Here is a 60,948-nt window from a genome sequence, read left to right as displayed (position 1 = left end):
TAACTCAGAGAGTCACACGTGAAACAAAGCACGTGGCTGGGCTGCCAGGGTGCTCGGCCTTCTGGTTCCTCTGACCTCTTCCCCACCTTTTCATACCCCCAGGAGAGCTTCTCGTGTGGAAGAGTTGTCTCTCATTATCCTGTTTCTTGTTCACCCAAGTTCTTACACACACTGTCTACTCATAAGCACTGAAGGCGTGGTCCTCGGGGAAGAATTCTAGAAGCAGCTGTTGAGGGGTTGGTTCCACCTCACGAGGGGAGCAAGGTGGTTGGAGCCAGGGGAGGCGCCTGAGGATGGTTTGGGTCGGACCAGGCGTCCCCCGACTCATCCAGCAGGGGTGGCCAGGAAAGGACCTGGTCCACCAGGGGAGGGGCTTGGGGCAGGGGATCAAGGGCAACCAAGGCCACACCCCCGGAGCCGTGCGACTGAGGGTCAGTGGGAGGTCGTGGAGGACAGGAGGCAGAACGAGGAAGACCGGCCAGAACTCGACGCCTCGTAAGAGGAGGTTGCGTCTTCGCTACTCCCGTGGCTGTGCCGTGTGACGCAGGGCTGGACACAGTGGGGACTCGAGATGTGTGTGCCGCGGCGGACGCTCAGTCTGGCACCGTTCCTGAAATCTTCCCTTCCAAGGCCGGGGCTGCAGCTGCTGTTACAGGTGCCTCTACTCCTGGGTCCGAGCACTTGCAGCCACGCCACTGTTTTCTGACCGGCCTTGGCAGAAAGGCCCTGGGACAGTGCCCTTGACATGTTCTTCCTCCAGGAAGCCCTGAACTAGGCCCCAGTGTCTGCATCACACCCCGAATCGCGCAGCCAGGGTGCCACCGTCGGGCACCGGGGGCCCGCTGCAGCCGAAAAACCACGGCAGGTGCCGCCCCGTGTCCTTCCGGGTCCGCCTCTACCCTCTCGGTCACGATAAGGGGCAGGTCGGCTTCGAGACTCTCGGTCTCGGCAGCGCCAGCCTCGCTGCCCACACCGGCCGCCCTCCGGCCAGTTTCCACCCTTGGGCCTCGTTCCCTTGCTCAGACCCTGGAGCCTCCCGGTCTCCTCCCACACTGCTCAGTTCGGCACCACTCACCTCTCAGTTCCCGCTTCCTTCCCGCTTCTGCTTCTGTAAACGCACTCGGAGTTCTGTTCCCGTGCCTGGGGCACGCTGCACCCCTCCCGTCTGGGTCTGCCGTGTTCCTCCCCTTCCCGGAGCGCTCTTCCTCCCCGTCCGCCGGGGCTTCCGAACCGGAGCCCGTTTTGGACTGTCCTTTGCTGGGAGCTCTCGTAGCCCCCCCGGGTCTGGGTTCTCCTGCCAGTGGACGGAGACGGCATTTCCCGCCCTTTGGAAGGAGGTCGACTGGGACGAGCCGTGACATTGCCACTCGCGGGCTCCCCCTGTGACGGCTGCTCGGGTTCTGTAAGCCACGTGTATTCTCTCCTGCATGGAGTAAGACAGCGGTTATTTAAACCAGCCCAGTACCCTGAGCACTCAGAGTGAGCTCTTATTTATTGTATAACTCTAGCACGAATTCAATAAGACTGACACACGTGCTGAGCTAACAGCATGCTCCCTGGTCCACTCTGCCCCCTTTTGTGGCTCCCGCTGCCCCTCAAAGATCCAGCGTGAACTTGCCCGCGTGGTGCCGCACTGTGTGTGAGCAGCCGGCGCCTTCTGCACGGAGGGCCCGCCCGCCCGCCGTGCTCCCCCCGCCTCCGTCTGCCCTCGTCATGGCTGCGTGATGATCATTCTCCCTGCCCCGGAGCTGCCATGATGTTTACTTTTTCCCTTGGCAAAGAAGTCAAATACTCAATTTTTTAAAATTCTCACCCAAGGATATGGTCATTGATTTGGGGAGGAGGGAAGAGAGACAGACAGACAGACAGACATCGATATGGGAGAGAAACGTCGATCAGTTGCCTCCCATGTGCACCCGGACCAGGGATCGAACCTGCAGCCTTTTCGTGTATGGGACGCCCGGCCAGCACTCAAGGGCTACATTTTTGAACAAGTACAAAACATCCTGCTTAAGATCTTTACTTATGTATTTTCAACATACAAGTCCGTTTAAAATGAAAGAAGTTCTGTGAGAACTAAGAAATCTACAGGTGTCGTTGCGTAACAGAAAAGAATGAGAGGAAGGAAAGACCTATGGCCCCCATGTTTTGCTAATTCCCTGCCGGGAGCACCTGCTCCTCCAGGTTAGCAGGGAGAAAGCCAGGCCCCGGGGGACACACCCTGTAGCACCCAGGAGGTGGACTGCTGTCTCCCCACCCCATCCTCGGTGACAAGACACTCCCCCGCCAGGCTCCCCATTCACGCCCTGTGCCGGGGGCCCCCCCGGGAGAGCGCAGTGGAACCGAATCCTCGCCCCTCTGCCAACTGGATACCTCGAGGATGGGGCGGCTTCATCACCCACCCGGACCCACGCCAGTCAGCCTTTAGCTCACATTGGCTCGTCCACCGAGTGAGCACACTCGCTAGTGAGCAAGAACGAACCTCAGGAGCCTGTGGTCAGCACGTTTACTACCGTGGTGTCACTGCTCCGGCTCTCGTGACGGCGTTGACTTCTCAGTCACTCTGTTCGGTGAACGTTGTCCCGCTGCAAACTTTTTAAAAATTGTGCAATTTCGTGACCATGCTACAGGTAAAGGAACTGAGGCTCAGAGAAGTTAAGTAACATACTCGAAGTCACTCAGCCAGTAAGAGGCGTAGAAAAACGTTCATGTTTCAGTAGAAACTCCACGTTGCCTAGAGGACACTGTCCAGGTCCAGGCTCCCGCCTGGCACTGCCTTCGAGCCACTGACATCCCGGGATTATCCGTCACGTTTCGGAGGCTCCGTACGACTCGATGTCAACGTGTCTTTTTCAGATTCTCTTTCAAATGGGTTGTAGCATCTGCCTACTCCCCTCATTGAAAGAGTTAAATAAAATCTTTGACTTTCTTTTCTTCTCTTTCTGTATGGGAGTCATGTTTTTAGCTTTTCCTGAAAAGTATCTTTTAGCAGCGACACGACACAACGGAAGCCAAAGCCAAAGCCCAGGCCCGTCTCTGCATCGCAGCGCTCGGGACCGCACAGGGCACCCCCCCCTCCGGCTTTCCAAATGCCTGGGTTCCACCTCAAGAAACTCCGCTTCTGCAGGGTGTATTTTGTCTTGTGTTTAACAAGACTCCAGTTACTCTGTTGCCGGTGGTCTGCAAAGCACTTCTCTATGATACTATGTCTTTAGTAGGAGAAACAAAATACTTGTAGAAAGCAAGTTATAAACTAAGTTTCGAAGAAGGAGAGAAGCGGACCCCAGAGTTCTGTCCGCAGGGATTCTGCGCCTTGTACGAAGAAGAACGGGGCGTCCGATCTGGGCCTTGAACTAGGGACTCTTTCACCTGGGATGTGTGAAGGGAGGGCAGACAGCCTGTGCTGCAGAAGCAGCGTGAGCAAAAGCGAGGAGGCAGGAGGCGGCAGGGCACTTCGGGGGAAGGACTCCTTGCACTGGCTGAACGGAGCAAAGAACGTGCTCGGGAGAGAGTGAACAGAGAGACCCAGGAGGTCGGTCCAGCCCCTGGAGGCGGGTGGGAGGGTGGGCTGGGAGGTAGGATGCAGCCCCAGGTGGGGGGTGGATGGGAGGTGAGGGGCGCAGCCAGTCTGTCTGGAGGTGGGAGGGCGAGAGGGTTGCAGGAGGTCAGCGGGCCCTACGGGGTGAGAAGCAGGAGGCCGCCCGGAGCGGTGTGTGGGGGAGCGGGGGGGGGGGGGGGGGGAACAGGAGAGGTCAGCGAGTGTTCATCCGGGGAGGGTTGGTGTGAGACGGGGCACCGAGTGCGGGGAGGGTGGGGAGGGAATTATCGCCCTGTAGACCGTGGGCGAAAGCCGGAGGAGGGGAGGGGCGGAGAGATATCGGAGGCAGAAGAAGACCCGTGGCCTGAACCCGCTGAGTGAGGGGAGGGGAGAGGAGCGTGGTGTGCGAAAGTTCTCCAGGGAGGACAGACAAAATCTGGTGTCTGCCTGCGTGCAGAGGGCGACACCCAGGGCAGGCGTCTGGGAAAACGGGGGGTTCTGGGTGCAGTGGCTAGTGGCTCGGGGGCTCCGTGAACCAAGGAGGGTGGGGAGGAAGAGGGTGGGGGTGATAGTTGTATTAGTTGCATTCAGAGGACCTGGGAACATGCATTAGAACATGGAGCTCAAGAGAGAGAGAGAGAGAGAGCCCGTTTTAGACCAGCGCAGTGCAGGTGGGATTGGTGTCGGCTGCACCTCCGCGGCACCGAGAGGCGGGGGCACAGAGGTGAGCCCAGGCTGAGGTGCGGCCCCCCCCCCCCCCCGGCGAGGCCCCCACACTGCTGGAGGGCAGGCTAATTGCAAAAGCGAAAATCCCCCGGGCCATCAGGGCAAGGAGCCATCCCGACTCAGAAGGAAAAGATGGGGGCTCGGGCAGTGCCAGAGCACAGGAAGGAAGGTGAGCAGAGGGCGTGGTCGGGGAAGGACGCCCACTCTTCTGTGGGCCCAGCGGCCGTGTGCAGGCAGCGCCGTGTCCGCCTGCTTGGGGGAGCCAGGGCAGGCCAGCAGTGAGACTCTGGGCGTCAGCAGCAGAAGTCGCTGGCTCAGTCCCCCTGTGGGCCGAGAGGGAGGCGTGCAGAGCTGGGGGAGGCCGGCGACACCTCAGGAACCCCGTACTCTCAGGTCAAGTTGGGGAAAAGCGTGGAACTCTTGGAAGCAGGTTTTTCTGTGGGAACCGGTAGAAGGGATGAGTTCTGGGCCCAGGCAGCAGTAAGCCGGGATGCCAGTGAGCTAACTGGGATCGACGTTTGTATGTGGATTTCCAAATTCAAGGACGAGTTCTTGTTGTTGTAACAGTCATCACACACCAAAGGAGGGCAGGTCTGCCGAGAGCCATCTGCACTGTTTGGGGGACATGTGGTTTTGAACTTCAGCTCTGCAGCAGCCCCCCTTCGCCCACAGGGTGATGCTTTAAGACCCTGCCGTGGATGTCTGAAACCACAGAGCGAGCCAGGCCCTATAAATACTATGTTTCTTCCCACACGTGCACACCTGTGATAAAATTTAACTCATAAGTTCGGCACAGTAAGAGACTAACCACAATAAAAACTAATAAAATAGACCAGTTATAACAACATACTGTAAGAAAGGTTATGGGAACTGATTTCTCTCTCAAAATATTTGACTCTCCCGGACTCGCCCACCTCCTTCTTGTGACAGCGTCAGACGATGCGGGGCCCTCGAGAGGGGAGCGGAACGAGACCCGACTCAGTGATGGGAGGGTCACTTGGATGCAGGCACGGTGACACCTCCACAGCGGGTCTGCTCGGCGAGACCAAGCGGCCAGTGCGGGGGAGTGCGTCCACTCCGGGGATGTGGGAAAAGGGACGGCCCTCACCCCGGGCGGGACGGAGTGGGCCGTCACCAGATGTGGTCAGGCTGCTCAGAATGGCAGGCGATTTATGACCTGTAGGTCGTCTCTTTCTGGGATTCTTCTTTCAACAGTTTTGGACCCCTGGTGACAGCGGGTGACTGAGAATGTGGGGAACTGTCTCAAGGATGTGTCCGCCCCGCTGCATCAGTAGATCGGGCAGCTGGCGCTTGTGGCTGCGGGTTACAGCTGCTTGTTCTCCAGCGACTTCTTGTGTGGCCTCGGAACTCACGCGGTGGTTTGAGGCGCGCCTGCCTCGCCCTTCCAATCTGCATTCTTTGTCGAAGGAATTAATCATCTGGATTAAGAGGAAGTGAGTGAAACCGAGTTCCGTTCAGCTCCCTGTTGCGGCCTCAGGGGACCTCACTCCCTTTCTCCACTGGCGGAGTCAGTCCGGAGTGCGAGGCCAGCGCAGGCCTCTGTGCAGACCGGAGCGCAGCCCCGGCCGGGGCTTGCAGAGGAGGGCCAAGCAGTTCTTTGACTCCCTCCGTTTAGGTAACAGCTCGGGATAAAAAATGGGGAATCATTTCTGCCCTAGAAGGTAGGTTATCAGGGGAGACCCTCCTGGCCGTAGAACCTCAAACTCCCGCCCGAGTCCCCGACAAGCCAGGAAGCCGGGGAAAGGTGTGGGGAGAGCCCGCTGTGCAGGGGGCCGCGCAGCGGGCAGAGTGTGCAGACAGGAACCTTGTCCCAAGCGGCTGAAAGTCCCCTGCGGTGGGTGATGGGGCTCCCAGGACATGCTGGGGGACGCCGCCGCACCTGAGGGACCGTAATGTTGCTTCTGCTCCTGGCCATGGGCTTGGATAGTTGGCACACGGTCTCATTTATTTCTAAGTCCAGAAAATAGTCACCGTTTTCCGTGACAGTGAGAGGGGCCAATTAGAATGGACAGAACAGGGAGCTGGTTGGAGGCGGGGTCGGCAGTGACTCTGGGGGACCTGGGGGACCTGGGCGCCTCTCAGGGAGCCGTGGAGAGCCACTGCGGGGCTGTGTCACCGGCACAAGGGGGACGGTCAGCGGCCCAGACTCCCAGGGCCTGTCTCTGAGCAGTAAGAAGACAAGCATGTCTCCCTGTGCTAAAACGCACTGACGTTTTGTCTTGATTTAATACACATACATTGTGTGTGTGTGTGAAATTCTGGATTTGTGTTTGATTGGGGGAAGGGTTTGTAGATTAAGTTAAATTTCCTTATCCTGATGGTCTCTTCATCGTTGATACTATAGTTTTTAATGTCACGCACACAGAGCATTAATAGTTAAAATTTTCATAGCCCAAATCCATGTCTCCTTAGTTTTTTGACTATTAAACATTATGTTAGCATTGTGAGATACCTCACAGTTTATTATGGAATACATTTATTTGTTTTAAGACATTTAATTGTAGCAATGTTTTAAAAATTATTTTTTACCTGGTATTTTGTCCAAGAAAAAATTTTAACATCTTAGGGTAAAATGATACATTTCCTTGTGGAAAATAAATCCCCACCAGATGATGTTTTAAAAATTAAAACTAGATTGTCTTCGTTTTAGACATTACAAAACCTTCTTAGTCTCTTTCAAAATGTGACAAAAGTATTTTGAAAAGAGACGTCAGTGGGTAATTTTTTTACTTATAGGAGAGGAAAAATGTTTTCTTTTTACTAAAACACAAAGAATACAGGCCTTAAGTGGGCGATCGGAGAGCGGCACAGGTGTTTTTAGAATAAACACTTAACAGTCGTTCTCCACGTGCCCCGACCTCCTGGACAGCATCTGGAGCAGGCACTTCCTGGAGTGGAGGGTGGGGCTGCAGGGGTGGGTGAGTGGGGGCGGGTGGGCGGGTGGGCTGGCTGCGGGAGGGAGTGTCATCGGTTGGGGTAAATTATATCCACAATAATTTATATTAGTTTAAAATAATATTATTATAAGTTAACTATAACATAATAAACTATAGGGAAAATTACATAAAACAAGATGATCAAGGACATAAAAGACAGAATCTCACCTGCTCAGAAATAACCACTGTCTCTGTCCCGAACTAGTTTCTCCTTAAAAGTTTTTGAAAAACAAATGATAGTACTCTTATTTTTATTATTTTTTTAAATGATAGATACATGCTTCTTTTTTTTAAGATTTTATTTATTTATCTTTTTAGAGGGGAAGGGAAGGAGAGAGGGAGAGAAACATCAATGTGTGGTTGCCTCTTGTGTGTCCCCTTGTGGGAACTGGCCTGCAACCCAGGTGTGTGCCCCGACAAATGATAGTACTTTTAAATACTCAAAAGCCTTACAAAAATTATTAATGCACTGGGACCACCAATAAGGAAAAAAGTTGTGCTGGGGGTTATTCATCTTTGACTAAATCAACCTTTCTTATCAGAACGCAGGGTGTCCTTTTGATCATCTCTTCACTCCTGGAGAGGATGGGGAATGGAGGCAGTTTCCTAGAATCCTTTTGCTTTAATTACTTTGTTTCAGCAAGAAGCAGCATTCGGTCTCAGTTTTCCAAATGACCGCCCCTGTTTAGAAGTTTAGGAATTTCCGGAAACAAATTTATCAGAAGAATTTGCCTCAAAAGAATGCTTGTATTTTTTTTCTCTGTTTAAGTGTGGGTGAATCATTTCATTTTTCAGTGACCTATTCCTTTAACCTGTTTTCATGAAAAAAAAAACACCCCAAAAAGTGCAGCTTCCCTTGCCGCCTCCCCCGTGAGAGGCGGGAAACCCAGACGGTAGATGCAGCCCCTTGAGGAGCTGTCCCGGGAAGGGTATCAGCAAAGGGAAAGTTAGGGATAGTGAGAGATGTAAAATGTGAACAATAAATGGACATTTTGTTATTTTTTTAAGATTTTAATTTATTTATTTTTAGAGAGAGGAGGTGAGAGAGAGGGAAACATCAGTGTGTGGTTGCTTCCCACGGTGCGCCCCCTATTGGAGACCTGGCCTGCAGCTCAGGCCTGTGCCCCGGTTGGGAATTAAACCCTTGACACTTTGGCTCACTGGTCAGTGTTCAATACACTGAGCCACACCAGCCAGGGCTGAAGTGGATATTTTAAAACAAGTAAGTGGCATTAAAATATTGAGGAAAAATGTGCAGTTGATGCATTCTTCTACCTCCTAAGGTGATTGAGTTTTGATTGCTGTAATTTGTCAAAATGCAGCTAGTATTTCTTGAATCCCTTTCCTCTCTCTCAGGCCTGGCCCCCAAGTCACTCAGTCCCAGGCCCCGGGTCACCTGATGATGGAGGCTGCCTTTCTCGGGCCCGGCGGGAAGGGGCAGAGTGTGAGGTCGGGCGAGGAGGGCTGCCGTGGGTGGACTTGGCCTTGGCCGCGTCCGTGAGTGCCAAGAACATGCAAATCGAAGATAAGGACGGTGCCAGCAGGATGGAACAGGGCAGCGGTCAGCCCCGGGGCGGTGCGTGGAGCGGGCCTGGGGGAGGCAGACCTGACGCAGAGGTCTGAGGTCACGGTCGAGCTGTGCCCTCGCTGCCGCCCCGGGACAGTTCAGAAGCAGCTGCCCCAGTGGGCACAGCAGGGGCGGGGCGAGCTGGGGTGTCAAGGTCCTGTGCGAGTTGTCGGGCAGCTCCGTAGGGGCAGCCCCTGGCCCTGCTGTGTCTGGGAACCGAGGGAGCGAGCCGGCAGCGAGCAGGCACGCCCTTGGGGCCTGCGGGGCCTCCCTCCCTGCCTTGGTGCCGGCTGCTTTCTGCCCTCGTGGGCGCTGCCTTTCCGGCGTCACTCTGCCGTCCCTTTGCCAGGAGGGGGTCTTCTGAGGTAACTATGCACTAGCACCCCCATTTTACAGACGGAGAAACCAAGCCCGGTGAGGTTCAGTTAGCCGGAGTGTGTGTGTCTGTGTGTCTGTGTGTTAGGTAGCACACATTAGCTTTATCTGCAGATGTGTCTTTAAGGTAACTAACTGCACGACGCTAATAGTGTTCACTAAGCAATTGCCCTAGAACGCCACCTCCTTCACAGGAGGGTTTGTCATTGATTTATCACTGCCGAAATGTGCCCCTGTCTTGTTTTGTTTCACTCAGAGTAACTCCGTCTGTTGATGGGAAGTCTTTGAGGGTGGATTTATTTAGCAGGTTGGGGGAGCTCCTTTCGGGCAAACTTTATACGCTGGGCAACTTGGAATTCCGAGCCAGCCACCGCGGATCCCCACCCGGCCTTCCCCTGGGCCAGCTCAGGGACTCGCGTGGGCGGAGTGCGCTCCAAGGATGGTTTCCAGCAGGAGAGACCGAGCCCCTGGCACGGGCGCCCGGCCTTGCAGCCCCAGGCCGGAGCCCCAAGTCGGACGTGGCCGGAAAATCAATCGCTCTGCTTTCTGATGATGAAACCTCGCGCCTCATTTGAGTCGCATCTGGGCGTGTGGGGCAGAGTGTAAACTCACCACCTGGACGGGGCTGCGGTGACGTGGCGAGCCCAGGCGCTGCCCGCCGCGGAGGCGGGCTCGGCCAGTTCCCATCGGCGGGCTCGGTTACTCGCCTGGGACAGCCAGGCGCCGCCCGCGCCGTCCCTGGCCGGGTGACAGCGACGGCCCGGCGCGGCGGTTCTCCCTTCCCCGCCCACTCCGGCCCGGGTCGGAGCCTCGAGAGCGCAGCGCGGCGCTGGGCCGCGGCCCCTTTAAGGAGCGGCGCTGCGGAAACCCGAGCCCGCAGTCCCGGCGGGTAGCGGCGGCAGCTGCACTCGGGACGGCTCCCGCCCGCCGAGCATCGCGCGGCCGCTGTGGCCGGCGCCAGCCCTCAGCCGGGCCGCAGCGCCGGGAGCCCGGAACCGGCCGCGCGCAGCCGCCGCGCGCACGCGAGGGGCTCGGGACACGGCACAGGTGACGCGGTTTGCAGGGCCCGGGTTGGGGCGCGGGGAGAGGGCGGCCGCGCGGGGCGCGTGGCTCCAGCAGGTGCGCGCGGCGGGTCGCGCAGGCGGGGTCCCGGCCCCCGGCCCCGAGTCTCCGGGCGTCCCGCTCCTGCTCCCCGGGCTGTGGGTGCCCCCGGGTCTCAGATGCAGGGGGGAGCCTGGCCGGAGCCCGGCCCGCGGGCGCATCAAGTGGGTAAGCGCCCCATGCCGGCCCCTGCGGGGAACAAGGAGCTGCTGTTCACGCTCGCGGCGCCCGGAGGGTCCCGTTTCCAGCCTCCGAGTCGGAAGCGTCTAGTGCAGAAGGGCCGGGCGCGGGGTCGGGGCAGACGCCGGGGTCGGCTGCCATTGCGCTGGGCAGGCTGGTGAAGCCGAGTGCCCACCTCGGTTTACCCAGCCGTGAAACGGGGTCCGGGGCGCCCGCCTTTCCCCGCCGCTCACGGAGCTGCTGTCTGAGCTCGAGAAAGGGGCGCTTTGCCGGCCCGTGTTATGTCAGTTGTGCGCGTCGGAGCGTTGGTGCCCCAGCGCTTTCCGGGAGGGGGTTTGGATGAACCGGTCCGGTTGGGGGACAAGACAGAAAAGTTTCTGTGGACGTTGGGAGTCGATGTGCAGAGTAGGTGAGCGCTGTCACTTTAGTGGGTTCTTCACTGAGCCACACGCGCAGGGGAGGAAGGGTCTCGGGCTGCGGGTCTGAGTGACAGGTGGCCCTGGGCTCGTGGTGGATGGACCAGGACTGGCTCCCTCCTGCAGTAGCTGCCCCGGGTGATGGGTAGGGAACTCCGTTCCTCTGTTAAGGGTGCTACGTGTGAGGCAGAGACTTTTCCGGTTCGTTTGTCTTTTCCTGAAATTGGGTGGATGAAACCAAGTGAGAAATGTGTATTTCGGCCGTGCTACAAAACTGGAGACAGTGCCTGGAGCGGCGAGGACCTGGGGTGTATGCCCTCAGGGGGTCCAGATGGTGCTCCGAGTTGGGGGTGCTTCATTCACCCCCTGCAACTCCTCTGCCACATCACCTCCCTCCCTTGCATTTGTCCTGTGTGAGCCGGCACAGGGGGTGGCAGTCCCACCCCGGTGGCTCAGCCCGGCTCAGTGGTTTCGACTCTGAGGCATTCCTGTCCCTCTAAGCCTTCGTCACCGTGTTGGGGAGGATGACACCTCATTTCCAATGGAAGCCGTCCACGTGCAGGTGCCTGGGAATGGCGTGGTCGCGGGGCGGGGACTTGACAGCCAAGTCCAAGAAGCGAGGGCTTCTGAGTCACCCTGGCGCGTGGATGCAGGAGTTGGCCTGCTTCTCCCTTTGTTTCCAGACTCTCCCTCGGACAGATTCCAAGGAATCTCCCTCGAGATTCCCTCGATTACCTAGGTAAACGGAGGCCTCAGAGCAGGGAGTCGTCCGGGATCCTGCCCAGAGCCAGACTGGTCGGGAGTGTGGGGCGGAGCGAGTGAGACTTGGGAAGGGACCAGAGGTGCTGGAGGAGCCCCCGCTGGGGCTGGGGGGCGACCCGCCCCTCGGAGCCTGGCACAGAGGTGCTGGAGCTCCCGGCCGGCCCCCACCCCCACCCTCCAAGGCGCCTGCCCCGCAGGGGAGGAAAGTGAGCGGCTGACTTCCCGAGAAGCCTCGGGGCCTCGGCGTCTCCCGCACCCTCTTCTCAGATGACTGTCCCCTGCCCTGCAGACGGAGGATTCGTTTCGCTCCGGTATCACAGCGTGGCTGGGGAAAGTCACCTGAACCGTCTACACGAAGACACAGAAAACAAAGTTTTCTGTGGAGGAAGATAATGAGTTAATTGTCCTGGTGAGAGGTGGGTGACCGGACCAGGAGGGCAGAGTGGGGGGGCCTGGCGGCCATGCCATCATCCAGGGCAGAGGCCGCTCGCCCCGGCCTCTCCTCCAGCTGCCCTGTGAGAGGAGAGGGCAGAGAGCCGTGTGGGTGGAGGTGAGGGGCCCCTGTTCTCAAGGGTGGGCACCGGCTTTGTCTCACCATCTGGGATGGGCTGTGTGGACTGGCAGGGCGTGGGGCACCGGGGGCATCCCACCGAGAATTCGCCCCCTTGGGCGAGGGAGGTGCGTTTTGTTAGGAAGTTGGAGGTGTTTCCGGAGCAGCTTTGCTGGTGGTTTTTCTGGTCGAGCTGGAAGGTGGCTCACGGAGAAAACGTGTCCTCCCGCTCCTACGTTCATCCTGGAGAGAGCCGTGTGCTCCAAACGGTTCCTGGACCTGGGAGGGGGCGGGAGGAGCAAAGGTTCTGTTTTGTTGTTTTTTGTTTTTTTTCTGGGGACGTTGGTCTGTTCAGGGAGGAGGCATCCTGCGACCACGTGTGGGTTAGCTGGTGGACCGGGGAAAGGCCAAGGCCCGTGATGACGACGCCTGGCCGGAGCTCCGGCCGCACGAGGGGGGGGGTCTGAGCAGAGGGGCCCTCAGCCGAGGGCAGGCAGGCGGGGGTGGGGGCAGGCAGCGGACAAGGCGGCTCCGTGTCGTTTCGGAGGAACACGCACACCCAGTGCACCGTGCGTGGGGCCCGGGACACAGCGACGCACGCGCGTCTGAAACCAGCACACACCCGGCTGCCTTTTCCTCCTGCTTCTGCTTCCTCTCTGTGTCTGTTCTGTGTCCTGAGGAACTCGTCCGCTGTTCGGGGGTCACAGCCCCTCTGTGGGAACCGTGTGTCCAGTGGACGGAACCACAGGTTGCGGGGAGCAGGCTGGATGCGGGGGCCGAGGGCTGGGGGGCAGGGATAGATCCGGAGGTGCCTGCACCTGTTGGTGGGTCTGGTCTGGTGTCTGGGGGTGTGGGACCCACACTCACAAAAGACAGCTGGCGGGGCAGATGCAGAAAGGGGGCTTCCTACCCACTCTGTGCACTCGGGAACAAAGCCGCTAGTTCTGCGGGAAGAGGAAGTGTGGGAGGGGCTCGTGCGGCTCTGGAAGGACTGGGGAGCTGGGTCTTCAGAGTGGCAGAGACTTCCTCTCCATGACAGAAGATGCAAAGGCTGCAGAGGGAGGTGGCCGGTGGCCCCTGGCCCAGGCTCTGTCGCAGGGGGACCAGGAGCAGAGCGGCGGTGATCGGCCCGAGTCTCCCTGGCAGCTTTGAGAAGGTTGTGCAGATGTTCGGCACCGAAGTAGGTGTGGTTTCCAAAGCCCATTTGCTGATCGGACTCATTAGGAGGTTGGCTGCCTGCCTCACAGAGATTGGAAAGGATTCTTATTACATCTTATAAAAGGGCTGGGCGATCGAGACTTCCTCAGACGTCTATTCAGGACCGACAGTCCAGATGGACTTCTCGCTCACAGCCTTTGGAAATGCCCAAAGAGCTTTCGGGAGCGGTGGGTGAGGCAGCCCCCAGCATCCCTGAGCCAGTCCCGGTGTTGGTGCCTGCGCTTTTCGCTGTTCGGTGGCCCGGTCTCTCTGCAGGAGCGCTCGCCGGTCGGCCACAAGGACCCGCCCTGCAGGAAGGAAGATGTTCAGGTAGCAGAGCTCGCCCGTGGCCTGGTGGCTGCTGGCTGTTCTCTGCCACAGGCGGCCTCGCGCTCCTCCAGCTGGCCCTCCCTGCCTGCTCTGATTTTCTCCACTGAGTGGCTCTGTTTTCGCCGTGGTCCTACCGTTCGCCCTCCCACGCTGTCTGGACTCCATCGAATCCTTTCAACCCTGGTTTCTCTGAGGTTGTCGGGCCCGGACTCAACAGTGTCCACCTGTCCAGTCCTAGGTGCCCTCACTCGGGTCCTGGCCTGTGCTTGGCTGGTGTCACTGCGTCTCCATGTCTTCTCTGGAACAACTGTGCGTCCGCGGGTTTATCCATGGGGTTCGAGCAACTTGTAAACTTTGGGGACACAGAGAAACTGTTTTGTCGAGTTAGTTTAATTAGCTTTCTCTAACTAGGCTTTAAGACCTTTTGAAGGGTGCCGTTGGAAGCCACAGGACACCGCCCCCCCCCCGGTTGGCACACACGAACTCGGAGGACCGGGAGGAGGAAGCACCTGTCACTTGGTGAAGGACTGAGAACACACTGATGGACCCTCTTTACGCACTGTTGCGTTTCAGGACCCTGACCCTCCAGACTTACCTCAGTGAGCGTGTCCTGCTCTAAGACGTGTAAAAATAGTGAGGCAATTATGAATTGAAATGCTTTGTGATTTGTCATGTGCTATTTTAAGGACTTACGAAGATGACAGCTGTGCTCCGGTTGAGAAATAGTCTTGGCCTTTTGGATTAAAAAAAAACGGCCCCAGTGTGTTTTTACTGAACAGACGTTTCTCACACACCTGGTGGGAGGGTCCAGGAAAGAGAGAGCGTGAGGGCGGCCGAGGCTCCGCCCGGCGGGCAGGCCGTGTGCTGGGAGCATCCAGCTCTGTGTCTCGGGACTGCGCCTGCGAGGTGTTCCGCGTCTTCAGGGACTTGACCGTGCTTTATGGCCTCAAGTCTGTAACTGTTCCCTTTGATGTTTTTATTTTTAAGTTACTAGAATGAGGCTCGTTCGTGACAAGAACATGCCAACGGCCAGTGCTCTGTAGAATGAGGGTCCCCTGCCCCCATCTCCCTGGCTCCCACCTCCTCTGCTCCAGCCTCAGACACGACCAGAAAGAGGCCAGTCGTGGGGACAGAGCCCTTCTGGCTGTTCTTTCTGCAAATGCCCACATTGCCTAGTCAGGTCTTCATGAAAAATTTAGCATTTTGCTGACAATCTTTTTTTCACTCTGTCCTGTGTGATGGCATTCTTCTGTATCATCGTGTGCATTCGACTGTCCTCATAACCAGAACTTCCGGTCAAGATGGAGGTGTAGGCAAATGCAGGATTCACACCCTCGCACAACCACCTCACAGGTACAACCGAACTGCAAACAACCGCATTCAGAACCGCCTGGAATCCGACGGAGTGGAGGTCCTACAACTACAGAGTTACAGAGGAAGCCACACTGAAGCTGGGCGGAGGGGCGGAGATGAGAAACGACACAGGCTGCCGGCCCCACCCCCACGCGTGGCGGATAGGATTTGGGAGTGACACCCCGGCTGTGGAGGTCCGCTCTGAGGAGTGAAGGGCCCCAGCCCACGACAGGCCCGCCAGCCCCGTGTCCCCGTGCAGAGAAGCCCCGGTGACTTTGGGCTGTGAAAACCTGCGGGGACTGTGGCCGAGAGAGAGACAGAGGGCCCCTGGCGTCCCAGCAGCTGCTCCGTAAGGGCCCCCACAGACTTGCTCTGACTCACTCCCTCCGAGCTTCAGCACTGGGGCCGCAGCTTGGAAGGCACTAGGGACACGGGGAGGAACAGAATCGTCTGGCACCAGGACAATTCCTGATTGAGCTGGGGGGTGGCTGTCTTCCAGACGGAAGAGCTGGCCGCGGCCGCTGTTCCTTTTCTGAGCCTTCCCCCCATGGAGCCAGCAGGTGGGCTCACAGCTGAGGTGCCACCAACCTGGCTCACACTGTTCTCCCCACCCTGGTGATTCCCTGAGGCCCTGCCCCACCCGACTCGTGGCCCATTCAGGCTGTTTTCAGGGGCTTTTCCATAATAATGACCTGTCTTGGCTCATGCTTCACATTTTCCTCAAATGTCTCACACAAGCAGCGCCTGGCCTCAGCCTGCCACCAGCGGCAGCCACCTTGGCTCACAGCTTGGCCCGGCCTGGGCCGGCCCCTCCAAGCCCACACATAGAAGCCACCTTCACATTGCCCTGTAGCTCATGCTGGGTGGCCCCCGGGCAGAGCTCGGGGTGGCTGACCTTGGCCTGCACCTCCCAGGAGGCCCCAGAGTCAGAGCATCTGGTGGTCAGCTTCAGACCACATTGACACGCCACCCAACCTCCTTTACAAGTGACGCACTCAGGGGGCCAACTCCCCCCCGATCCCTGCTGAAGTCAGTCCAGCTCTGTGGGGAGGCGCCTACACTGCCGATCCGCCATGGTGGTCGGCGGTCACAGCCAGTCCTTGCAAACAGACTGGCCTGAGTAGGTCCCTCCCATTGACCTGTCAGCAGCAACCAAGACTCACTACCAGGGGAGAGCACACTCGGACCACACAGGGGGCACACTGCAGTGCCCAGCCTGGGTGACGGGAGGCTCTGCCGCTGGACCCTCTGGGGGACCTAGTCTATCAGGCTGCACTTCCAAGTCTGGGAGACATACCTAATACACAGAAACAAACCCCGCCAACATGAGGGGACAAATGTCCCAAAGGAAAAAACAGAGCAGAACTCCAGAAAAAGAACTGAACAAAGAGGACACGAGCGATCTACTAGATGCAGAGTTCAAAGCACTGGTGATGAGGATGCTTCAATGGACCTCGGAGAAGAGCAGGTGAACTCAGTGAGAACTTCAGCAAAGAGAGAGGAAACATAAAAACGGAGATAGAAAATGTAAAAAAGAACCAGTCAGAAATGAAGAATACGTGCACTGAAATGGAGAATTTATTATGGGAATTAGCAACAGAGTAGGTGAAGCCAAGAATCAAATCAGCAACTTGGACTATAAGGAAATAAAAACACCCAATCAGAACAGCGTAAAGAGAAAATCCGAAATCATTCAGGACCTTGGAAGGGGCCTCTTGGGATAATGTCAAGTGTACTAACATTTGCATCGTGGGGGTGCCAAGAAGGAGATGAAAAAAGAAATTGAAAACCTATTTGAAAAAATAATGACTGAAAACTTCCCTAACTTGGTAAAGGTAATAAGACGTGTAAGTCCAGGAAGTACAGAGAATCCCAAACAAGATGCAACCAGAGAGACCCACACTGAGACACATAATTAAAATGCAAAAGTTAAAGACAAAGAACCTTCTAAATCCTCGCCCAAGGGCATATTATTATTGATTTTGTGTGTGTGTGTGTGTGTGTGGGGAGAAACATTGATCGGTTGCCTCGTATACACACCCCAACAAGAGACCGAATGCACAGCTTAGGTATGTGCCCTGACTGGGAATTGAACCCATAGCCTTTTGGTGCCCAGAATGACACTCAAACCAAATGAGCCACTTAGCCAGGGTGACAGAGAGAGAATCTGAAAAGCAGCAAGAGAAAGGCAGTCCTGTACGGGAGTCCCCATGAGGCTGCCAGCTGCCTTCTCAACAGAAACTGTGGGGGCCGGGAGGAGCCGGCAGGCAATATTCAAAGTGATGAGAAGCAAGGACCTGCACCCAAGATGATTCGACCCAGCAACGCTGTCGTTTAGAATTCAAGGATGGATCAAGAGCTTCCCAGACAAGAAAAACACCAAAGGAGTTCATCATCAAGCAAACTGTTATTACACGGAACGTTGAAGGGACTTCTTGAAGAAGAAGAAGAGATAAAAATATGAACAATAAAATAGCAATGAATATATATCCATCAATAGTTGAATCTAAAAAATAAAATAAACAAACAGAACAGAAACAGACTCATAGACACAGAGAACAGTTTGATGGTTGTCCTGTGGGCGGGGGTGAAAAAGGTGAGGGAATTAGGAAGTTCGAGCTGGTACTTACAGAGAAGTCCTGGGATATAAAGTACAGCACAGACAATGTAGTCAATAATATTCCAACAACTCTGTGTGGTGCCAGGTGGGTACAAGATTTATCGGGATCGTTATTTAGTACATTATGGAATGTCGAGTCCTTGGGGCACATACCCGAAATGAGTATAACAATCCAGGCCGACCGTAATCGAAAATTTAAAAACATTTAAAATAAAACAATAAATGTCTTCATCACCCGTGACGGTGTAGCTACACCCGTGTATTTCCTCTTTTCTCTGTCATCGCTTCTAAGAAAGCCACAGGACGCCCCCCACCCACGGGTTCTCTCACCTGTGTGCGAGTTTCTTTTGAGGGTCAAAGGTAAAACAGCAACCTGCTTGTTTCATAGTCGGGTAACACAGTGCTGTCAAAACTTGCATCTTTTACCGTTGAATTCCCTAAATATTCGTCCGGCAGTAAAAGCAAATGGTGGGACACTCTAGGGGTTTCAAAGTGGGGCCACATGCAGCCGCTCTTGTAACGGGGACCCTCTGGGCGTGGGGATGAGGCATGGAGTCGAGTGCACGGTCTTTACTTTTGTTTATGCCCTGCCTTGTTGCAAAACTAGTTTGGGATGCGTGCACTGTGACCAGGTAAAGTAAATTTAGGGTGAGAAAGAGAGAAACGCGTCCATGGGGGCACAGGCATGGGGTCGGCCAGTGCTCTCTGCTTCTTCCCAGAAGTGCCGGCGACCAGCCTGTCGGCAGCCGAAGGAAGGAGACCAACTGTCCTCCTTCCAGGTGGGCAGAGGGGGAGCCACAGCCAGAAGCTGCCTCGTCCTGATTCCAGGGGGCGAGAGAAATGTCTCCTGTGGATCTTCAATCGGAAGACACTGTGCTTGCAGTGGCCCGTGTCCTCCACACAACCCCAGTGTCCTGCCCCGAGTGCCCTCGCTTCTGAGGGGCACTCAGTTTCATGGTCCTCAGGGCTTGGCGGGTGTCACGCCTCTGCCTGCGCAGCGAACGGTCGGTCACTAGGCTGAGATGTACGTTCATGGGTTTAATCTGGAAATCGCTCTACAGGGACCTAGAGGGACAGGTGAGCACGACCACACACCCTCCTACGGCTCCTGAGCACCGTCTCCCAGAGGCAGGGGGGAGTGCGTCACTCTAGCGGGCTGCCCTGAGCAGAGCGCCCTGCCTTGCCCACGGACACTGGGCTCGCAACTGCCACGCCAAGCAGCGGGGGTGTCCGAGATGGCACTTGCGCACTGGGAGTGTAACAGGAACTGGGCGAAGTATTTTCCTTAAGAACAACAAACAGCTCCGCACGCGGCCCACGCAGAAGACATGGGGCTTGTTCACGGGGGGACGCCAGAAGTGTGAAAGGGTCAGGGCCCCCTTCCTGAGAAGGCCCGGAGCACCTCCAAGCCTCAGTCTGTCAGCCGGCCGTGGCCCGTGGGGGAAGGGGCTGAGCTTTGCGGCCGAGTTTGTTACCCTCTGGCCTTGGGGACACCTCCTCGGTCAGTCTGTACGGCCAAGTCCAAGGGCCAGGCTTAGGTGCTCTTGCAGGACACCCCCTGAATTGAAATGCGAGGTGGGCAGCAAATACTGAACCGGGGGTCACCCCACAGCCTGGGAAATGGTTCCAGGAAGCACGTCCACGCGGTTAGATTTTTGGGCTACGGGAGAGTGTCAAACCTGATCCTGAGTCAGGTGCCGAGGCACCAAGTTCATGGGCGGCTGGAAGTTGTGTGGGGAGACAGGTCAGATGAGAGGCCACCAGGTACCACTGTGTGGCCACAGGTGGGGGCGGGCTGCAGCGAGCGGCCGTCCCGCTGCTCCGGCTCAGACTGGCCTGTGCCTCTGACAGCCGGTGCCGCTGGGGGGGGGGGCGTGGCGTTCGTGGTCAGGAAAGGCTGTCACAAAAAGCGCCGTCCTTTGTGGACTTGTGTTTTATTCTATCGCTCATAACAAGTGCACGCCCTCCTCCATCTGGTGGCTGAAAACAATGACCAGTTATCTCCATGGTTCTGTGGGTGGCTGTCCCTCAGCTGGTGGGGGGCTCACGCATGGGCTGCCTCCCCAGAAGGGTCAGTGCTGGGGGGTCAGTGGGGCCGGAAGGTCCCCACGGCTGAGCAGGGCTGGTCGGCAGTGTTGGGTGCCGCCCGTCAGCGGGGCACCCTCAGCTGTCTGTGTGGCCTCTCGTCCTGCAGCAGACCGGGCCGGTGGCAGCCTTTCGGGCAACCCCCAGGAGAGCGACGGGCGGGTGCCAAAGGTCTTTAAGGCCTACCTGGGCTCCAGAGCCCTCCTGGCCGGCCTTCTCCTGTGTTGCTGGTCAGCAGGGGCAAGGCCAGCCCAGGACCCTGGCGGCGGAGACCCGGACGGCACCTGGGGACGACAGCAGTGGCCGCGTCCTACTGCAAAAAACAAATGGCCGTCCCGTGATTGATGGTGGTGGCCAGGGGGCTGGTGCCGCTAACTCGCGTGTGTAGTGAGCCGTCTGGCAAGGATGCCTTTGAACTTGGCTTCTGCTCCGGGAGGCCGAGAGCTCTTGCCCAGGGCTGTGGCGTGAGGCCGGGCGAGGATTCGGTTCTCTGTCTCTCTCCAGCTGCGTGGGAGGGAGAGATTCGCTCAGTTTTCCTCAGTCCTGTGAGCCCACCGAATACCGCCTCTCGTTCCGCGTGGGGAGCAGGCAGTGAGAGAGAGACGGAGGCACCGCCCTCCCTGGGCACGCGGCCACTCGCCCCCCAGGGGCTCCTCAGGGTGGCAGTGTGGAGGGGAAGGGCCCTTGGCCCCCTTGGGTTCCGACTTCCTAGGGGTCCCCTCAGGGGTGGCGTCCTGCCAGCACAGGGTCGAAGTGCTCCGGGGAGACGTGCTCAGCTAGCAGGACCTGCGCCCTGAGGGAAGTCATGGCGACCTCAGCCGTCGCTGTCACAGGAGGGTACACGGAGCGGGCTGAAGATGGAGGGGGACGGGTGGTGACGGTGTGAGCAAGCCTGTCTAAAACTTTGTCCTCAAAGGGGGCGGGTGGGGCAGGGGGAGAAGGCGAGAGAAACAGGAGTGAAGGACTGAACTGGGAGCCGGCGCCTCCAGGGGGCTCCAGCGGGTCTGAAAGCCCATAGAGAGGCCCGGGTGAGGGAGAGTAACGGGGAGCAGAAGGTTCCTGGGGGCCCGGAAAGGAAGGAGGTGGAGCCGCAGGGTGGAGGGTGCCCGAGCCGGAGGGCAGGGGGTGGAGGTGCAGGTATCCGAGGAGATGGCTGTGGGGGGGCGGACGGGGTGGGGGCGGTGGCGGGCTGCAGGTTCAGGGGTGGGGGGGAAGTTTCTTTGGTGTCCACGCCCATGTGAACGAGGAGGGCAGTTCTGGTGTGAGGTGGGTGTCAGACACGCCCGTGTGCATCCCGGCCAGGTGCCGGCCACCAGTCGCCCGTGGATGTGAGTGGACGAGGTCCCGCCCTTTTTCCCACTTGCGCTGTGCGGGCCTGAGCTTCTCCAAGTCATGAGCACAGCTTGGTTTTACCCATTTCCACCGTTTTCTTGCTCCATTCAGTGAGGACAGGGGCCACTGCTTCCTGCCAGAAGCCAGGGCTTTCTGGGGCAATTTGTGAAAATCCTGGCTCCATCCTCGATCCCGCGTGACGGATGGAGCGAGTGGCTGTTCACTGAGAAGCCGAGCCGGGAGCACGGCTCCGTTTACCTGTGTCCGATAGGCCTTTCGTGGAAGCCACGGCTTGATTACGAGGGCCCTGCAGTTCCCGACGGGGCTGTTTTCGCAGAACGGGGCTCAACAGACACCCCACAGACCCCGTGAACCGAGAGCAGGTGCGGAAAAGACCGAGTGTCCAGGAGAACAAAGACTCAGTAAAAGCTAGCTTTTTAAGGAATAATGAATTTCTTGAGGGTGTACTTCTGAAAAATGTGTCGGTGAACTTACCAGCTCATAAAACGGTGGTAACGTGTAATTTCTACTGTGTTTTACAGCATAACTTTCGGCAGCCGGTCAGGAAGGAGATGCTCACTGCCTACGTTGAATTTTCAGAGAAGTAAATGAGTAGCCAGTGCCCGGCCGCCCTCCAGGACCATCGGGACGCCCGGACCGCGGGGCCAAGCCTTCCTCCTCCTTGAGGTTGTTCGTCCCCTCCGTCCAGTCCCATCTCAGGTCAGATGCCCCGCGCTCTCCGGGTCCTGATTTCGTCTTCTTCGTCTGTCTGCCCACATGGCCTCCAGAGCCCTGTTTGCTTTGCTCTCGGAAAAACATTACCCCTATTCTGTCTCACTTAGAAAGCCCTAATGATGTGTAATTCATGTACAAAACGCTCTTTTATGTATTATTTGGTTAATATGAAGCTAAAAGACCACGAGGCAAAACCTTTAATATCCAGTAAACACAGGTTTTTGGGGGTTTTTTTTGTAAACACAGTTTTAAAAAGGTAAATGAGCAATGGGATTAATGGATCTCGGAGAGAAGAAGGGGCAGCGTCAGCCTCTTGCCATCAAGCCCGTGCCCCGGAGAAAGGAGGACGGAGTTCATTACCAGCGTGCGCGCTGTTGGAAGCGCCTGTGAGGGGCTGGTTCCGACTCTGAGGCTGGGCTGCCGGGGGTGTGGGCAGCGGGGGCGGCCTCTGTTGACCCAGTTCCTTTTCCTTGGAGCTCAGCTCTGTCCCGGGAGGGGCTGGAAGGCTTCCAGGCCCCGTTTCGGTCCCAGGGTCCCTGCGATTTCTAGGAGCCGGACAGAGTTAGCCCCATGGGACAGAAAGCATGCTTTGAATGTGCCTGTATTCACATTGCCGTGCTTTGCACTGGCTCTGTCCTTAAAACCTGAGGCTCCTTTGTGAAAATCTGTGACCTTAGAGATGAAAGCTGGGGGAGACTTTCGGGCCAGGGATAGTCAAGGTTGCAGAATTTAAAAACAGTTAAGTGCTAATTTAAGCAGTAACAGTGGTATGGTTATTTTCCCGGGTGGTATTATTCTTCTTAGGGTTTAAATGTTGTTTTAAATGTTGCTTTTGTCCTACTGTAACATTAGTTTTTATTATGCAATTACTTTTTTGTTTAGCGATTGTAGATAATGTTAATTCTATTGTGATTTTTTGGCTTAATTGTTTCTTAGAAATGATCTAATCTACTCTCATTTTATAAATGAAGAAATTGAGACGTGGAGAAATCAGGTGATCTGTCCTAAGTCTAGTTAAAAATATTACTAAACGAACATTTCAGTTATGGCACTTGAAATTCCTTCTCAGTGTTAAACCCTAAGACAAATAATTTTCAGTATCATGATGTTGAATGGATCTCTTGAAATTTATAATATTGAGATCATTAAGATAACAGGTTTCCCTTCTTTTATTTTAAATGCAAATTAAAGATATATGCCAACCAAACAACCGCAGTTCGATTCCCAGTCAGGGCACCTGCCTGGGTTGCAGGCCAGTTCCCAGCAGGGGACACACGAGAGGCAACCATACATTGATGTTTCTCTCCCTCTCTCCTTCCCTTCCCCTCTAAAGTTAAATAAATAAAATATTTTTAAAAAAGATGTATGCCAAATTGCTGACAAAAGCTTACAATTCTTGTGGTTTCTTAGTATGCTTACATTTGTGCTAAATTACGAAGTACTAAAAACCCAATCAGGTATTTTTTTAAAGTGAGAAAAATGAATTTAGATTTCTCAGGAGCCATTGAAAGCGATTTCCCGCCCTGGCTTCTCTCTGCAGGTAGGAGGAGTATGGACGCCCGCGGGGGGCTGCCCGCCCGCACCGACACCGACACCGACGCCGCACTGTCCGCCGGCACCGTGCTGGCCAGCTTCTCCGTCTTCCAGCTGCTGTTCCACTTCCTGAGCTCCTGGTTTTCAGCGGCCGTGTCTCCAGGTTTCAACAGCCTCAGCCTCGAGAAGAAGATTGAGTGGAACTCGAGGTAAAGCTTATGAAAACGGAATGGGTTTTTTTTAACATTATTTAAAATATTTCCAAAGAGTGTTTCATTTAGGATCTAAGAAAATCTAAGCTCCGTTCACCTTAGGAATACAAGAAAAGTAGACAGATCTCCTACAGGAAGAATTAAAAAATTTCTTAGATTGAAGGACAGCAGGACACCGCGGTGCAGCTTCCCGGGCGGTGGGGAGCGAGGAGGGGAAGCCGACTGCAGCTCTGGAACGCGTCTGCCCTGCGCCTTCTCCTCTGGAACACCTCTGATGGCCAGCACGTGTCCCGTGGACGGGACGCAGAGATAAACATGAGCGGGGCCAGCAGCCTATATATAGTGTTGGCCCGCTGAGCCCGGGCAGGGAAGGTGACGCCACGCCAGGGGAACAGCGTGTCTCTCTCTCCACGATCTTTGTAGCACAGCCTGGAGCCTTCCAGAATTCTTCTTGTGCTCCATGAATCTCTAGTAAGAATGGACTTTCACTTTAAACAAAAATAAGTGGAAGGGGAGTAAGACATATAAGGATGTAAAAAGTTGTGTTAGTTTTAGTTGCAAATTTTGCGTGTGCTATGGGGAAAACTTTTCATTGTTCTTATTTAGTGGGAGGTAGTGCTAACTATACAATGAATCCAGCAGGCCTCTAAAATTCCCATAACTGTCACCAAAACTACGTGGAGAGAGAATTCTCACTTTCTGGATGAAAAGAGCTGTAGCCGGTAGGGTTTGTCTGAGACAGAAGGGCTGTAACTTGTCTTCAGAATAGCTCAGAGAGAGCGCTCAAATGTGGGACGCACGAGATGCCAGCCACTGCTTTCTCTGCGCCTGTCTAGCTCGGAGGCAGAACAGTGGGGAAGAGCGGGAAGTGCAGGGGCTACACTCTGTCCGGGGCTGAGTCCTGAACCGCCTTCATTGTCTGTTCTCCACGGTTGGAGGTTGTGAAGGCATTTGAGTCTCAGAGAGCTGCTCGCTGTAGAAATAGGGAAGGTGCAGAGAGAGGGAGGGGGAGGCAGGGACCACGACCCACTGAAATGAGGACATGGAAAAGTGCTTCTCCCGACTCAGTCTTACCACGGTCCTTCTCTGCCTGGGGTCGCCCTCAGGGAAACCGCGTGCCCACTTGAAAGAGGCGTCTGGGGTCATAGCTCATCACTCTTTTCCAATGCCCCCCCGATTTAGTCCTGCTCCCCACTGGAGCCGGGTCTGCGTGGGGCCGAGGCCGTGAGGTGGAGCGTGCAAAGAGGGAAGAAACGTGGCTGCTTTTGGGTGAAGTAAACACACGCGTCTTGAAATGCAGCTTCCAATCAGGAGACAGACCGACCAGCACCACCCGAGTGCTTGTCCCTGGCGATCGATCGGGAAGGAGTCCGTGAGGAAGGCGTGGCCCAGGCCACCCGCAGGAGAGGGCAGGAGATAAATGCACCTGGGGGTCACACCTGGGAGGCAGCAGTCTAATTAAGTGTAAGTGAGAAATCGCGGTGCTGCATCCTTGCTTTTTCTGAGCGCACATAGGTTTTATTTCTGCCGTAACTGTGTCCACGTGCTCTCCCGTGGAGGAGAAAGTCCTGTTACTTCATCCTCCTGACTTGAAATCCGCTTCTCCAAAAACGAACCCTTTCGTCGGAGCTGTGTCATTTCTTTGGTAACACTCATCATGCTAGCGAACGGCCAAGCCCGTGACTCCAAACTGCTGGTCTACAATGGTCATTATTCCCTTAAAAGTAAACCGCTGTCTTTTTAATAAGCATGATCATTTCTTTTCAACCCTCTTTGGGAAGAAACTGAAATATTTTATCTTGGGTAGCCTTCCGGTGTGTCTTTTCAGACATGACAGAATCTACCTTTTGCTTCGCCAGGAACCTGGTTTTAAAGTGTGAACTTTTTACTGCTGGGAGTTCCCGAGGAAAGACTTGTGGTGTGACGTGCACACAGAAGCCCAGGGCCGCCGCAGGTGCAGCCCTTCATGGGGGGTGGGGACTGGCCCTCCGGGCGGCGCTGACCTGCTGGCACTCGCTCACCGGATGTCCACTCCGCGGGCAGGGCCTCCAGCACTTCCGCTCACCAGGAGCTGTCAGCCCAGAGGGGAGCCCGAGGCCTGAGCAGCGGGAACCCACAGTTAGATTTTTTCTGAAAGAATCTTTCTGATGTGGGGTTACTAAACACTAAAACAGGTTCGTGAGAAGGTGCGTGTTTTCTTCTCCCAGAACTTTTGAATGGCCACAGGAAGCCATCGGCGCGATTATTTAGATGGAGTCTTCCTTTGCCCTCAAGGGTCCTCACACCGTTATCCTGCTGGGTTCAGGACCGGGGGTGCTTGGCCTGAAAACCCCGCCTTGTGTGCCAAACACACTGGGTCAGTCAGTCACGTGCCCACATGGCCCTTTGGTGTCACAAAGGGCCTTTCGTCACCATCTTTAAATTGGTGTGAATCTTTGAACATTGAAAATGTGATCAGATTTAACTTGATGTCGATTTAGGGCCACACTATATATTAGATTAAGTATGTCGACTTTTCAAGTTGAATCGTATTTTATAATATCAAGATTTATATTGGTTGATATATTTCACTCACTTTTAAAGACTTGGGGTCATGTGGAGAGAAATTCATTGCACACCATTAGTTTCTAAAGAAAAAATTTTGCTATTCCTTTCATCCTGTATTCTAATGACGAGGAAGAAAATTATCACTCATTAGCCAATCATAGCACTTGGATATTGGTCAAGCCATTCAGTTATTAGCAAGATATGCTCAGTAATGGATGTTTTTCATCCAAACCGTATTCCTCCCATCAGAGAAAACCTGAATCTTGTGAGCGTTTGCTTTCACTTGGGCGTTTCTTTCAAAAGCAGGTCTTTGTCAGACATGGTTTTTTGTCAGTCCTTGGTTTTCTTGTCTGGAAGCGCGTTCTGGTCAATGGCAGCTTTCTCACCGGCGCGGCGCGGAGTCGAGGGCAGTGATGGACGTGAATCTGTGTTTCACGGGCCGTTCGAGTTCTGATTCGAGGGTCGGAGTTGGTTGAGGCCGGCAGACCTGGAGGGCAGTGCTAGCTGAGGGCGGCGGGGATTCGGTGGTCGGTGGGCGGGGAGGGGTGGGGAGGGGGGGAGGGCCTGCCAGTCGCCGTGTGTTCGCCCAGACTGTCAACTGCATCATCAGGTGCCCTTCTGCTTTGGAGCTTTAGCCAGGAGGTGACTCAGCAGGTTTCCAGCCAGAAACTGCAGACCTTGCCAGTTCCAGAGCGAAGGGGTCCCGGGATCTCAACGTGGCGATTCCGTGTTCTTTGGGCTCTCAGATGAGCCCCGTTCCTGCACCACATGGTTCCAGGTTCCAAGGCTCCAGAACGTTCCAGGTCTCGCCAGACCTGAAGTTCACCGCGCGGAGTCCGTCATCTTCATGAGCATCTCCTTTCGTTTCAGGGTGGTGTCTACCTGCCATTCCCTGGTGGTTGGGATTTTAGGCCTGTACGTTTTCTTTTTCGACGAGGCGACCATCGCAGACCCATTTTGGTAAGCTGTTTCTTTCCAACGCAGTCAATGTGATTTATGCTTCGATGTTAATTATTAATCAGGACGTCTCTTACTGTGCTTTGAACAGCTCAGCACATCGGTGGTGTATGGTTTATTAACAATACTGTGTTCAGCCTTATTTCCACAAGGCGCATTAACATGACGTGTTTTAGATTTGAGCACAGTGAGTGCCACTGCGTCTCAGTGTCCCCACTGTCATCCAGACACAGGGGAGCGTGAAAAATGGGGACGTGTGTCCTGAGCTAGTGAGTAAAACCGAGCTGTCGTTACCCCTTGTCCTGAGCAATGGGGAGTTCCTATGGCGACCAGGCGGTCAACCTAGCACTGACGTGTGACGGGTCACTCGAGGGCGAGGGTGTGAAGACAAGGAGCAGAGGTGCTTGTGGGGGTGCAGTTCGGGCGCACGGAGGTGCCAGTGACAGCTGCGTTCAGCAAGGGTGTGGGAACCCGTAAGGTGGTTCTTCCAGGGGACGTGGAAATGTCAGTCCCGTGGCGGGAATCTCACACACGGCCTCTCCTGGCGTTTTGTGCGGGGACTCGGTCCGGCTTAGTCCGGGAGGGGAGGCTGTGCTGGAGAAAGTGCCGCAGAGCGTGTGGCGGCCGAGCCGGGTCTGGAGACGGCCGCTGTCGGCCTCTTCACAAGCGTGAGATCACGCCCGCCAGCGTTACGCCGCCACGATACGTTTTCATCGGGAAGACTTTTCAGAACTGAAAAATTTTTAGTGAAGTTCACTTTCTGGCCCAGTTTTTATGTGAGCCACCTAAACGACTTCTAGCTTCTTTTCATATTTTCTTTTTATACAAATATGACAGTCCACAGAACCAGCTCTTTTGGGAAGTGAATTCTATAGCAAAGATTTGATTCATTGATTGATTTTTGTCCTTATCGAACTTTTGCCTGTAGTAATTTTTCGGTTTCACATTTTCTTCGACGCCCTGGCCGACTCCAGGCCCAGCTCTCCCGGCTCAAATGGGCCGAGCATGTGGGCGAAGGAGACAGCGAGCCAGGAGCCTTTCCCGTTTGGGGCGCAGTGGCGGCAGCTTCGCTTGGGCTTCCCGTCGCAGTGCTCACTGCCAATCAGAGGGGGAGGGGCTGATGGTCCGTGTGTCTCTCGGACTGAGGAGTGTTAGCAGGGACAGGTGTAGGGCCTTGCTGTGTGGAGAGGCAGGAACAGCAGGGTCCGACAGCCCTGCTCCGACCAGGCTGGACGTGGGGCGCCAGGCAAGTCCCTCCAGTCCCCAGGTCGGTGATGACGAGGAGAGTAAAGTCCCTCATGTCAGGGACAGGCTAGATGATTTCTTGAGGTTATTTGAGCCTCTGGTTCAGAATAAGAAATTAAAAAAAGATCAGCCTCCAAATTCCGTTCAGATCCTTTCTGAAACAAATCACATGAAAACACAGTTATAAAAAGTTGTCTTTTGGTAAAATGATTTTCCTAAAACTTTCAGCTAATCAATATAAGAAATGATATTCCTGCGGTTAAAGGTTTTACCGTAGCTGACTCATTACTGTGTGCAAAGGACAATTTACTGTTTGAGAAACTATGGGAAACATTTTGGTTATATTTAAATCTCAATAGACAAAAGTAGCTGTCATCTATAACTCATGTGCTAAAAAAAGGAACTTTTTTCCCCCAAAATATTTATAGGGGCAATTCATCGCTTGCCAAGGTGAATATTGCTATCGCTTCGGGCTACCTCATTTCCGGTATGTGGTATGTTTCTCACTGTCCCTTTTAAAATGACTCGTGGAGTTACAGTCAAGGAATATGTAGTCTGTGCTTTTGGGTGACTGGCTCGAGAAGCTGTGGGGACCCAGGCGGAGGCAAGCTTGCTCTGAACAGGGCAGAACAGGGCGCGGTCCCCGGCGGCGTGGCCCTGGGGCAGAATCCGAGCGCGGTGTCCTCCACCCGGCTGGGACCTGTCTTGCTAGCGACGGCCCCTTCCTGGCCTGAGAGCCCCAGCCGCTCCGCAGTTTCGACTGTGGTGGCTCTCACTTGCAAAGGTCCCTGACGTGTGTCCCCACATTCCCACGTGTACTGTTTTGGGAAAATTTACAAACGTAAGCTATTTTAGCTGTGATCAGTTCAGGTTCCAGAATCTTTTATTCCACATCTCCCTGTGTGGTATTCCGCTCAGGTCGGGTGGGATTGGGGGAGCCTTTGATCCCAGAGACGGTGGTGGGCGGTGGGCGTGGTCGTGCCTCTGCTGCCCAAGTGGCTTTGTGAAGGTCAGGCCGGCTCATCAGCGAGAGAGAAGGCAGAGTCGTGGCGTGAGCATTGACTGGGGACCCTGTGTAACGAACAGTGGAAAGAAAATCCAGGTGGCAACGGCGGAGCAAGAGGCTTTCTGAGTCCACCGCTGAGTGATGGGCTCGGAAAGCCTGCTGCCCTTGGGAAGTGACTGAAGGTCAGATTATCCAGAGCGTGGGGGCCCCCGGGGAAGAGATGGACTTTGAAGAGAAGGAGGGAGGAGGCTCCGGGATGCGTTGGTGGCCCAGCCAAGAGAAGAGTGAGTTGTGTGAAGGCAGTGAAAAAAATCATGCTCTTTTGGCCCAAAACGCTGTTGTTGACCAAGACGACACAGAATCCACGCCTCATGCGCTGGCCGGTGAGTGCTGTCCATTCAGAAACTCCCCGGCACCGGGAAGTCTCGGTGCAGGGAACTCAGTGAAGGCTTCTCCAGGTTAGACAACTGCCCAGCGCACTCACCAGGGCGAAGGAGGAGTGAGCCCTCCGTGCTCTCTCTCCAAAGAGTGTTGCTGGTCACGGTCACCACACCGGTCACCGGAGTGAAGACGGCCACCCAGTGCAGGGCAGGCGCGCCCGGGCGGGGTCGGTGGCCCTCCGGGCCCGCAGCACCTAATTTTCCCCATTTCCTCACTTGCGGCATTTACTCTCTCATTTAAAATTGGTCACCCCGTGATTTTTTTCTCTCGCTAAATAATCACATCAGTAATTTTTTTTATGTTTCGTAAAAGAAGCCCCGTGTTTTCTCAGCTCCGACCCCACAAGGCCTGGGTCCTCTGGTCACCACTTGGCCCCACATCTCAATGCCACATCTCGCTGCCACTGGGCAGTGAGAGTCCCGGGGTCAGAGTGTTCAGCAGTTTCCGTTCTGTTCAAGGAAAGGCTGTTCGGAGCCGTGGTGTTTAGATTCAGGACCTTTTTAAAAGAAATGTGATGCCTTGGCCTCTCCCGTTGTTTGTCGTTTTAACAGTCACTCCTGGTGGCCCTTTGCTATTTGGAATTAATATTTGATCACGTCCGTGTTAATTTTTAAACACGTTTTGTTGAATTTGTGTTATAAGTGAGTTGGTCATTTTTTACCTTTGCTGTGACCATCTCATCTGTTTGAATTATTGCAAGGCTGGAAATCAGTACTGTAACCTTATTTCAAAATTACTTTTTGCTCAGCAGTAGTATTTTCACTTTATTTAGACCCAGGAACACGTTATTCCCTGTGCTTTCAACAGGGTGTGGCCCCTGCTCAGTGCCCACAGGGTCCTCGTGCTGGAGCAGGCCCTGCGTGTGGAGCGGGGGACGCGGTCATCGGGAAGCAGCACTTGGGGTGGACCAGCGGGTCCCCCGGCCCGGAGCGAGGGATGCAGCCCCGTGGGCCCCGGGCGGCCTGGGGCAGCTGCCAGCGGGTCGAACGCACTCGGAAGCGGTGCAGCCTTCTTCCTGCGTGATGTCCCACCGAGTTTTCCTCCCCACAGATTTGCTGGCCCTCCTTCTGTACTGGAAAGTGATCGGCGACAAGTACTTCGTGATTCACCACTGCACGGCCCTGTACGCCTTCTTCGTCATCCTGGTGCGTGCTGGGCCGGCCCACGCAGCCTCCCTCCCAGCAGGGGAGGGGGTGGGGGCGCAGGGTGGACGTACGTGCCAACACACGGGTCTTAGCTGCCTGGGACCAAGCCCAGACGCAGTCGGGGTTCCCCACCTGACGGGCTCTCTCGTCCACTAACAAAAACAAGGGCTTCACTTGGGTGTCCGTGTTGGGGTGTTCACTTGCATTCATGGACTTTGGAAAGGCAGATGGCCCCAATTTTTAAAATTTTCACCTAAAACCTGTAGGATCATCTAGCTATTGAAATTTGCCTGTCCTCCTGGATGCGTTTATGATTAATCTACCCCTCGCCCTGGAGAGAAGGGATATTACTCTGGGCAAAGCTCCTTAAAGGCGGGCGGCAGACACAGAAACCCCACACCCACATTGACCAGAAGGGGGCTGTGACCTGCGCCGTAATTTGCTGACAGTAAAGTATCAAGGGCTGCAGTTTATTGATCTGAAGGTGTTAGCGCAGTTTAAACCTAGCCCTTCGACAGCACCTCCCTCCCTGGAGTTTCAGAGGGTTTTCTTGAGTCGGAGAGAGGGGATCAGGTGAGGAGGAGCCTGGTGGTGCCTGTCGGGTGGCACACGGGGGCTTTGCCCCCAGGGGGTGGGCTGAGGGGTCCGGGAGCGACAGGACTCGCAGGGGACTACTGTAAAGGCCCCGCAGCAGGGCCGCGCCCGGGGCGAGTCGGTGACTCCGCAGCAACGCAGGGCAAAAGAGACGCTGCACTAGCGCCCGTTGCGATTTTGGCCTGGATACGGATGGTCTGTAACACAAAGTTCTGAGTCTGCAGAAAGCCAGGGCTTGGGAAGTAAAGCGTTTTCTGGGTCCGATTCCCCAGAGACAGCTAGGACCACGCTCGTGTGTTCTTGTCCCTCACGCGCTGTTCCCAGTGGCTGTTTAGCAGAATCTCCGCGTTCAGCGTGAGGCAGCTGCCGGGGAGCTGTTTCTGTGAGTGCACGGTGTGTGCATGCATGAGCACGAGTGTGCAACACGCTCCTGTCTCTGGAAAACACGGTAGCACTCCAGTGGCGTTGCTAAGTTCTCGTCAAGAAGAGGCTCAGTGCCGCAGACTGGGCCCACCCTGGTGTGGGTGGTCCCTCGGTGCTGGAGAACCCGGACCGTGTTCCTGGCCTCGGGAAGCTGGCCCGGGACGCGGCCCTGACGGTGCCTTTCCTGTCCTCGCCCAGAGAGAAGGCCCCCTGCAGTACATCGGGAACTTCCGCCTGCTGGCCGAGCTCTCCAGCCCCTTCGTGAACCAGCGGTAGGTCGCGGGCCGGCCCCCTCACGCAAGCTCCCACCGTTTGTTCTCCCAGGGCTCCTGTGCGAGACCAAGCACCTGTATGGACGTCGCTGTCCCCGGCTGTGGTGCTGCAGCCCTGGGCGGGCGTGGGTCCCCTGCCCTCTCTGGACTCGGGCCTGTCCTTTCGGCCCTTCCGCCCAGGTTCCTTGGGGTGTTCGCTGGAATTGTTCCGTGAGCACCACCCACGGCTTTCAGGGGTCAAGTGCAGAGACGTCCATCCAGGGCCTAATTGCCTCTCTGCGGCTGCTGTGGCGGGTCACCCGGATGTCCTCCCGCCTGCTCCCTTGTGTCCTGACGCCGCATGCCCCGGGGCCGGTCTGTCCCGCAGCCCCATCTGTCTGCTTTGCCAGAGGCAGCCCCTCGAAGGCCGGTGGCCCCAGGGTCCCCGGGCCCTGCTCCGGGCTTCTCCCTGGGCGAGCGCTCCTGTTAGAGTTTCAGCTCCTACCTGGTTGCTCACTTCAGAGTCCTGGGCTTCGCGGGAATTTTAGAATCAGAGCAGCAGGCACTTCCTCACTCTGGCCTTGGAGGGGCTGAGTTGCTTCCCGCAAGAAAAGGGGTGTGGGGGGCTCCCGTTGTCTGCTCCTCAGCGATCTGGCCCAGCGCCCCTCCTCCCAGGCGGCCCCACAGGCTCGGCCCCTCTGGGACGGAGGGCACCCCCCTCCCCGCGTGTCTTCCGCGACTCTCCTGCTCTCCGGCTCTCCCCGCACGGGCACCCCGGGGGCTCTGCCTCCGTCCGCCCCTGCGTGTGGCACATCGGCAGGGGCCACCGTCGCACCCCCGAGGTGGCCCTCGTCCGCCCCACCCGCTCTCCGTCTGTGCCACGCAGCCCGTTGTTACTGTTGTGGGAAGTCCTCCTGGGGGGGGGGGGCGGCATCCAGCAAACCAGGCTCACGGGCCAGCCCCCGGCTGTTTTTATAAAGGAGTCTCGGTGTTCACCACAGCGATTCCCACACCACAGGGCGGGCCCCACTCGCCGTGACGGGCAGTGTGGAGTGGCCACCGCCTGCCTCTGGGTGTCCCTGCCCCCGCCTCCAGTCCTGTCCCCGTCATCTCGCTTCCCGGTCACCTTCCACCTTCCACGGTGGGCGCCCTGCACACGGACAGGAGCGAGTGTGGCTGCCTGCGTGGACCTGCCCGTGGCCCCGCCACGGCCCCCGACCCACAGGGTCACCGCGGGCCCTCGCCCGCCGGTGGTGCAGGGGGCCCTCCGAGCGTCAGTCCCGCCCCTTCTCGGCCCTGCCTGACATGGGCCGGAAGGGCCCCGCTCCTCGCCGTTCTTCCGGAGCCCACCCAGGGTCGGTGCCCTCTCCCCGCAGGGCCGGCTGCCGCCCGCAGTCGCACCGCGGTGACGACGGGCGTCCTTGCAGCGTCCGGGCCCCCCTTTCCCTCCCTGTTCCTGCATCTCAGCACGTGAGGCTGTGGGGGCGGCGGGAGGCGCCTTCTCCCAGCCCGAGGCCCGGACCCCCGAGTCCCCGGAGCACGTTTGTCAGACACAAGTGCTTCCAGGCCGGGAGCGCCGCACTCGCCGCCAGGCCGTGCGCAGGTCAGCCGCGGCCCGGGCGCCGTGGGGAGTCCCAGCAGCACTGCAGTGTCCGGCTCCGCCTGGAGCTGGTCCAGGGTCGTCCACAAAGGTCCAGTGTGTTTTCCCAGCGCCACTTGTTAACATTCTCTTCGTTCCTCTGGTGCTCACAGTCCCTGCAGCCTGGCAGGCCCGTGTCCGCCCCTCCGCTCCCACCAGCGGGGCCGTGCGGGGGGAGCCTCTCCCTCCCGTTCTCTGCCCTCACGTTCCCCTCTTTCTGCACCTGCCCGTCTGCCCTGACCCCTTCCAATGTGCATCAGGGCAGACGCTGCCCACAAGCCAGACGGGGGGGTACAAACACCCTCGGGACGTTTCTCAGTTTGTAAACGGGGTTGTGAGGACCACACCACAGGGGCCTCCCAGGGAAGTTCATCCAAAGCTTCAGTCCCTTCGGGAGGGCGGGGGGGGGGGGGGGGGGGGGGGGGGGGGAGGCACAAGCAGACCCCAGGCACAGCTCCCTCTGTGGGCCAGAGGGACTCGGCAGGCAGGGGCTCAGTCCTTTCCTACCTGGCTCTCCAGGATGTGGGGTGGGGGACACAAGCGCTCCCCCACCCCCCGGACCAGTGCTGTGAAGAACCTCACGGGGTGAGCCCCACCTTGCTGGCATGAGAGCCATCCAGTTTGGGGGGAAGGAGTGGGTCCCGACAAAGTCGGTGGCCTTCCTGACGTGGGAGAGGAAGACAAGGCCAAGTGTATGAACATGATTTCCCCTGGACTTAACCGGAGGCGGCAGGACTTGGCCGGGGTGACGTAGTCTGGTGGGACCCCCTGGGGAGGCAGGTCGGGAGGCAGGCGGTGTCCTAGGGCTGCAGTTGTCGGGGGAGGAGTCAGACACGAGTGGCACACGAGTTTGTGTCGGAATCAGTGGTGACTTGGGTGGAGAGACCTGGAGGGGCGGGCGGAGCCAAGGAGAGGCCTGGAAAGCAGAGCTCTGGGGGAGGATGGAGTGGCCCGTGGCCCCGGGGCCCCGAGAAGCACGGGTCTGTGAGGGACAGCCCAGGAAGCAGCGACAGAGGACGGAGGGGAGTCTGGGGGTGGCGGTCACCTGCCTTAGAAAAGGCCACCAGGGTGGAGGCTGGGGTGGACCCACTGTGCTGGTCCCAGCGGTTTCTCTGGGACGTGGCCCACTGCCTGGGGTTGGAAGGACCGCAGGGGTGCCTGCCAGCAGCGGGGAGACCGGAGGACGGAGCACTCGGGGAAGGGGGGAGAGTCGCCTGTGGTTGGGGAACTGGGTGGAGCGGGGGCAGGGGGCTGGGCAGCGGCAGGCGGAGCCCCAGGAGGGGAAGGGGCCGGCGGAGGAGGCGCTGGGGGCTGTGGGCCCCGGGCACGAGGACTTTGCGGTCACTCACTGGGCTGCTGACGTCGGCACAGGTTTTGGCCTTTGGGAGCCACCTGCGTTGGTGGCTGTGTACCTGTGACGCAGCGGCGTCCTGCTGTTTCCCAGCACCTTCTTGCTTTCTGGCACTAAGGCCCTGGGTTCGTGGGGTCAGCCGCTGGTCAAGGAGCCCGGGTTCCTGTGCCGGGACTGGCCCCGGGGGTCCCGCTGCGCCCTCCCAGTGCCAGCGGGGTGCTTGCCGCTGCACACACACCCACAACTGCTTGGCCTCTTCGTCCGAATCTTAGGGGGACGCTCCCTGAATTTTAAAGACTAAAAACCAAACTGAAAAGGCGAGTCCTCAGAAATGCAGAGTTCACGTGATTCTTCTCGCCCTTTTCCAGGTGGTTCCTGGAGACCCTGAAGTACCCCAAGTTCTCCAGGGCCAACGTGGCCAACGGCGTGCTCATGACGGCCGTCTTCTTCCTCGTGCGCATCGCCGCCATCCCCCCCATGTACCACCTCATGTGGTCGGCGGTCGGCACCGAGTCCTACGCGCGGCTCGGGCCGGTCATCCTGGGCACCTGGGCGGTCACCTGCTTGGTGCTGGACGTGATGAACGTCATGTGGATGGTCAAAATTTCCAGGGGCTGCCTCAAGGTGCTCTCGCTGCTCAGGGAGGAGAAAGCCGGCGGCAGCCTGCAGAACGGGAAGCTGGACTGAGCGTCCGCCTGCCCACCCGCACCCGCCCAGCAGGTACCGCCTCCAGCCGCCGTCGGCGTCTGTCCCTCTCGAGTGTCACCCAGGGCCTCCGGTCCTCTTCCGCCACCTCTTACCTGCAGAAAAGGGGAACTAAAACTCTGACGTCAGTCCCAAGGTCTGTCTTCTGATTTCCTCCTGCATTATAAGTATGGGCAAAGTCTTACAGGTTTAAATAAAAGGGTGTAAACCAGCCCGTCGGCTGGCGTCCGCGTCTCTCTCCGGAGGGGCTCAGCCCGAGCTGCGGGGACAGTGGCCCTGCCCTGCAGGCGCAGCCCGGCCTCAGCGCCACGCCACGCCACGCTCCTGGCCTACGAGGGCCGCGCAGGGCTTAATTTCTGGATTGCCGGAACGTTCTTTTGCTGAGGCCGTTACAGGGACGCGTTTTCATTTAGGCCATCGTCTCCTAACGATGAAGCCTTTTCCTTACTCGGGCATATTTAATTCGTTCAGTTATGGAAAACACTTCCTGCATTTTGGGGTTCTCAGACACCACTTTATTATTCCCGTGTTTAGAATTCTATTGAGTTATTGCCTTTTTATTCTGCAGGGCGGTGTGAGACAGGTCTCGTTGCGCTCCCGAGCACAGGCCGTCCTCCTCAGGAGGGTGCGTGCTGCGGGGGGCTCCTGGGGCCTGGGGGGCAGTCGCTGAGCCTTACCACTGCCTCTCGGCTTCCCTGGCAGTTTTTCTATGAAAAATATATTCTTTCTGTTCATGAAACGTGCCCTGAGTTCAGAACCCGGCACCCGCAGTACCAAAGTCTTAGGTACCGTGTGTTTATCCTACTCCTGAGGTGGGCCTTGATTTGACGAGATCAACACGACACAAAAAAAATCAGTCATTCATATTTTAGTCTGAGTTTACCCTCGAGTTTAGTTAGCACTCTGAAATGTCTGTTTATCCCGAAGGACAGGAAAAGCACGATCATTTCACCCAGGTATTCTGATCACCCGGACTGTTGTCTTCTGTGACAATCGGTGGCTGGGGACTGGTTTCTGGTTTGCCTGTGTCTGTTCCCTCTTTGGTTCTGCCAACCCCGACGTAGGATCACGGCTTTCAGGTTTGCCTCAAGGACTTGACCTTAATGATGGTCCTTAACGAAGAAAAACAAATGTAGTTTAACCGGTGGGGAGCGCTTGGATGTAACTGAACTCAAAACAGAAGATCCCGTTCCTTCCTCATTTCACCTGGATTTCACGGTTCAAGTCGGGAAGGTGAAGGGAGGCTGGCTGGATATTTCAAGACTTTTGATTCCATTCGATTTGGTTTGATTGGGCTGCCCAATGCAAACAGAGCCCGCTGACGTTTGAGAACTTCTAACGAAGGCAACTGGGACCTTAGCCAGTGACCCAGTGATAAAACGGGAGTGATTGGCGTCTCCTGGGCGCACCTGTTTTTGAAAAGCTTAATTAAAGTAAAAACACAGGTCCATGTTTTTAAAGCGACCGACACGACACTACTCCTTTGCTCCCGGGCTGGCTGCCCCCCCCCCCCCCCCCCAGCCAGCACTGACCGGTGAGCGTGGGCGGGCGCTTCGAGGGAGGGCAAAAGTGGCGGCTTTACCTCCTTGTCCTGCTCTTTGGCAAGAGAACTGGCTTTTAAAAAGGGAGACGTTTATGTTAGAAAACTGGTTTGGAAGTGAGTTCCTTTAGAAAAGAAGACAACTCAACAGAAGCGTCTTTGGCTCCGAGTGTTTCCGTGGTCCCTGAACACGGGTGTCCTCCCAGGAGGTGGAGCCGCTTTCCACGGGCCGGCGGTTTCACGCTGAAAACTTCCTTTTTACCCCCATGGCAGCCCCTCTGATTCGGACGGCCGCTCACGAACCAAATGTTATGATACAAATGTTATGATACAAATGTTTTGCACGAATGTTTCTCATGCTCTTAGGCAGCCATTGTTATTTCAGCCGGCTGTGCAATAGCCAGCCCAGCAGCCAGATTCCAGGTCCGAGGTGACTCTTCGAATTTCTCTGGCCACAGCCCCGCGGCGGGAGAGGCGCCATCATGCTGCTGTGCTGCTCCCGTGGGAGCTGGGCCGGAGCCGCGTGGACGTCCGCTCCTGCTGCCCACAGCCCACGCGGTCACAGCCGGGACACTTCCTTCGCCAAACAAGGAGTTCTTCACATGTTACTTTGACAAACTTTTTGCTAGAATATTGCATATGAAGTATTTTGACTATGTGGGTTAATTTCAATGATTCTACTTGGCATTCTGATTTTAAGGACTTCTGTTCAAATATTTATAGAAAATAAAAGCAAGTTGATATAAATTTTTAAGCAACTCTATTTTTGGAGAAAAAGATTAGTCACAACCTATAACTATGAAGATGCTCTTTGAATGTGTCATTGTCTAGAAAATAAAAATTCTCACAAAATGTTGAAAACGAATGCACATCAACTGAACAGCATGCAACACCGTACATTCTGCATTAGGTAGCTTATTGTATTTGGGAGAATTTAAAAATTACGAGCCCCAGTTTCTAGAGTTTGCACTCCTGCATCTAACAACTTTTTAAATGATAAATGTTTGCATCCACCGGGGACTCGGAGTGGAGTTCGATCTGCCCAGACGGTGTCTCCAAACCTCACAGGAGGCGCATTGCAGTCCCTCCTCCTCCGGTTTGACCTCGTTTCCCAGGGACGGGCCCTGCGTTGTGCACGGTCCCCAGAGACCGGGTGGTCCCTGGCGTGACGAGACGGCTTGGGTGTTGGTCACACCACTGGTTATCATGTCTTCTCACGGAGAAACACGGGGAAACGTGTTGTGACATTTGTGTTTGCTGTTTCCTTCCCAAGGGACACAAACACGCCCCAAAAGCCAGGATGACAATAAATGTGTGCCCGAGTTTCAGGGTCTGGGTCCCTCCGAGCTCCAGACAGCTGAGTGTCCCTACGTGTCGATGGGGAGCGGTCTGCGTGCTGGGAGTCACAGGAAAGGCCGTGTGGCTGCTGACGTCCTCGGTCACGCTTCATGGAAAGCTGTGCATTGAGGTGTCTTGGACCCGAAGAGGCCCTTGAGTGGCCTGTCGGGATTGTGGCAGGATGCGTCTGCACGGGGACAGCCAGCAGCTCGGGACACCCTCCTGTGTCGGAGGCTGTGGCCCAGACCTTGCCAGCTTTAACCACACCGGGCCCATGACAGCTGCCACAAGTGAGTCCCAGCAGGAAACCTGACGTGGGAGACAAAGCAGCTGGGCCCCCCCAGGACCGAGAGCCCCGGTGCCCCTCCCACCATCTAGGGGTCACTTCCCCAAGCCCTCCTGTCCCCCCACCACGGCATCAGCGCCTCCCTGCCTGCCAGCCGCTGACACCTTTCTGTGTCCACATTTGAGGCCTCCGCTTACCCGTACGCTTCCTGGTGGCCTGTCCTTTCATTGAACAACAAAAAAAAAAATTGCAGGAAGTTTAAGCAGCGATCAGACAACCCCTAATTTATTAAGAGGCTACAGGAAGCCAGGGAGCATTTCACGATGCTTGTTCCCAGCAGCAAGCAAAACTAATAAATGCTCCGGTTTTATGGAGACACCACGGTGGCTTCTCTTTCTTCTCAAACCGGTTTGGCCACACGAGCGTCACAACGCGCCTCAGCTGGGGAACCTCCACAGGTGTGTCATTACCGGGGCGGCCCTGCTGGGACCCCAGGATGCAGGGTGCCTGTCCTGAGGGCGCCAGGAGGCCGGGCTGGTGGGCGGCAGCATCGGAGGGCCCTGCTCTTCATCCAACCTACTTACGGGCACACTTCTCCTAAAAATAAGTTTGCCGGCAAATTCGGGGTTTCCGAGGTGCAGCGTGCAGGGGTTTGAGCCCGGGCCCCTTCCGGCCCGTATGTCAGGGTTCTGAGGGTATTTCGGACTGTGGTGAGGAAGGGTGGGCGCGGCTGGGCTGGGTGGAAAACATTCACACCGATATCCTCGGAGATGCATATACTCCTGACATCGGGCCCGCTGCTTAAGACCAAAACCCACGAGGACTATTTATTAATCTCGGAGATGCAAACGCAATACCTCTGGCTGAAAACTCATCCTTGTTACCTGCGCATTAATTTTTTATGTCTTTACGTAAATTCTGTAATTAAGTGTGCACTAAGGCATCGGCTAAGTCTTGGTTAATGGAGCCTAAAAATATCACCAAATAATATTTTCATTTCTTGCTCGGTTGGCTTCTAGTCTGATATGTCTACTTTTCAACTAACGGAGTTTTTGCACAGATAAAGACTCTTCCTAACTTGGTCCTAGAATCGGTTATGAGATTTTGGATTCGTTGTTAGGATTTGTGATCATTTTAGACGTAGATTTCATCTGAAACAGTCACTTGGAAACTGGTAAATGCAGCAGCTGGAGCGGTCGGTGCACTTTTCCTCCTGGGACTGTGTTACTTTGATATGCAATCCTTAGAAAGACGTTGGAAGTCTTTCAAAATAAATTTAATAGTTTTGAGACCACGCCTTCTCATTTATTTCCAGAAGGCTAAAGAATTTTTGCTCCCTTTATAAAAATGTGAGCCTTGGTAACTTAGAAATTACTGTTACTCAGACTTATTGGCAGTTGAAACAATAACTTGGTATTTACTTTGGTTTCTGGTTGCGTTTTATGTGGCAGGATGAATAAGATCTTTAGGTAATTCCCGTGGCACTCTGAAATGTTTGTGTTTGTTGGTGCGTGTGCCATCTCAAAGCACATGCAAGTTCAAAGCGATACTCTGCATGTTCTACAAGGTCGGCATCACTTTGTCATGGCAGTCGAAGTTACTGTTCACACTGAGGACGTGTATAAACTCAGTGTCCCATGTATAAATTGCCCTTCTGCCCGGCCACACTGATACAGTGCAAAGCTTTGTATTTTGTGAAAAAAATAAAATCACAATTATTTAATGCAAAAGTTTGTCCGCCGGGTGCACATTTTTAATAGTAATTAGTGATAGATGGATGATAAAAGTTGCTTTCCTGAGATCCAGTGATCTGTCGCGGCACCCCAGTCCTGAAGTTCACCAGGCGTAGGGCCTGTTTGGCTGTGACCTCCCGCCACCCCCCTCCCCCCCCACCTTGGGCCACAGGCCGGCGGCGCCCACGTGTGGAAGGGACAATGCTGTCTGATGGAGCGGCCCTCGGAGCTCCAGGTAAACCCTGACACCTGCGTTTGCACCTCCTCCCATCTGTGCCCGGGGCTCCGGTGGCCTCTGCTGGTTTCTACCCAGCGTCTCTGCCCTGCTCCTGCCCTCGGGTTGCTGCGGTCTGGGTCCAGGCGCTGGCGTCTGAACCCACCTCGGTGGGAAGCTGCGCAGCTACCCAGCGGCCTGGAGTGCGTCGCCCTCGGCGGAGTCAGGGCTGCAGGCCATGTTTGGGACCAGGCCGAGGGCTGAGAGAGCCCCGCGGAGGAATGGGGCGGACTCGGCAATGAAACACCAGGCCCCACCCGCTGTCAGGCTCCAGGGTGCGGGGGACGTGGTGAGAGGCCTCTGTCCCCTGGCGGTGTCCCGGCGCCCCACCCTTTCTGGGAGCCAGGCAGGTGCACACTATCAGGGACTCGGCACACTGGCATCGCCAGCCCGTCTGGTCCAGAGACTGGTGAGCGGTCCGCGTTCAGGGCGCACAGGCCTCTGTCCTTCCAAGCACCTCTATGGCCACATTGTCCTGCCCAGGCCATCTGGTCGTGTGACCGCGTCAGCGTGAGACTCCGCGCGCAGAGCTGGCGCAGTGGGGCTGTGGCCGGGCGAGCAGCGGGCTGTGGGCTGTGTTCTCTCACGAATACAATGCTGGGGGAGATGGGAGTTTGGAAAGAATGACACAGAACAGCAAGGACCAGGGACTTGTGGGGACAGGAACAGTAAGGTAAGAGCACGCTGTGTTGTGTGACTTCGCATTTTGGGTGATGCGTATGGACTGCAATTCCTATACCCGGTACACGAATGCTCGTCTTTTCTGTATTAAAATTCAACATGCGCCTCTTTCAGTGGGTGCCTCTGTGCATCTGCATCCGCCTGTGGCTGAGGTGCATGTGTGCAGGCTGTGCGTGTTTCGCCCGCTGCCCACACCAGGACCGAGGCAGGACGGTGTGGCCTCCGGGTTGGAACCAGGTCCAGCTGGGCCGCCAGGGCTGAGGAACAGCAGCTCAACCTGCGCCACTGACCCCAAACCTGGCCCTGCCGACCAGGACGCTTCCAGGGCCCATGCGCTCTGTACGGCAGGATCGCCACAACGGCGTTGGATGGAGTGAGCGTTTTCAGGGGTTGTCGGGTGACGTGGGCAGGGAGGACGAGTGGGTGGATGCTGCAGGGGCAGGCGGGCCCAGCGGCATGCATCGGGAAGAGCCAGGCTCCGGGGAGCCCGTGATGACCGCGAGGAAGCATCTCGGTCCTGCACCTCTGACTTCTTTGTAACGAGATGATGTGTGAATGTCTCCGAGGTTCCGACTCGCCCACCCCGCTTGCAAGAGCGTGGATTTGAAATGAGAGCAGGCCAGCAGGGAGGGTGAGGGGCGCTTGCGGCTTTGCCCCTGGTTGGAATGACCTCCACAGCAGTGTCTCAGCGTTTGGGGACCACGAGGACAGCACAGGCCTGGACGGACATGGGGGCCAGCCCAGGTTCCCGTTCTGGCTGTGCCTGGGGACAGTGACCCACCCAGGCCAGCTCTGTCCCTTTGCCGGCCCTTTTCCAGCCAAGAAGTGGGTGAGTGGGAGGCCCCTGTCCTAGGTCAAGTCCTAGCGTTCTGTGATCATGGTAATTCGAATCCAGGTTGGGAGACAGCCCTGAATTCCTGCCAGACAGAATTCTGGAGCCTGGGTGTTCTGCCCTGGCCGGTGGGGCAGTTGATTAGAGCGTCGTCTGGATGCACCAAGGTCAAGGGCTCCATCCCTGGTCTGGGCACATGCAGGAATCAACCAGTGAGTAAGCCGAGCGACAAATCAGTGTTTTTCTATCTCCGCCCCCTTCCACTCTCTTCCTTCCTCTGTCTCTACAGTCAACACATGGAACATTAGTTTCAACTGTGTGCTTTTGGAGGTGGCTGGAGGTGCAGGACTTTGAGTGTGACTCTGTGCCCTTGGATAAGGCCCCTTGTTTCTGTCTTCATCTGTCTGCCCAGCAAGAGGAGATGGTATCTCCTGCAGACCGAGAGCCTCGCCAAAGAGGCTGACTGCATCAACATTATTAGAGGAGAGAGATAAGTTTTAATGAGGTACTTTTCAGGAGCCGACCAGCAGCCGTCCCTTGACACGGTCGGGACGGAGGAGATGCATCTGCACAGCAGAGGCAACTGTGGCTGGATTTCCTGTCTGTCTCTCCCTGCATGTCTGTCTTTGCGATTAATAGGTGGTGGGATTTTTGGACACCTGTATTTCAGGCCCCGTGATCCACAGAATTCCAACGAGGTTGTACAAAGTGATTTCTTGGCCATAGAACAAAAGTCCCCCCTGGTGAAGTAGCCCCTGAACTTCTAAAAGTTGATGGAGTAACAGCCCCTCCTCTACCTGGGACAGGAATATGTATTAATTAGAATTAGACAGACAAAGAAACAGGAGAAGCTGGTTAGCTACTACAGACTAAGTACGTAGAAACAATTATCAAGGAGTCAGCGTCTATATTACATAAAGAAACATTTTAGACACAGAGTTAAGTTAGACATCACAAAGGCCTTATAATAAATTTCCTGTAACCTCTGCTCAGCCTAGCATATCCTCTTGCCCCATGTCAAATTCTAAGATCTTTAATAAACAATAAGACATTTAAACTCTGTACATACAGCTGTTTCAAATTGTCTGATAATTGACTCTCCTGGTCAAAACAACTGTTGTTTAACATAACTGGGTCTATGGAAATTTTTGTACTTTTCCTAGTCACCTCTGTATTGTTTTTTTCTGCTTATCTGATCATGTCATGCACCTGTTCCTTTAATGTTATGTAACAATCTCTATTAACATAAAGCCTAAATCAAACTCTGAGAGTTCGGTCAGACCCACAGAGGCTGGCTATTCTCCGGCATCCAATCGGGTGTCTGACTCTTTCGTCACCTGCGCCGTCCACCCTTCGGGGACCCTGAGACCTGCCGAGGCTGGACCCCGGCAGGTACTTTCCCACCATATACGAGGCCAAGTGGATTTTTGAAATACTCCTCCAAGTGTTAATCTTTAGAAGATGTAAACATCCAAATATGGAACCCTTTTCCTCTTTCTTTCTTTCTTTCTTTCTTTCTTTCTTTCTTTCTTTCTTTCTTTCTTTCTTTCTTTCTTCCTTCCTTCCTTCCTTCCTTCCTTCCTTCCTTCCTTCCTTCTTTCCTTCTTTCTCTCTTTCTTTCTTTTCTTTCTTTCTTTCTTTCTCTCTCTCTCTCTCTCTCTCTCTTTCTTCCCTCCCTCCCTCTCCCTCTCTCTCTGATTCTGAGAGCACGTTTATTAAAGCCAGGCACAGTGAAACAGGGTTAGGACTGAAGAAGCCCCAGGAGAGCCCCTAGGTGGGCCTGCTTCGGTTCCTTAGAAATGCTATAGGAAGGGAGTGAGCCTAACATAGATTCTTAAAATTAAAAGATTTTTAAGTGTTAATTTCATTTTTTGCCATAGCAACAGAGCTATAAAGTCATGATGAATGTTCTAACCTGCCTTTCCCCCAACTCTCCTTAGGAGACACAGCGAGATGGACTGGGAGTGAGAGGCAGGCCCGGGTCTTCATGGTTCCGCCCAGCAGGATCAACTCATGTGGCCACCACGCCAGTCAGGAGAAAGAGTGTTTCTCTGGGACCAAATCCCCAGGCCCCCCCCCCCGAAACTGCCCCTGTCCTCCTCAACACAGTCTGGTCTTTTAGTTTAAGTCACAAGTCCCCAACCCACTGAAGTATCAGAAAAATGAGAGAAAAAGGAAAGAAACACTTCTTAAGTGATCACGGATCACACAGTCATACGGAAACATCTAAGTGTCATAATTTCTTCATTTTAATTGCCGTGGCTACATTGATATATATCACTACTCTTCTTTCAGGTGACTTTGTCATTTTTTAAATCATTCATATTGACCTGAATAGTAAATACAACATAATACCCTGGTCACACATTCTGGCAGAAACATGATATATTTCTCACCAGGCCAGGTCAGGCCCCGAGTGGGGTCCCATTTCAGCTCAGGACGTAAGCGCTGTGGGGACCGAGCCCCACGTGGCTGTGTGACCTCCATACCCCTCACTGGACAGACTGCGTGTGTCGGCTGTCGCAATTCAGAATCCTGTTTTCTTTGTGCGTAACAGAGTGTCGAGTGCAGTGGCAACAGTGGGCAACTATTGTTCCAACGTAACAGGTTCCCGTAAAGGTGCCGATGGTATATACTATGTATTACATGGTTGTTACATTATTCAGCACACATTTGTGTATTACACCACTTGGGCACTCCCGGTGAAGGTGAAGAAAGGGTGGGAGTGATCCAATGTTCCCTTTGTTCATTCACCTCTGTCTTTATCAGCCTGCATGTGCTTCAGGTGATGGTCTGGTTGCTCCATCCTGATGGGCACCAACATGGTCACAAAACCGGCGGGAACCGGGGGAAAGGGAACACATGCTGCTGGAACCGGGCCCTCCTGCAGTCTGCGTTTTCACCTGCGCAGACCAAAGACCGGGATCTCTGAGGCGCAGGGTGTGCGGCACCCATCTCTGGGTCTCCCACTCAGCCCCCAGAGCCACGCCAAGGTCAGCACACCAAGGTCAACACAGGAACCCTTCAGACAAGACCCACGGCTTGCTTCTTGGAGTTCAGGTTCATTGAGCAAGTTGGCCTTTGGTGCCTCTTCTGTTCCCTGCCCTTAGAGGTGCTCAAAGGCGTTTTTACTTTTCTTGTGGTCTTTATATGATAATTGTCCCTACCACACCCACTCAGCTCAGTAAACCCTGGGCTTCTGGGCTTTTCCTGGCAGGCCGCACTCCGCCCTACTAACACTCTTACAGCTGTGTGTTCTTGATGCTTCGCTCCTGGGGGAGGGGGGTCGGGCCTCAAATTTCAGAACAGAGTTGAGAGTTTGATTCTACATCCTACCCTGGATAAAACGAGTAGAAGTGTTAAAAAAGCTGTCTTCTGAGCTGAGTGGTTGTGACCTCGGGTGAGAGATTTAAAGACGTCTCCTCCTTAGGGCCTTGGGGGAACAACCGTTTGTGAAAGCTGTGCGCATCCATAATATTGTTCCAGCAAACCACACACCTGCCGGTGGGGAGTGGTGCGGACGGGGTGGGGAGGGAGACAGAGCGAGCGTGTTCCGTGTTCCGTGTAGAATTCACCCACAAGTCTAGACATTCATTCTACATTTGAACACTTAGGGTTTCTGGTCACCCATGGATACAAGAAAGTACGTTATAGGAAGGCGTTTGACACGTGGCTGCTGCCTTCACGGGGAGAAACGTCAGGCTGACTCTGTGCTGGCTCTGCGGCGGCCACGCCTCCACACGCCAGGGCGCGGAGCTTCCGTCCGGGGACTCGGGGCCCTGGGCTCGTGCCGACTGAGAAGACATCGGGCGTCGACGTCTTTTTCTTGAAGGCGCTGCACGGAGTATGAGAAGCAGAATCCTCGGACGAGGGAGCCGGGGAAGCAGCCTACTGACGGGAAAACCCTGAAAGAGGTGGGTGCATTGTACCCATTTCCCGGACACCTCGCTGGCAGCCGTGCTGTTTCTCGCCTATCACGTCTCCTGAACTTGGGAAATTAAAACTAAGGTGTGAACAACCTAACTTTTTACAGACTATATTTTATAAATGAGTCAAGTTACTAAATTCGTATCTCCCTACCACTTTAAACACTAACATCGGGCTTCAAACTCAAGCGAAATGACCTGGTGCTATTTTAAATAGAAAATGTCTCCTCGTGTTCACCAGGCTCTTCAGCAGCTAATTAGGAACCTCTTGGCTGCTGATTCGGAAATGACTCAAAGGAGTTTGAAGGAAACTTGCTGTTAAACAAACCGGCCACAGCAGAGATGACTGAGTTGGAACAGAGCTTTGTCATCCCAGTTGCGAGCACAGGGGTGCTCTCATTAACTCGGGGTCCCTGAACTCCCTCGGGTCCTCCGAGGGCACGTATCCTGCAGCCTAGCTGGCCCAGCGCCCGCCTGTTCTGGGAAGCTGATGTTATCTCGTGTGTAAGCTCCCTCTTTCGCCACAAGGGGAACTGACTCAGCCTCACCACGTGCCGCGTGGGTCGGACTTCTGCGGGTCAGTGACAGGAGCCACCTCAGCCTTCCAAAGTCCCTCACTTGTCACTCAAAATGTTCTCTCTCTGTCTCTCTTAGGGGAGGGAGGGAGAAAGAGAGGGAGAAACACACTGATCAGGGGCCTCTCCCATTTGTGGACCAGACGGAGCCGGAACCCCCACAACCCAGGCAGGTGCCCTGGTGGGGAATCCAACCTGCGCCCTTGGGATTTTTGGGAAGATGCCCAACCCACTGAGTCTCAGCCCTTGGGGCTCCAACTGTTATTTCTGATAAAAACAAAAACTGTGGGACCCCCCTCAGCCAGGCCACCTACTTTTAGGGGGAGGGAGGCGGCAAAACTTTCAATGTGTTACTAAAAAAATTAAACAAAAAAGAAACAACAGAAACTTCTGGTCAAGTCCAACGGGCCGAGGGACAGAAGTACTGCGGAGGCTCACTGTGACCTCTCTCGGGAATTCACAGCCAGACAGCTGGACGGATAATCGTCACCCTGTCACTATTGCTCAAATCCTTCACCTTGACTGCTGAGCTCAAGGACCACCATTTCATTGATTAAGCATTGAGAGTCCCACTGCCTTGCATGTGCTGAATTTTACAAATTAAACAATATTTAAGAGCTAGCATCTGCTGCGTTTACACACTTGACTGTGCCCTGGGGCCAGTCAGCAGGGCTGTCCCCAGGGAAGGCATGGGGACAAATGGGCACCTTGATGCAGGACTGCCCACAAGGTCCGGGCCACGGTGGTGACATCCTGAGATGCCTGGCCCGGTCGGTCCAGCCTCCCCTCTTGCACCGGGTAAGGGGAAGGGGTCCTGGGCAGGGGCCACTCCACCTACGGCTCAGCCTCGAGGGCCCTGAGTGCCCGCGACCTGGGTCACTAGGAGCGCCCCGTCTAAACCCCCACGCCTAGCTCAGCTGTGAGCCCCACCAGTGGCCACCTCCCCGCTCGCTTTTCTTCCTAACCCGGGTCCCTTCACTCGTGGGCTGGCGCGTGTTCAAGGTCAGGGCTGAGTGTGGAGAGGCTCTGCTGCGGGGACGCCCTCCGGCAGGACAGCCAGGGCCGCGACGCTGCCCGGTGTCACCAGGCCCCCGGACGTCTGGCCCCCGGAGAAGTCCCCAGAGACGCAGCGTCCCTGGGGCGCTAGGAAGCAGGCTCCCGGGGCGGACCTCCAGCCCGAGCCTGCCCCGCGCTGCGGGGACTCGGGCTCCCCCCGGTGGCCGCGGGGCGGCGGTGCAGGCGCAGGCGCAGGGGCGGGGCCGGAGCGGGGGCGGGGCCGGCGGCGGAAGGGGCGGGGCGGAGCCGGGTGGTGCTGATGGCGGGGCCGGCGGAGGAGGAGCTGGGGGCGCTGGCAGCGATCTTCTGCGGCCCCGGCGAGTGGGAGGTGCTCAGCCGCTCAGGTGACCGTCTGCCGCGCGCCGGGGGACCCGCTAGGGTCGAGGGAGTGACGCTCTTCGGCGGCCGGAGCCGCGTGCGGGACAGGCGGGAGTGGGAGGCGGCCCCCTAGGCACGAGCAGCGCCACGCCCCTGCCTGCCCGGCTGCCCGGAGCCGGAGGCCGAGGCTCGGGCGCCCCCTTCCGGCGGGTCCGTGCCGCCCCTCCCCCACCCACCGTGCCCGCCGGCTCCCCGCGCGCCCCCCGCGGCCCACGTGCCCGCCCTGCCCCTCGCGGAGCGCCCAGCCCGTGCGGCCGCGGCGCCCGGGCCTGGAGCGCCCCCCTGCGCGGTCCCGCAGTCCCGTCCCCTTCTCCCCTCGGGCCTCTCCCGACCCCTGGTCTAGACCCGCTTCCCAGATTGCCTTACCGGCCGTCCTGTGGGCACCAAGCCTCTGTCCACCCTAGAATTTGTCATATAACCACGTGTATTTCCCATAAAAAATGAAAACAAAGTTGCCCTTATTTGCTTTAAGATTGTTATCAGCTTAGAAACACTGATTAACAGGAAAAATAATTGTGCCCCAAACCTAATGCTAATCCCCGACCCTACCCGGCTCTCCAGCCTCGCTGGTAAATTTGACTCAGGAAGTCCTGGCTCTGAGCAGACGTCTACGCCCCGGACCCCGGACGCTCGGGTGCTTGGTGGTCTCAGGTAGCTGGAGGGCAGGGCCTGCCTTGTGGTCACAAAACTCCGGGTCGGTCCCAGGCGCGCAGGAGGTGGTCAGTAAGCGCCGAAGTTTGGAATCCGCACCGAAGTCGGAACCGTTTCTCGGTTGTGTTTCCCAGTTGGTTGCTTCTCTTAATACTTTTTCGAGGCCCCTGAAAGTGTCGGTTGTAGGCTCCTGGGGGCACGTGAATTGTGGAGCGCACACTTACTTATTCCCTGTGAACATACGCAGTTTCCAAGGATGTTTTTGGTGACTCCTGAAAACTCACTCTGTCCCTGTTTATGGCTTCTGTTAAGTAAAAACCCAAAACTGCAGTTTATGGAAAAGGGCAGTGGTGCTGATAGGTGTGCATTTTCACTGGGCTTTCGGCTACAGTCTGGAAGTATTTCGGCGAGGGAGTTAACCAGCTCTTACACGTCCGCCGGTCCCTGTTAAAGTTGGCTTTCTGACCATAAACCGACGGGCTGTTACAGAGGCCGTGGACTGCGTGCTGGGTGTGGTGAGGAGGCTGTCGGGGACCACATGGTTTCCTGGCTCCGGTGGAGATGCTGGTTCCTCTCCCCGACAGGTTCCCTGGTCCCCCATCCATGCAGGTCCCTGGAGCTCTGCCCTGTGCCAGGCACCATGACGCTGTGGCCCAGTTAGGGCTTTCGTTTTAGAACCTTACCTGCCCCGTGTCTTTCTCCAGTTCTGTAAAACCCGCACGGAAGGGTCCTGTGCCCTTGGCACTGCCCTTCCAACCGGGTGGTGTCCCTAGTCCATCGCCTTACTCACTGTCTCCATGGCCCTCACTGGTCATTGTTAATACTTGGGCCCAAGGCAGCCCCTCTGCAGAGGTCAGCAGACCCCCGAATTCCTTTGCTATGGCTCAGGTGGGAACACCCTGGGACAGCGAAGCTGTGGTTTCCCGAGAGAGGCTGAGTGGCAGGAGCCTGGGTCAGGGCTCTGCCGCTGAGCATCAGCCACAGCCACCGGGTGTAGCAAACCCAAAAAAGTGAGTGTGGAGAGAGAGAGCTGTTCCTTCATCTCCAGAAAGCTGTGGATATTTTATCTGCTGTTTAATTAAGCATGACTTTCAAGCCGTGCCTCCTAATGGATTTAATTCAGTGTTCTGGCGTCAATAAATAATTGAGTTATAAAGGAATTTAGTAGAACAGCTTAGGACGTTTTGTTGCCAAGAGGCTCACGGGAGAACAGAGCGATTCTGGGACGAGGAGGGGCCGTGTGCTGGTCGAGGCTGGGGGTCAGGGCTCAGCAGAACTTCTTCACCAGACCCCGGCAGACCCGCTTAGGGCTGCTGGCGCCACGGTCATGGGCGTCCAGGGAAAGTCAGTTCTGAGTGGCTCTGACCAAATCGAAGACCTCGCTGTCTCAGATTTCCCTTGCGTTTTCCAGGGTTTTCTGGGATGGGGCGGCATTTACTGAGTTTCTGTGGCTGGTTGTGAAGCACAGGGAATGCTTGAAAACACCCCACGTGTGGAATCCGGGGTGACTTCTTTCCCTTTCTCTCGTCCAAATCTATGTTGTTTGATGTGTGGTAGCAGTACAGATTCTTTGCTGCCCTTGTCGAGAAGAAGGGGGTTTGCAACCTGCCGTAGTTGCTGCACTGGTACAAGGCTGGGGGCACTTATTAAAAAGCCCCCTCCCCCCAACAACTAGGGACTTGGCATGCGAACTTCAGCCATGGGCAGGGACTACGTACTCCGGCGAGGGCATTAGAATAGACGGAAATTGTGCGGGAACTTCTGGAAATGTGGGTGTTTGAGGGCAGGAGTGAGTGTGGTGGGGCGTAGACATCTGCTCAGAGCAACGGCTTCCAGACTCAAACTTACCAGCGAGGCTGGAGAGCTGGGCAGGGACGGGGATTAGCATTCGGTTTGGGGCACAATTATTTTTCCTGTTAATGACTCTGTTTCTAAGCTGATAATAATCTCAAAGCAAATAAGGGCAACTTTGTTTTCATTTTTTTATGGGAAATACACGTGGTTATATGACAAATTCTAGGGTGGAAAGAAGGCATTGTAACTGCGCTGCAAACTTAGGCGGATGAAAAATGGAAGGGTAATGTACATACTTGGAGTTTTAGGGAGAAAATGAGTTTTTAAAAGAATACGCACATTTATCACCACACTAAACAGCAGCAGAATGGGCTGTGCTCCTGGGCTTTTCATTGTCTCACAGACATAGCACTAGTTTGTGGCATTTTAGTTGGTAGCCTGTGCGTGGGGGGAGCAGCCGCCAGATGGTGTCCTGTTAGGTTCTTAAACACGGGGGGCCTTGCCATGTGCATGGCTGACGCCGTGTGGCAGCAGTCCCGGGGGGAAAGGAGCAAGCTGTGGCTGCCCTCGGAGGAGGGCGAACCTGGTGAGTGGGGAGGGTGTCTGGGGAGCAGCCGAGAGGTAGGTCAGCGTCCCCGCGGGCCCTCTGTGCCGTCCTGTCCTGATCTATAGACACGGGCTACCATGCCTTTGCAGGCTTGTGTGAGTTTAGCAGGGGTTTCCGGAATCATCAGTGGAGTCCTCTCTGGTCACCTGATAAAAACAGGCCTCGAAGCCCCCGGGCTGGTGGGCCGGATCCAGGAACACGTGTGTAGGTCCGAGAGGAAGTAACCTGTAACCTGGGCTTTCTCACCGGTGGGCGTCTCCAAACTTAACTCAGTTTTCACATGAAAAATAAGTCGACACAGGAAACAAAAGTTTCCACTGGTTGGGGCTTGATTCTGATTGAGTGATGTGCGGCTCAAGGCTGTTTTTGGATGCCTTCCAGAGACTGACGGCACCGTTTTCAGGATTCTCACGGAAGCCGAGGGGCCGACAGAGCATGTGGCCGTACCCTTGGAGTTGGTGTTCCACTTACCGGCCGGCTACCCCTCGTGTGCGCCCGGCATCTCCGTCAGCTCCGAGCGCCTGACCCGGGCCCAGCGTGCGGCCGTGAGGGAGGAGCTGCTGGAGCGCGCACAGAGCCTCCCGGCGGAGCCGATGGTGCACCAGCTGGTGCTCTGGGCCCAGCAGCACCTGGGGCGCATCCTCACCCAGACGGGCCTGGGCCCCGGCCCCGGCCCACGTCCTTCCTCCACGACCGGACAAGGGGACGAGGGGCTGTGGATGGCTCTTCTGCGCCTGGATCACATGAGAGCGCGGACCAGATACGTGAAGGCCCTGCGGCAGTGGGCGTCGGACTTGGGGCTGACGGGGAGGCTGGTGTTCCTGGGCAAGGCCATCCTGCTCCTGCTGCAGGGGCGCAGGGAGGACATCAAGGTGAGGCACGTTCAGTGGCTCAGGTGCCTTCGGCCGCTTTAAGAGTTTCTTTAACCTTTAGTGACAGCTGCAGACTTCAAAAACTTGAAGACCGAGAAAAAGGTTGTGTTTGAAAAACTATGCCACACTTGTCATGGGTGAGGGGTGGTGAGGAACCTCTGTGGTCTGCGACGGTTTGTTTCTGGAAGGAATCTCAGCGTGATGCACATGGCTCCAAGTTTGCCCTGGGAGAGGCCCAGGAAGGGCTGTCTTCCTGGCAGCTGGCAAAAATGTTACTTTGTGGCAGTGAGAGGTGCCGTCTGGTACTTTAGCTCCCCGCCTGCCACTCTGGGAAGAGGAGCCAGCCCTCCTAACTGCCTTGCAGTGTGGGTGTGGGGCGTTCCAGGGGCCGTCACCTCCCTCCTAAGGTTCACTTGCCACCTGACTTGTCTCAGCCACGGCTTTCCTGTCATCGTCCTCTGGTGTCTGGGGCTCTGGTCCTGGCGCCTCTAACTTGTCTTCTGTGGGACCAGACAAGGAAAGTGCTTATTAAATTTTAGATCTTAAAAGACTCCCAAGTCACCTATTACACGTTATGCCTTCAGGTGGGTGGGGCCAAGAATCATGACAGTGGAATTTACTTAAAGGACATGGAGCTTGCACAGGCCATCCTCTTAAAGATTCGTGGAATTACTACCGAGCTTCTTCAAGGAGGGGGCTCGCCCCACAAGGCTTGTCTGGCGCCTGGCCGGGCGGACGCGTGCCGGCTGCCGCAGGTTCCCACAGCTGGTAATTCATGTTCAGCAGGGGTCCTGGCTCGGGGTCTGACCCAGGAACCATGCACTTTAGGGTGACTTATAGTATCACCCGTAAACCTGGATCTTGTCCAGTGAGATGACTGTCTGGAAAACGGGTGTGAAGTTCTCTTCTTGCTCCCACCGCCCTGCAGGTTCTGACGTCCAGGTCAGCGTGGAGCGGCCGCCCCGCAGACATGGCGCACCTGGCCGGAACTTGGCTGGGGCAGAGAGACTGCACTTGTCGGGAGGGCTTTCTTTTTGATTAGCTGTCCCCGAAATGCCACTGCATGTAAATAGTTCCGCCACATTTTTGTAGGGTCGCAGGCGAGGGCCGAGAGGCAGAGGTGCCCGTGTCCAGGCACCGTCCACTCAGAAAGGCAGGTGTGCACCTGTGAGCGCCATTCCCACGAAGGAATGTGACAGTGACAGTGGCCGGTGCCAGCAGCACCCTGCGTGTGTCTGCACTCCGAGTCCTAAGCATCCCCTGCCTGCAGGTGCGCAGCAGCTTTCCCAGGTGCAGGGGGCCAGGCGAGCGGCCCCAGGGCCGAGCTGGCGGGCTGCCCGTCCAGGATTAAACCTGAGTGGGCAGATGGCACCACCTCTCCCTTCCACGTTCCCCGTGCGTCCCGCCGCCCAGTGGTAAAAACATGCTGACTCCCCCTGCCAGGTCCAGAAGGAGGGAGCCCTGGAGCAGGAGGATCAGCCTGCGGGCGTGCGGCTCCGGGAGAAGTAGGCCCCGTGAGCCCTTAACGCCCGCCCGGCTTTGTCGTTTAGGAGTACCTGGTGCTTCAGAAAACCTGCCGCGTGGACGTGGACGCGAGTGGGAAGAAGTGCCGAGAGAAGATGCTCAGCGTGCTGTTCGAGGGCCCGGCGCAGCCGCAACACGCGAGGTGGCGCTGCGCTGCGATGCGCGCGGGGGCGGGTGGCCGGCCGGTGGTGGCGCTGGTGCGCTCGGGCTCATCCGCGTGTCTCTGCTGCGCCGGGCAGGTTCCCGGCGTTCGAAGTCAGAGAGGACCCGGGCGTGGACGAGCTGCGGGCGGAGTTCGAGGCCGCCGGACTTCAGGGGCTGCTCTCCGAGTTTGTCCTCGGGCTGGCGAAGTGAGCTGGGAGACGGCACGTTTCTCGGAGACGGCCCTGTTCTCTTTTTTGCTGCTGTTGGGGTTGGATTTTGGGGCTGGATAACTGAAATTACTCATAAAGGGATAGTTCTGAGGTTTTCATGAAGCAAGATGGTAGATACCTGCCTAATTTCAGGAACAAAAGCTGATTCTGTTGGAATCTTGGCCGTAAAGTGGCCGGGGGTCCTGATTTTTGGCTGCGGGTCCAGTGGGCGGGGCGTCCCCTGAAAGGTGGGAAGAGGGCAGTGGGAACGCCCCTCAGACGTTCACATCGCGGATCTGCTCGGAGCCCTGCAGTTTTCTGGCTCATTTGTTTTTTTATAATAAAATGTTTTTTTAAAAAGATTTGTTTCCATGTTTACTTTTTTCACATCTACACTTTTAGCCTCTCATCGTGATTTTCCCCATTTATGTTATTAGGTCTGCTGTTTTAAGTTGAATGTGAAGAAAAACAGATTCCCTTGTAGGAACGCAGGCATCTTAAGTTAAATACCAGCCAAAGAAGGTCTGTGGCGTCTAATTTTCAGTCGCTTCCTTCGGGGGCCCCGAGTGGCACCACGTTGCTAACTCACCGTAGGACAAGAGTCACTGAAATGAAACTTTTTTGGAAAAATTTACCTTCTGGTTTTAGAAGAGGGGACCCGCTTCCCACAAAGAGAGCGTGACTTGCTGGATGGAGGGAATTCTACAGAGACTGCCTTTTTAGTGAAAGATGTTAAAATATGATCAACCTTAAATCGCATTGATGATTTAACGTCTGTGGAGTGCAGATGCCATAGAAATCCAGGCTGAAGATGACACCGTCAGAGAGTCGGCAGCCACCGTGTTGGGGAGCAGGCGGAGCTGCAGGTGCCAGGAGGCCACGGCAGGCTTCCAGGTGCAGGGCCTGGCGGTGCAGAAGGGCCACGCAGGCCGCTCGCTGCAGTCCGGGCAGCCCCGTGGTGTCCTGTGCACGCGGAACGGACGGGGGGACGGGGACGAAACCTTGTGTCGCCCAGGGCGTGCTCCCAGACCGCGCTGCGCGGGGACCGAGGCGGTTTGTCGGATTCTCACTTTTAGCCCCTTCTCCTAAAGGCGCGCCTACCTGTCGGACAGTTTCTGGGGGTCTGTTCACGAGGGAGTTTGCAGCTTGTTCATTGTTATTCCAGGGCCTTTATGACTGTTTCCCGGAGGACGAGTTGGATTGTTCAACAGGCTGATCAGGTGACAAGGGGAAACTTCGTGACCAGCTTCCAACACGGAACAGAGGCTCGAAAATGAGGGTCTCGTCGTCACCCCTTTGTTTGAATTACTGAGGTTTTGGGGAAGCCGGCAGTGACAAAGAATAGGGTTGAGAATATCAGCCAAGGAGTTGGGAAGGGTGGGGGGTGGTCGCCATCCAGGCCGTAAGAGGGGTCGGAGCAGGGGACGGGGTCTCGGGGTCGCCCTGCGGGACTGCTCCGTGTCTGCCAGCCTGGCCTCTCCGTTCAGGGGTCGTCCATGCTGTGCTTCTGTCCCCTCCAAGTGTCACCTCCGAGCCGGACCCTCTGCCCCGAGGGAAGAGCTCGGATCAGGTGAAACGGAGAGTCGGGGGCGGCACCCTCCCACACAGTGACGTTTCTACCTGCTGAAGTCGCGTTTAAAACACGGTTGATTATTACCACTGCCTCGGAGGTGGACATCTGTCCTTCATGAATACAAGTACGTACGCATCCAAAAACACAGTTAAGCCCCAGCACAGTGTTCAGTTTAAATTTAATTTGGCCTCCGGGTGAAAGAAAATTTACGGTTGGAGGCCAAAGGCCGAGTCTCTTTGGTCTCTCTTCAATTTTTTGTAAACGGAAAGGTGCCGTTTACAAAGCAAGTTAGCGGCTCGACTGACTGGAGTTTCCTCTGGCCCGGATGGTGTCTGTCGAGTCAGAACAGGCCGCAGAGAGGGACACGGGAAGGCTGTGCTTCCACCGCAACAGGGTGCGAAACGAGGGCTCCAGGGTACGAGCTGATTTTCTTTGTAAAAGAACCCACTTGCTTTGGGGCATTTTTCAGAACTCTAAGTGGTGTTTTCTCGGTTCATCTTTGGCCACGGGCATGCTGACGTGGCATGGGGGGGGGTTCCGCTGTGGCCTCCTCCCCGCGGACCCCGGACCGGTGCCTTTGGAGGGGCTGTGTCCTGCTGCCCCTCCACTGAGGGGTTCCTGGCCTCCGCTCCTCCCAGCCTCCGTGCGAGTCAGAAAGCTCCCAGGTACAGGGCTGCTGAGTCCCCCAGATTCGCGTGTTCTCCCCCTTCTTTCCCCTCGGGAAGGTCACCCATTTCCATAGCTCTCGGGGCCCCTGTGTGCGGTGGGGCCTCAGTTCTACAGACCAGGCGCTGACCGCTGTCCGACCCTCACTGCCCACTCTCGCTCCCTGCCCGAGACCACAGCCGGTCATCCTGCCCGCCCCTGGCGCCAGTGCGAGCACAGCAGGCACGGTGACGCCTCCCGTGTCCTGGGGTTGCCGTTGCTGCCGCAGCTGCCCCCGGGCTCCCAGGGTCGGCCTGGGCTGCTCCTCCGACTTCTTCCTCACGCCGCTGCGTCCAGTAGCTGCCGAGTCCAAGTCCAAGTCCCAGTGATTCTTATATTCACCCTTTTTTTTTTCCATTCTCAGGACCGCTGCTGTACATTAGATTCTTATTTTTTTCCGGCCAGGTCGATGGGAAGTCTCCAATCTTGTCACCTCTGGTCCCCGCCCCATTTTATCTTGTACACAGACATGGTCCGCAATCTCTTGTGTAAAACTCGTGGGGTCAGATGTGGTTTAAAATGCAGGTTTTTCTGTTTGATTCTTGGAGTTTTAGAAAGGCAATATGGAGAGAACACTGTACGTTACCCGCCCCCCGCCCCCTGCGTGGGGGTGGCAGCACATCCTGTAGTTGACATCGCCGTTTTACGCTGGAGTGAGGCACCACGCACACCAGGTAAGAGAGAGCACAGACGGCCTCTCGGTTTTTCACGTGAAACTTTAATGCCAAGTGAGTTCAGATCCGACTGCCTTTTGTCTCCAAGTAAACTATACAGATACAAAAAAGCCACCTACGATTCTCATTTTTAGAATGTTTGGGTTTTACAATTGCGGAAAGGGTTGGCCGACCTGAGCTAGAGAACTTCCTCAGATAACCGTACCCCCACCATTTCCCGCTGGATTTGGGGTGAGCTCCCCACGCTGCTATGTTGAAATGCCTCCTGGATCCGACCACACGCCACTGTTTCCTGGTTCTCTGCTCCGCTCACCTTCCTCCACCCACCCTTCTGCTTCCCGGGCTGAGTGCTCCTTGTGTTTTCTCGTCCACACTCAGCCGTGTCCCTCTTCCTGAAGTGGCCTTTCCTCTTGCCTGTTGCTGGGCCAGCTCTCTGTTGACCAAACAAGTCAACAGTATTTTTTCTATGTTTCCAGAACATTTTCCACGAGCAACAGTTTAATCCCCATTCTGGGATCAGTAATTAGGCTCTAGCCCGAGTTTGTGCTGCGAGCTTCTGATTCCCTGCATGTGAGGTGACAGTCCCACCACCCGCTCACCTCCGGGACGTGTCACCTGGATAGATGACACGGGAAGGCCCACCGGCCAGCGGGAGGTCACAGCGGGAACTTCACTGAGGTGAGTTCTCCCCTCTCCCCTCCTCCTTCCCCCTGTCTCTGTATCTGCCGTACTCAGTTATAGTCTTCGATCGCTCCCACCGTCCCCCTGCTACGTAGGAGTTTGGGGGGGAGCGGCTTGCTGATGGGAAGCGCAGCGAATGCTGTAAATACCGAGTTATGTGAAGGAGACACTTCTCTGGTGCCTTCGGGAGAGACTGGGCTGTGCGTACAGGAAAGTCCAGAAATAACCCAAAGCCAAACTGAGCTGATGGTCCCAGGGCCCATCTCGGCATTGAGTGCGTCGCTACAGGTTCAGCTGCCCCCTGAATGCACAAGTCCGCCGTGAGGGTGGCCGCCTGCCCAGACCACAGTGGATATCAGGGCCGGAGGGACACGGGCTGTCTCGGGGCACTAACAGGCCCCTGTGCTATCGGCAGGGTGGGCCCTCCCCGGAAGGCAGGGACAGGGGCCTGGCCAGGGGTCTGCACTGGTAAGATAGGGGCCACACCGCGTGGGGGTGAGGGTGCCGGCTGACCCCACACTCTCCCAGGGGCTTGTCGGCCTGTCCCTGGGCTCACTCGGGGGGTCTCCGAACGTCACCTCCACTTCTGTCTGCCTTCCCTTTCCTACCCCCAGGCTTCACTCTCCGTCTGGTTCTGGAGACACCTCCTCTGGAGCCGCTGCGGACCCCCAGCCCAGAGACCAGAATGCACGGGGCCCGGGGCCACGAAGTTGCTGCCTTTATGCCTGTTGGGTGTCTTGAGCACAGACGACCCTGTGTGTGGGACTGAGCAGGTCACAGAGTCTTACTCGCACTCCAGACAACTCACCGAAATGTTTTGCTGTCAGAGACACGGACATCCCAATGGAGGCTCTTTTTGCCCTGCTCTGAGCATTTCATTTTGTCCAGAAAAGTGGGCTCTGGGACTCACAGAGACCCTTAGAGATGCTCAGTTCCAGCTGGTGCCCTGACCGGCTCCCGCTTCTGCCCGGAAACCCCCCGGAGACTGGCGCCCGCTGCGGGCAGAGCTTTTAGTCACCGGGCCACACGCCTCTCTCGGTGACGTTCCCGCAGAGGTGTGACAGCACATAGCGGTCGCTGCTCTCCACCTCCCTAGTTGCTTGAGGAACTTATCAAAACTCGCTGCTGCCCCTGCTCACCCGGGCGTGTCCTTTCCCCCCATTCACAGGGGGGGGACTGCTCAGTGCCCCTCATCAAGTTGGGCAGTCCGGCCGGAGCTCTGTGTCAGAAATGTGGTTCAACCGGAGTGCGATGGCTGTGTCACGGGGCGGGGGTGACCCACGGGGAGCGCTTTCTCAGGGACGCCCCTGATGTCCCTTTAAAAAAGGTGGTTTGTATAAAAACACCAGGTAAACCATAAATTACCTTATAAATGAAATTCTTTGTTATATGCCATGTTAAGACTTTAAAAGTATTTAAAAAATCAAAAACTGTCACTTTTTTCTCCTTCCTGTCAATAACAATGCCAATTTCAACCTTTGGGGGAACAGAGTGTGTAGATTTAGCAAAAAGGCTTGTCTTATTTTCCTTGGCAAAACTATAAAAACCATCCTTAAATCCCAGCCATCATGGTGGGGTCCTGGGTCCTTTCTGAGCTGAACAAGTTGTAAACAATCCAGTCATTTTGGGAGCATGCTTCTTTTGGGTGCCTATCATAAATGTCATTTTATCTGTGCGAACTTATTCAATAAAAGAATAGCAGAGTCTCCTAGTGACATTTTTACTGAGCAGAACCATTTGCACATTCAAAGTAGAATTTTAAATGAAGTAATCTGCATTTCTTTCGTTTCAAACCTCACTTTTAAACATTTCTGACTCAAATTAATTTCGAGCAGAATGGGAATATGATTCAGTATTGTCATTTCCCCGTTTGTTCTCAATTGCTCGTTGAGTGCTGATTACGCATTCGGGCCTCGAAAAGAACGCGAACATTGTTTATCTTCTTTCTCCTAACTCCAGAAGAGTGTTTGAAAAGAGTATCTTTTTTATCTTCTGTGCTTGGCCTCAGTTTATACCCCGAACATTCCAACCGAGGATCTGGGCCCGTCTGGATGGAACAATCGCAGAACCGGCTGCAGCCGGTTATTGCTGCCGGGTGTAAAAATATGTGTCAATATAAACATGAGATACAAAGATGCGGCCCAGATGGGGTGACGGGAATGACGGGAGCCCCACACACTCCCCGCACGTGGCAGGGTCTCCGTCACTGTTTGCTGAGTGAATGCTGTGTGTGTCCTTTCTCCCCGGGCCTGACTGACGGTGGAGTTGTAATGAAGGGCGGGGTTGTGGGCGGTTGTACCACTGCCCAAGTGACTGGCACATCCTTGGACTGTACTGTGTGTGTTTACTGTTTTTTAAAAGATTTTACTTATTTTTAGAGAAAGGAGAAGAGAGGGAGAAAGAGAGGGAAAGAAATATCAGTGTGTGGTTGCCTCCTGAGCGCCCCCTACTGGGGACCTGACCTGCAACCCAGGCATGCGCTGTGGTTAGGAATCGAACCCGTGACCCTTTGGTGTGCAGGCTGGTGCTCAATCCACTGAGCTATACCAGCCAGGGCTTAATTTTTTAAAAACATGTTTACTGATTTGAGGGAGAGAGAAACATTGATTGGCTGTCTTCTGTAAGTGCCCTGACTGGAAATCAGACCTGGGACTTGTGCTGTATGGGACATTGTTCCAACCCACCGAGCTGCCCAGCCTGGGCTGCACTGTTTTAAGACCTCATCTCTCTTATAGGAGCGTTACTTCTTGCTCAAAAGAAATTACTACACTTTCTAAAACATGGTTGTTATAGTTTGATTTACAATGTGTCAAATACTCTTGAGCATAAGTGATATAAAAATACATAAATATTCAGAAGAAAACTCAGTTATTCTGTGCTGTCCACACCGAAAAGAAACATTTTTAAAAAATAATCCAGGAAATTATGTGTTAGCATTAGAGTATCCTGATATTTATTTAGAAACTTGAGAGTTCTGGTGACTCGTTCAGTTGTTGGTGCACTGTTTTTAATTGTTCGATTT

General features: G+C 55.6%; 2 protein-coding genes across 7 annotated transcripts; both read left to right on the top strand.

Annotated features, from left to right (window-relative positions):
* Nucleotides 1-8,853: 8,853 nt before the first annotated feature.
* On the top strand, nt 8,854-40,767 carry TLCD4 (TLC domain containing 4). Of its 5 annotated transcripts, none has more exons than XM_037152963.2 (8): nt 8,854-9,153; nt 21,692-21,809; nt 23,365-23,566; nt 26,987-27,076; nt 28,747-28,805; nt 30,816-30,910; nt 32,126-32,199; nt 35,537-40,767. In XM_037152963.2, exons 3-8 carry the CDS (start codon nt 23,376-23,378, stop codon nt 35,853-35,855), a joined length of 828 nt encoding a protein of 275 aa, XP_037008858.2. In that variant the 5' UTR covers nt 8,854-9,153; nt 21,692-21,809; nt 23,365-23,375; the 3' UTR covers nt 35,856-40,767. The 5 variants fall into 5 exon arrangements, with proteins under 5 accessions (XP_037008858.2, XP_037008855.2, XP_037008857.2 ...); XM_037152960.2 differs by having other exon boundaries at nt 21,632-21,809; XM_037152962.2 differs by lacking the exon at nt 8,854-9,153 and adding an exon at nt 9,962-10,210.
* A 7,601-nt stretch (nt 40,768-48,368) lies between these two features.
* On the top strand, nt 48,369-55,617 carry RWDD3 (RWD domain containing 3). 2 transcript variants are annotated; one of them, XM_037153080.2, is made up of 5 exons: nt 48,369-48,458; nt 51,926-52,416; nt 53,967-54,082; nt 54,180-55,187; nt 55,459-55,617. In XM_037153080.2, the coding sequence occupies exons 1-4, from the start codon at nt 48,374-48,376 to the stop codon at nt 54,292-54,294; spliced, it is 807 nt and encodes a 268-aa protein (XP_037008975.2). In that variant the 5' UTR covers nt 48,369-48,373; the 3' UTR covers nt 54,295-55,187; nt 55,459-55,617. The 2 variants fall into 2 exon arrangements, with proteins under 2 accessions (XP_037008975.2, XP_053512055.1); XM_053656080.1 differs by having other exon boundaries at nt 54,180-55,346.
* Nucleotides 55,618-60,948: the final 5,331 nt, after the last annotated feature.

This window comes from Artibeus jamaicensis, unplaced genomic scaffold (genome assembly GCF_021234435.1).
Source record: "Artibeus jamaicensis isolate MK-2021 breed Jamaican fruit bat unplaced genomic scaffold, CSHL_Jam_final scaffold_1689, whole genome shotgun sequence".
NCBI classification, from domain to species: Eukaryota; Metazoa; Chordata; class Mammalia; order Chiroptera; family Phyllostomidae; genus Artibeus; species Artibeus jamaicensis.
The sequence above is the reverse complement of the archived record's forward strand: the minus strand, read 5'-3'. Positions and strand labels throughout refer to the sequence as shown.

Excerpts from the sequence above, each read along its gene's own strand:
- RWDD3 (XM_037153080.2), top strand. The coding sequence starts at position 48,374 with ATGGCGGGGCCGGCGGAGGAGGAGCTGGGGGCGCTGGCAGCGATCTTC. Across the intron at positions 52,417-53,966 it reads GGCGCAGGGAGGACATCAAG|GAGTACCTGGTGCTTCAGAA; the intron begins GTGAGGCACGTT and ends TTTGTCGTTTAG. Across the intron at positions 54,083-54,179 it reads GCGCAGCCGCAACACGCGAG|GTTCCCGGCGTTCGAAGTCA; the intron begins GTGGCGCTGCGC and ends TGCGCCGGGCAG.
- TLCD4 (XM_037152963.2), top strand. The coding sequence starts at position 23,376 with ATGGACGCCCGCGGGGGGCTGCCCGCCCGCACCGACACCGACACCGAC. Across the intron at positions 28,806-30,815 it reads TTCGGGCTACCTCATTTCCG|ATTTGCTGGCCCTCCTTCTG; the intron begins GTATGTGGTATG and ends TCCTCCCCACAG. Across the intron at positions 32,200-35,536 it reads AGCCCCTTCGTGAACCAGCG|GTGGTTCCTGGAGACCCTGA; the intron begins GTAGGTCGCGGG and ends GCCCTTTTCCAG.